The 72,089-nt window shown below is 44.2% G+C and overlaps 1 long non-coding RNA gene across 1 annotated transcript; it reads right to left on the bottom strand.

Annotated features, from left to right (window-relative positions):
* Positions 1-29,698: 29,698 nt before the first annotated feature.
* Positions 29,699-48,291, bottom strand: LOC121699785. The gene is made up of 3 exons (XR_006027029.1): positions 48,281-48,291; positions 46,808-46,815; positions 29,699-29,808 (listed from the first exon to the last, which is right to left on the bottom strand). It is a non-coding gene; the product is annotated as an uncharacterized LOC121699785 (long non-coding RNA).
* Positions 48,292-72,089: the final 23,798 nt, after the last annotated feature.

Genomic DNA, 72,089 nt, shown 5'->3' with positions numbered 1-72,089 from the left:
CGACGTGTTAGCCGTTTACTGCTGCAGTGAGGGCAGCTGAGCTATCCTCTGTGCTGGGAAGCTGATTGCGGAGCGAGGTGGGTCAGCTAATTGCACCTGGTCACTCCATAGCCATTAACCCTGCTAGCAACATCCACCAACTACCGCAACCCCCCCACCCCACCCCACCCACCCCATTTGAACTCTATTCTCCAGTCCCACAGGATGCTGTCTGTCAACAGTGCTCAACAAAGCTTGATAAATTCCACCAATTGTCCTGACATTTAGCGTACAGCTGTGTATTTACACAAAGAAGGCCTTTTGTGCAGCGCCTTTGATGTGATGAAGAGGTTTGGGAATCTTTTAGCTACAGACTATATTTTTACAATGGGATTTTTTACTTAATCCCGTTGGTAATTCTCTGTTTAAACCACGTACAGCCTCGCCACCTGTCATGTGTAAGCTGTGCGGGAATGAAGAAGTGGTGGAACTTTTTTTTTTGTTTCAAATTCTTTTCTGACCCCTGCCTGGCCTCGTTGGCCAGGATATCTCAGTCAATTAAGCAGTTCTCTCTATAAATCTCCCAGTGCTGTTCCCAGTGCTAACGTTTGCTGTCCAGCTGACCCCTGTACAGGCACAGCTGGTTCATCAAAGAAACAATAAATATGTACACACACATACAAACACACACACACACACACACACACACACACACAGACCATGGTGAAAATCGTTCCCTATTGTGTGTTAGCCAGGCTTTCCTCTCTTTCTTGACTTCAATGATAGGGCCCTTTGGAGCGCGCTCTGATTTAAGGCCCTGGCCTGCTGTTGACCCCCCCTCCCCTCGTCACACTTCTTCCTGTCCGCCTACTAGCCCAGTCCCTGTGCCTCTGTCCTCTCCCCTCTGATGTCATCCAGGTCAAAGGTCGGCACACTCTCACAACCTGCATAGGACAACTCAGACCCCATGCAACCTGCATAGGACAACTCAGACCCTACACAACCTGCATAGGACAACTCAGACCCCATGCAACCTGCATAGGACAACTCAGACCCTACACAACCTGCATAGGACAACTCAGACCCTACACAACCTGCATAGGACAACTCAGACCCTACACAACATATCTCTACACTGCACTGCCTCCATTGGTATTTATGTTTTTTTGTAGACTGATAGACTCTCATACTGGCAACCATGGTGGCTTTGGTGGCTAGAATATAATCTTTCAGCATTTTACTGCTTTTACTATATGTCCCATGATCTACTAGATGTCTAAATTACCTTATTTAAAATCATCTATCTATCTATCTATCTATCTATCTATCTATCTATCTATCTATCTATCTATCTATCCATCCATCCATCCATCCATCCGTCCGTCCGTCTATGTTCACTGGTGACTGGTGGTTTTATTGTTTCCCATGAACTCACCCTCATTTAGACGTGCACCATATGTTTGGTTTTCTTTAGGTTGAAACAACCTGGAATGCATGGAAGCACTCATCACTTATTGATTTTGAAGGGCCATGTATGGCCATAACAGGATTAAGATGGCGAAAAAGGCCTCAAGAGTTTGACCCTAAAAGCCAAAATGACCTCCAGTGTTGTTTCTCGTCGCATTGTTTATGATCACTGGATTGCGACCAACTGGCCCCACAAAAAGAGGTCAGTCCATATGACCTGTCAATCAAATCAGGTCAGGCCAACGCTTGTCCTTCCGCACTCTGCTTCAAGAAGACGGGAAGAGTAGTTTGACCTGCATTAAGACATATGTAAATGCATCTATTATTTATGGAAGGGGGTCGTCGAGGACTGATGTTACCTCACCGCAAAAGCAAGGGGGCCTGACCAGAGTCCTCGGGGGGGGGGTGTGAAGTAAGTCATCCAAGCGAGGGCGTGAAACCATCATGCATAATTAACGACGCAAATTGCTCGTCATGTCCAAATAAATTCGCACAGTGCGGTGCGGTGCACGGGGGCGGCGTGTCGAGGCGAGTCGAGTAGCGCCGCGCCACGGCAGTGAAAACGAGTGCTCGGCCCAAAATGCATTTCCGTCTTGCGCGGGACGGACAGGAAATCAATTAAGCCTGATGTATTAGGCCTATTTCCATGCTGGGGCTGGGAGAGAGGAGAGAGGAGACGAGAGAGAGCCTCTCTACAGCTGCTCCGGTTGCCGCGTCGTATATTATGGTCTGCTGTGTTTGACAGGCTCTGAAGGAAACGTCTGATGGATTGGAATGGAGGCTGAAGAGTAAGGGGGGGGGGGGGGTGGAGGGCAGGTGACTCTACTGTAGAAATTTATGGTGGGACGCAAACTGTTTCCAGGGATTGATTTTAGGAAAAAAAGAGAGTACAGAGTACAAAATTCCCTTTATGTCCCCCCCCCCCCCGACCCCTGACAAAGACGCTTGGCAGCCTTGTGTAAAAAGCTTCCTTTTGTTGTACAACTTTTTCATTTTTGATTAATGGATCATATTGTTCAACATGTGGCCTTTTATTGTCTTCTATAAAGTCTTGCTTTCGCACCAACCAGATAACAACAGCTGGTTGGTTTTTAGCACCATAAGCTGGGTATCGCCCAGAATTAAGCTTGGCTACTTAAAATGTAATCTGTGAGCCTGTGTCACATACCACAGTGGAGGGGAAATACACACAAAAGGACACAAAATGTCATCCATTTACATCCCAGTTTCATTGCGATAAAGCCATGTATATGGAAACCATTGAGCCATGGTTGGTCTCTGCCCTGGTGGCTTGTCTTTCCCTGCAGTAATTTCCGTTCCAATGATAAGCAGATTTCAGTGGTCAACACGTCTGGTGATGAAGCGACGGTTCACATCTGCTTCCATCTATTAGCCAAACGGAAGTGAGGATTTATGACCGATCTTGACTGCGAGTTCATCCAACAGTTTTATTTCACCACTGACATTTTTTCATAAGTAGCAGAAATGAGACAGAGAGATAGAGAGAGAGAGAGAATTGAGAGGAATAAAAGAGAGTGTGTGCATGGAAGGACAAACAGGCTAGAGAGAAAAAGGCTGGGAAGAACGCATGCATGTATACAGTAAAAGAGAGAGAGAGAGAGAGAGAGAGAGAGAGAGAGAGATATATATTATAAAGTCAAATGACCATAGCCAGATGGAGTCTCTCAGTGTCTTCTCCTAACTAATGTACTGAGTTGCTGAGTAGTCAGTTCTGGGCAGGGCAGGGTTGGACTGGGCTGAGGTGGGCAGATGATTTGTGGACGGTGTTGGTTTTGGCCTAATGGGGTACCTCGGAGACATCCAGCATGATGTCACTTCTCCTTGATGGACCTTGGTCATTAATGAGACCACAAAGCTGAATATGGGAGCAGCTGCAGGGCAACATGCTCAATCTGTTTTTATCACGGTGTCACACTCAAGCAATTTAGGCCTCAGTGATATGCCACAGCCAGTTATTGTGTTATGCACAGCACTGTAACACACTGTCTGGTGTTCAAAAGGAGTATTGAACTACCAGATGCTTTTAATAACATATAGTGCATGTATGGTATACAGTACATATTTATTGGTATATTATGGAACTTATGTCTTTTTAAAGGGACAACTTTAAAGGGTCCCTTTAGGATTTTTATTTCAAAATGAATACGGTTATTTCACACCGTTAACCTAGCTTAGCATAATTCACTGTAAGTGGGTTAGCAGACCAGTTAGCCTATAACCCCCTTTTAGCTATTGGGTAGCTACAGGCTAACCAAATTGGTGGGTTCCTTTAAGCAGTAAATTGATAAATCATCTGTATATTCTTGTATTCGCCTTCCTGTTACGTGTGTTCATTTCCTCTTCTTAGCTAGGCCTTGTGTACTGGCGGGGCAGACACTGTAGCCTACACTACCCATGATGCAACCCCTTGGACAGCGAGCTGATCATAAATGTTTTGGGGGGAGAATGAATCTTGTCGTATTTCAAAAATCAATCTCTTCCTTGCATGTTTTATGTGAGCGCCGTGCCCACAGCGCACCTCCGTCTCCCTGAGAAGGATGACATTTATGGTGTCGACTATGGCCGCCATGGGGAGTTCAGACTCCCCAGATTATGAAAAGACCCCCCACCACCACCACAAACAAACACACACACACACAGGTCAGATAAACAGTTCGTCATAACAAGATACAACAGGCATGCTAGTATATGCATACTGTATGAACAAGGCATATGCCTGCATGCCTGTCACTTTTAACACTTTAATTCTTATCGAGTTTCACAATTCAAAATACACACTCACTCACACTCAGAAATACACAGGCACACATATCCACACAGTCACACACAAAGGTTTTGTGTGAGAAGGTCTGGGTGGTGGTGAGACGTTGGGTCGACACATTTTTCTCCCTCTCTGTCTCTTCCCCCCTCCTCCTCTCCCTCTTTCTGCGGGTTAATTCATTCGATGAAAAGCTGTGCTACATGATGTGTCATATATCAAAGGTAGGGCATCAGTAATCTTTGCTCAAGGGCATGGATAACAGTCAGATGGACACGTGAATGAGATGGCGGTGGTGGAGAGAGAGAGAGAGGGAGAGAGAAAAAGAGGAGGGGGAGGGATGGAGGGATGGAGGGAGACAAAAAAAAAAGAAACTCTGTCTCATCTCTTCTCTGTGAAAACACCACGGAGGAGATAAAGGAAGATTTATGAGCGAGCTTCACAGACCACATACCTACCCGTCGTCCATTTTTCACACACCAACCCCCTTAAAAAACACACAGGGAAGCAATCGTGCCCATCCCCGGCCCAGTGTCCATCTGATACTCGGAGGTGAAATTGGGTTCTTGACGGAGAGAAGGGGGGAGGTGGGCTTAGGTCGATGGGTCGAGGGTAGTTATTTATTTATTTATCTATTTACCTACACACACATATACACCCACACCCACACATAACAACACCAACCTCCAACCTCCATTACTGTAGTCAACTCTTTTCTTCTACCTACCTCCTTTAAAACTGCTTTGTTGTTTTTAAATGGCCTCCATAAATATGCTCCAGCAGTCTGTGTGTGTGTGTGTGTGTGTGTGTGTGTGTGTGTGTGTGTGTGTGTGTGTGTGTGTGTGTGTGTGTGTGTGCACGTGCATGTGTGTGTGTGCTCGTGTGGGGAGAGTCTGTCTCAGTGAGACGAGACGAGATGAGTCGTCTCCTCAGCGGGCCGGGGCTTCTGTGAGCAGGCCGACAGGCAGATAACAGAGGCTGCCGAGTGACTGCCTCCCATTGGGTCTCACCGCGTTGATTGACACCGATAAGATGTTATGACTGGCTTCTTGTTCATGGCTGCTTGACAGCCCCCCCCCCTAACTTTTCTCTTCTCTTCTCTTCTCTCTCTCTCTCTCTCTCTCAGTGAGTAGATGAAATGAGGATAGGTTTGGATTTCTTTTTATGTCCCCCTTGTGTCAATGGTGTCTGTTTTGCATTAAAAATTCAAAACACAACTTAAACAAAGACTACAGTATAGCTTATGCCTGTCTTTGTGTTTGTCTGTGTGTGTGTGTGTGTGTGTGTGTGAGTGCCTGCTTATGTGTGTCTTTGTGTGTGTGTGTGTGTGTGTGTGTGTGTGTGTGTGTGTGTGTGTGTGTGTGTGTGTGTGTGTGTGTGTGAGGGAGGGAGAGTCTATTGCAGCTCCTCATCTTCGCCAAGCGGGCTCATTAAACATTAACAAACACAGCTGGTGGAGAGAGAGAGGGCTGCTGTCAGCTTCAGAAGCAGAAAAGCACCTTGCTGTGCTTGAGTTTGTGCAAACAAATATGGACGTCGATGAAATGTGTACAAATACAGCACACCTTTCCTCTGAGGATGCGCTCATGTTCGGTTTCACTCCTTGTGGTTGACACAAATACAAAAGAAAAGAAATATGTACCAAATATAGAAAGCCTAGAGATGGCTCTATATGGAATTACTTTTTAGTTAAACAGGAAACGAAATCAACCTTATGATAGAAACAACACGATCCTTTCACATTGAGTACTAAGCAGTATGCTGTTAAGAGATTTTTTTTTCAACGGAACAGCATGTAAAGACTGTTTCGGTCGTATGTATCTCATGTGCAGTTTAATATGTCATCGAGCGGGCTGGATGCAGGAAAATGGGGATAAATTACTGCACAGCAGTGCAGCACTTGTGTAATGTTATTTATTTGGCATGGAATGAGATGCAGGGGAGAGAAAAGGATGATCTCTCTCAGAGTGGGAGAGATGATCTCTCAGAGTGAGAAAGATAGAGAGAGAGTGTGGAAGAGAGAGAGAGTTTGTGTATGAAAGAGAGAGAGAGAGAGAGAGAGAGAGAGAGGGAGGGAAGAATGGATCATTCCTCAGCCTCACAGCTGGGCCTCTCCCGCAGGAGTCATTTTATGCATCGTCCGCCATCATCACTCATGTATACAATCTTCATAAATGAATAGTTCTGGAGGTCCCGTTGGGTGTGGGGCCCTCCCGTTTCATGGGATTGTCCCTCAGGGGCCCGGCGAACAGGCCGTGAGCTCCACACAAACGGGAGCTTGTTCTGTGCTCTCTGTGGGTGACAAGTGTCAATTTGGCATTTTTTTTTTTACGTCTGTGTTGACGTATGATGCCTTACTTTGGTGTGTTCTCTTGTTACGTAGTCCTTTTCCAGCCGATGAGGTGACCCTGGACAAAGTCAAAAGGTCTGGACGATCAATAGTGAACCCTAACCCTAAGCAGGCAAAGACGCCTGACAGGCAGGGAGATTACGCTGGCCAGGACAAATGGATGTCCCCTAGTGACCTTTAGGAGGCGAGTCTATTCACTGTCATTCATCAGAGGACAGAGTAGGTGTCACTGATGGAGGATCATTAGTAAGGAGTTAATTTTGCCCTAAACACAACAGTGAGTGTAAACTCAATGTACAGCATATGATATGTATGACTGAAACTCAATGTACAGTATATGAGGTGTATGAATGAAATACATGAATTGTCTTTACAACAATTAACTGAAGTATGTTCATCTACAGTTGGATTATTGTCAGTATTAAACACCAGGCTCACCACAATGGGAGCAAAGGCCTTTTCCTATGCTGCACCCAAACTGTGGAACTTACTCCCCTCACACATCCGCGCTCTCGACTCCATCCCACAATACAAAACGGCTCTTAAAACCCACCTTTTTAAGATAGCGTATGGACTTTAATATGCCTTTTACTACCACTATGTTTTTTTCATTTGTGTGCTGATTATTATTATTTTTCACAGTGTTTACCCTGTAAAGTGACCTTGGGAGCTTTCAAAGGAGTTATGTGACAAATAAATTGTATTATTGTTATTTATGTCACAAACAACATCAAATACTATAAAAAGGGAGCTAATTCTATTTATGAATGAAGGAGGTATATATACTTTTATGATCCTGTGAGGGAAATTTGGTCTCTGCATTTAACCCAATCAGTGAATTAGTGAAACACAAACAGCACTCAGTGAACACACAGTGAGGTGAAGCACACACTAATCCTGGCGCAGTGAGCTGCCTGCTACAATGGCGGCGCTCGGGGAGCAGTGAGGGGTTAGGTGTCTTGCGCAAGGGCACTTCAGCCGCGGCCCACTGGTCGGGGCTCGAACCGGCAACCCTCCGGTTACAAGTCCAGAGTGCTAACCAGTGGGCCACGGCTGCCCCTAAGTGAGGTATACATAAGGAGGATATTAATCTGAGAGTCTTTCAGCAAAGAGACTTTCAGATAGACCATTCAGGAGGTGATTCATTACAAAAGAAAAATAGTAAACTGTCTAAGGATATAGTATTATGAGGATTTAAGGGCTGTTTGAAATGAGTGTATCATCAGATTGTCATTTTCTCCTTTTCCAGTCTGTGCACCTTCCAAAGCCTGCATTGACAGTTTGGTTATAAGGTCTAATTAATTGAATAGGGGTAGGTTTGACACATAGCGTGGCTATTTTTCAGTATAGTGTGTGTGTGTGTGTGTGTGTGTGTTTTGCACTTTGGATGCACCCCTGAGGTGTTACCTTTGCTGAGAATGCGTTAATTGAGTGTGAGGACAGAGACACAGCTGAATTATGACCCTGGGAGCGTGAGCAACGCTTTTGAGACAACGTCTTTGGCAACGACATCATATTCACATCTAACCGCATAGTCCCAGTCATACTGCTTTATACACTATATCATTTAAATATATCATCCTATATGCCATATGTACAGCACTTACGTTGTATTGTATTTGGATATGCCCTGCATAAATAACTACAAGACCTTACCTTTTTTAAGTATACCATGGTAACGCCTTTAGACATTTGTTATGTGCTTGGAAAGTTTACAAGTTTTCTTCCTTTTTCGATGCATTATGTAAAGTCAAGGACAGCTGCAAGCATTTCAACCAACCTAGTAAGGGTCATGGCGATCCACCATTTTGATCTTTGAAATGTCATTCAGGGCCAGGCTCTGAAATATTATCATATTCTTCTCTTTCAAAGCCCAGGAAAGAGAAGCATAGACATGAACGCAGTGGGGGCTCTTCTATCGTATAAACACATTGGCGCACACAAAGGCACACGCATGTATCCATCCACAGTCATCTCCATGGACACGGAAAAACACAAAGTCTAACAATAACATGCAAGCATATGCCCACACACACACACACACACACACACACACACACACACACACATATACACACACACTACACCACATCCGCACATCTATTATACTCAAGCTGATTCATGTACACACGCATACACACACTCTCATGTACACGCACACGCTACCCATACACACACACACACACACACACACAATCTATATACAGTATATATATATAGTCAGTACACACAGATACCTTTCTACTGTAATCTTCAAAGTATTTCCTGCTATGGTCTACATACTGTATTTTGAATGGTACTGGGCATAAGTAAACTGTGTGTGTGTGTGTGTGTGTGTGTGTGTGTGTGTGTGTGTGTGTGTGTACTTGTGTTTAGGTGGTTGTGTAAGAGATAATGGCCCCTTCACTTGGCTAAGATGGGGTTTCCTGCTGTGAACCACTCAGATGGCCAGCAGAGATTTACATTGTAGCAGGGCCCGAGTCTGCACTGAACGCTGAACAGGTCCTCCCCTCGTCGTTTGATTTCACATCTCGACACCGCACACGTAACCTCCATTTGGCACGTCCACCACCGCCAGCACAGACGGAAGCCACCCGACTCATAGCGGGATATCCCACCACTCCTCCGCTAATGCTGTGTGTGTGTTTTTGTGTGTGTGTGTATGTGTGTGTGTGTGGTGGTGGTGGTGGTGGTGGTGGGGGGAGGGGGTCAGGTGTGAGGACACTCCTCTCTCTCTCTCTCACACCCACACACACACACACACACACAGACAACAAGAGTTACGGCACCCAAACGCCCACACATTTGTTTATTTTTAGTTAAAACATGCAGCACAATTGAGTCTGGGTCAAGGTGAGGCTGGGGCATTTTGAGAGGGGAGGTCCGGGGGGCGAGGAACAACAAACAGATGTTCTTTGATGATAATTGCGGCGAGGGGAAGAGGAGGAGGGACGTGATGGGAACTGGTGAAGTGCTCACTTGTTGCAGAGCAGCGACAGTGGGGGGGTGGACGATTGTCCAGCTCCCGGCCTTCAGGGTACGTGGAGGTTTTTCAGACAATCCCACCATCCCCCTGCGCTCTCCACCCACAATCCCCCCCCACTCCCTCCCTCCCCCACGACTCCACTCTACCTGCTGTTCCCATCAGCCCCTTCTCCTGCTGCGACATCTGTTCATCTCGACCGTGGTGAATTTGAATGCCAATATCCATGTCATGAAGTGACCTGAGGACTTACAATAGGAGGAGAAAAAAAAGAAGATAAAGGTGTGTTATTATGTGTGTGTGTGTGTGTGTGTGTGTGTGTGTGTGTGTGTGTGTGTGTGTGTGTGTGTGTGAGAGAGAGAGTGTGTGTTGTTCACGCTGAGTGTTATACTTGTGTATGTATTGGTGACACCCAGTGACAATTACTCTGCGAAAGGTGACAGAGAACCATAGAGTCGTTAATCAAGAAATATGTGTAAATTGCGCGCGAGTGTGGTATGGGTTTGTGAGAGAGACACAATGTGTATAAATGTGCGTGTGTGTGTGTCACTGCCGACAGGCTTTCTCTTTTTAAATGGAGCAGGGGGAAGAACTGGCTGCAGGGTTTGTTCTGATGAGAGTCGTGATTGATTTGGGCGAAATCATTTTCTTTTTTTTTTTACTGCAGATGCGCAGACGTCGAGGATACCATCACCGGATTAAGAGTGCAACCTCAGGGCTATCCCCATGATTTATGGCTCGACTCCCCGAATGGGGCGAACATCTCCTGATCCAGTCTAGACAGGGGCTATAAAAAGAATGTTGTGTTGTCAGTAAGTACCCTTAGCTCTAATGACAATTTATTAGGTCACCAATCATTGGCACAGGAAGGCTTCCTTTGCTCTTTTCCTTTCTCTCTCTCACTCTCTCTTTCTCTCACTCTCTCTTTCTCTCACTCTCTGCACTGCTTGTCTCTGAAGCTCCAGTGTAAGTGTTGTTCTTATTCTATTTGTGGAGAATGCTTTTGATTGCATACAATATCCCAAGACACCTATATACCTGCTATAACAACAGAAATAATATCATACAAAACATATAAAACAACATACATATACCGGTACGTATGTACGTATACGACCTGCTGTTTCATATGGACATTTTCACATGCTAGGTCATCTTCACTTGTCTACAATTAATTCCAGACATGCATATGTGCTGGCCAGTCCCTGAACCTTTCACCCTTTCATAAAGAGATAAAAGACAGATACATGTGCTCTCTCTCCCTCCTCCTCCCTCTCTCCCTCCCTTCCTTGCCCGGGTCCTTGCCTGCCTGTCAATGCTTCACTGCAACATCTCCTGACCTTCCCTGGTGAGTGAGCTTGTCACCCCAAGAGCTGCTGCTTGTGAGCAGGAGAGGGTTGAAAATTGAGCTGTGTTACATCTCCGCAGCCTCCCAGTGGAGCATTATGTTTCCCTCTAACCCCCCCCCCCCCCCCCCCCCTCCCCTGTACACGTGAAAGCTCTCATTTTTCTGGGGCGCGTGGCAGAAAAACGCCATTGATCCGCCTCCAGGATGATAGATGCTAAGTGTCCCGCCATCGACATGCATATTGACAGCTCTCTGTAAATTCTGCATCTTATTACCCCCCGGGCTAAATGATATACCTTGCGGAGGCTGGCAGGGAGGAAGTCGATGGCGCTCGCCCGCATTGTTCCAGCGGGCTCCTATTGAGCCGCGCGTCAGGGGCCCGATGATTAATGCGATCGGAGTGAGCATTTCTGTCACTCTGCTGCATAATTAAACCCAAGTAAGTGCCACGAGGAGATAAAAAAAAAAAAAAAAACGTGTCCGTCCTCGACGTTTTGCTTAACGAGGACGGACACGTGCGCTAAACTGTCTGGACGAGCCTTCTGAGTGTCACTTGGTTCTTTTTTTAATGTGTTCTTATAGCTTGATGATTTCTATTTTTTGAAGATATCGTTGGATTCTTCGGATGACTAGTTTCTGGCCATTTTTTGTGTACACGTGCTCACACTGTGTTGAGACAAAGAAGGTCAAGAGTTGGGGGAAAATATGTTGTATATCTCCTGTCCGACACATTCCATCTTTGTTCAGCTCTCTCGTGGTGGCAAAAGGTTGTGCTTTTATGGCGAGACCGAGAGCAATGGTTTTTACTAAAGTGGCAGCCAATTTCCTGTGGGTCAGGGCTCCAGTGCGACCTCCACCCCCAAGTGTTTGCTGGGTAAATGCAAGCGTGTCCTAGAAGCACAAAAATAACAGTAATCAGCTCATAAGCTGCCCTAACCGGATCATTTTCAATTTTCAACTGGGCATGTATGATGTGGTATTCAGCGTGTTATCGCAAACACCAAATAATCATTTCTTGTTGCTGTGATGATTGCCGTTTGAATCCTGCTGGTATGGAAACCTCCTGTGCACTCCTGTTTGCCATGACTCGAGTGCCGGCTTCTCTTTTCGTCCCTAGGGACCGACTCCAGGATGTCCTCTTTTCTCCCCCTACCTGCCATTCTTGTCCGTGCTTGTCCTAAGGCATTCTTGTCCACCTTATCTCCCTGTTCTCTGTCCACCTTTGTTTGTTCGCCTGACATTGAGTGTCCTTTTCCTGATCACATCCAGAAGTGGATTGACTAAAAAAAAGAGATAAAAGAAATCTCCACAATGAGATGGAAAATGTGGTTTTGTCTGTGTTAATGTTTGTCGTTATTGACGTTAACACACAGATGCGACATGCAAATGTATTTATGGCTAACGATGACTGACACGTTCGCTGTTCTGTTTTGATGGAAAGATCAATAATAGATGTCTAGGAAGTCACTGTTTGAAAGTGTCAGCCATTGTATGAAATAGGATCCTCAGCAATGCTAGTGTTCAGCCACGTTTCATGTCAGTTCAATGATGGCGTCTTCTTTGTGTCTTGGCACTGCAGACAGAATTCTCCCTTTTGTTTTTGCCAGGGCCCAGACATATCTCATCTAGGTAGTGACGGGAACGGTTAGAATGTCGAGTGACAAATGAACTCAGGAGAGTTCCTCCACAAGACTCCCTAGTGATGTCTGGACATGATGTCAGACGGCTACCAGGTTTTCAGACCATTGGGAGTCAATAGCCTGGTCAATACCGATAGTGACAAGTCTCCAAGTCTAGACCACTCAAGATCTGCTTCTCTCTGCGTCCAAAGGCTTGGACCATTAGCCTAGATGAATTGGACAGAAACAAATCAATAGGAGATGAGAGATCTCGATGATCTGTCATTTGCTTTGTTTCCAGTGCTGTTTGCAATTTGAAAAAAGGTCAGTTGTTTGGTGGTAAAAAACAAAATCAGGTGCTGGTCATATCATTAAAATATTATCAAAAAGTTGATTTATGTCAGTAATTCCATTCAAAAAGTGAAACTAGTATATTTAGTATATTATATTCATTCATTACTCACTGACTGATATATTTCAAATATATATTATATAGATATATTGTTGAAATATTTCTTTTCATTTTGATGATTATAACTGACAACTAATGAAAATCAAAAATTCAGTATCTCAGAAAATTAGGATATTACCGGTACTTAAGACCAATACAAAAAAAGTTTTTTTAGAAATGTTGGCCAACTGAAAAGTACTGTATGAACATGAAAAGTATGAGCATATACAGCACTCAATACTTAGTTGGGGCTCCTTTTGCCTGAATTACTGCAGCAAAGCGACATGGAGTCGATCAGTCTGTGGCACTGCTCAGGTGTTATGAGAGCCCAAGTTGCTCTGATAGTGGCCTTCAGCTCTTCTGCATCGTTGGGTCTGGCGTATCGCATCTTCCTCTTCACAATACCCCATAGATTTTCTATAGGGTTAAGGTCAGACGAGTTTGCAATTAAGAACAGGGATACCATGGTCCTTAAACCAGGTTCTGGTAGCTTTGGCACTGTGTGCAGGTGCCAAGTCCTGTTAGAAAATGAAATCTGCATCTCCATAAAGTTGGTCAGCAGCAGGAAGCATGAAGTGCTCTAAAACTTCCTTGTAGATGGCTGCGTTGACCTTGGACCTCAGAAAACAAAGTGGACCAACACCAGCAGATAATATGGCACCCCAAACCATCACTGACTGAAAACTTTACACTGGACTTCAAGCAACATAGATTCTGTGCCTTTCCTCTGTTCCTCCAGACTCTGCGACCTTGTTTTCCAAAGGAAATGCAAAATTTACTTTCATCAGAGAACATAACTTTGGACCACTCAGCAGCAGTCCAGTCCTTTCTGTCTTTAGCCCAGGCCAGACGCTTCTGACGCTGTCTCTTGTTCAAGAGTGGCTTGACACAAGGAATGCCACAGCTGAAACCCATGTCTTGCGTACGTCTGTGCGTGTGGTTCTTGAAGCACTGACTCCAGCTGCAGTCCACTCTTTGTGAATCTCCCCCAAATTTTTGAAAGGGTTTTGTTTCACAATCTGCTCCACTTGAACACTTCAGTCTGTGTGGAATGAATTTATACATTATACAAGTTTCACTTTTTGAATGGAATTACTGAAATAAATCAACTTTTTCATGAAATTATGTGACCAGTATCTGTACATTGTGCATATACTCCGTTGAGTTACTCCAGTTCATCAATTCAAACCTGGGTTTGGAGATTTTACATTACTGCCTTAAGACTGATTTATAGGGTCTGTTTTAAACAATACAGTTTGCTTCCTACCATGGTTGTGCTCTTGTTCATAAAAGAACATGGTGGAAGATTCAAGAAATCCGCTCCTTTGTTGTATTGTGTAGGGAGGTCATTTTTCCAGTACTCGGCTGTGCTTTATTGCATCTTAATCCTGCCCATTGTAACGCTGCCTCTCAAAGACATTAAATAATGTTCCTCTGCCAACGGTTTGCGCTGTCTCAATTTGTTTTACAGTAATATACAATTTAACCTTCAGGGTAGCATTTGCAGGTTCATAACATTCAGAGCAGGGGTAATTTTTCTCACAAAACAGAGTTACAATGTGACCCAATTCATCTCATTTTCTTGTAATGCCTAACATTAATCTGTGAACTGCTTGTGTTCCATTATTGAAGTAGGCCAATATTTCATACCTATTGTTTAGACTTACGCCTAGACGAAAAATATATGTATCCAATTTCACTGTGCCCATAAGCATTTTTTTTATTTTTTTTTTATTTTTTTTTTATTATTTATTTTTCTGTCGTTCCACAATAGAGCAGGACTGTAGTTGAGTTCTTTGACTATAAGAGTGCAGGAAATGTCGCCAGTTGAGGAGCGATGCACCACCACTGCCGGTGGAAAATCACAGGAGTTTCCAGCGCTGTTATTTAGGAATGGTGTCCCATGTGTGTTTGGAGGTGAGGAAAAGGACCTCGGAGAGGCATGTGTGTCTGTGTGTGGGTGTGTGTGTGTGTGTGTATGTGTGTGTGTGTGTGTGTGTGGTGCAGAAAAGGAGAGAGGAGTGGTTTGTGGGACAGATTTCCGGGAGAGGAAGGCTTGTCAATTTTCTTCTTATTCACTAGTCGTATATATTGCTTACAGACGGTCTTGGAGTTTATAAGAATAAGGAACAAATAACAGTGCTCCGCCTATTTTAAGCTAAGCTGAAAATAGGGAGTTCAATCAAACTAAATAGTGTTAAAGTATAAGGAAATTTGGCAGCTAAACATCCTCATGATATTTATTCATCGTACCAATTGCAAAGTGATTTGTTTTATGTTCTGCCGCACGTCGCCTGTTTTCGATCCCACTCCATCCAAAGGCAACACAAATCAATTGTTGCTGTCATGAAACACATTTAGTGCCATGAAATGGTCTATTAGGAGTTCTTAGCGTCGCTGTGGTACATATTTAATGGCCCTCAAAATCAATGTCCATGTCAGGCAGCAACTGAGCAATTGCCTCCGGGTCCGGCCCAGACCTGGCCCACGCTCGCTACCCAGTCTGCTGCTGTGTTAGCCTTAACAAGACAAAAGACATGGCTGGTAAATACATTAAGATTCCAGCCTCCAGTGCAATACATCAGGCCATTATCTCCCTCTAAGTACAGGATGCATGATCAAGGAGGTGAGGAGATGAATTCTATAGGTAATAGGATATAGCTTCTTCTTGGGATGTTTTCACATGCTGTTGACGCTTAAATATACAGTCATTCCACCATGTGACCTGAATCCACACCACTGCTTCTGCTACGGTCTCCAACATGAGAGGAGACAATTAGGAATAAATCACACAATTGGTCGAAGGAACAAGAGCGAGAGGAGGACAGTCGACGTGTGGGATCCCTCCCCTTCCTGATGGACGGGATTCATAAACAGTAATTATGACCGCCGCGCAGCGCAGCGGCGGTCATATAGGTTTAGTCAGATTTTTTTTTTTTTTTTCTTTTTCGCATGTCTAAATTTTCTGTCAAGGATTCCCGGGTCACTGAAAGACCGGGGTACGCGAAACTTGGTGGGCATGTAACCCCACATGGATAGCATGGAACCATCGTTTTTCGTTTTGATCTGTAGCCCCCCCCGCTGGACTGGACCCGCCGAAAGGAGGGTAGGGCAGACACAGTTTTCTGTGAATATCTCGAGAACTGTAGGGTTTAGAAGGACCATTTTTTTTTGTATGTTGATCTCAAGGGGCCATGTCAACCCATTCCATAACCACTCATTTCATGTATAGCGCCACCTAGTTAAACACAAAAAAGTAAAAATGAGGTGTTGTAATCGCAGGTATCTGTGCACGAAATTGGAAGTGTAGGATCATTATGACACCCTCTGAATGCACGCCAAGTTTCGTGGAATTCCGCTCATGGGGGGCCACACAATAAATTAATTTATGTTACTATACACCAACTGGCCTGTAGGTGGCCGGAGACAGTTTTCTGTGAATATCTCGAGAACCATAGGGCCTAGGAGGTCCACCTTTTTTTTGTATGTTGGTCTTAAGGGGGCATGTCAACCCATCCCATGACCACTTAGTTCATGTATAGCGCCACCTAGTTAAAAATTAAAAAGCAAAAAATTAGGTGTTTTCATCACAATATCTCTGGCTGACATGGTCAAAACTGCACGAAATTGAAAGTGTAGGATCATTATGACACCTTCCGAATGCATGCCAAGTTTTTTGGGGGCCTTACAATAAAATAATTGATGTGTACATTTAGTGACCGTACACCAACAACGATTCCTGGGACACTGAAAGACCGGGGTACACGAAACTTAGTGGGCATGTAACCCCACATGGATAGCATGGAACCATCGTTTTTCGTTTTGATCTGTAGCCCCCCCCTCCCCCCCCCCCCCCCCCGCTGGTCTGGACCCCCCCGAAAGGAGGGTAGGGCAGACACAGTTTTCTGTGAATATCTTGAGAACCGTAGGGCCTAGGATTTTTCCGTATGTTTGCCTCCAGGGGTCATGTTAACCCATTCCATGTGCACACATGTGCATAAACAGATACACACGCACACACATACATTCACAGTAATCATACGTATGACACATACTCACACAGTAGACATATGTACGCATGCATGCACATGCACAAACACACATACGCAGACAAACACACAAGCATGCACACACACACACACACACACACACACACACACACACACACACACACACACATAAACATAAACGTGTGCACGCACACATGCACACAATTCAAGAATTTCTCAGAATTATGAACAGGCAAGATGGGGGTGGGGTTGTATAAAATCAATTTTACATGTGAAATCTATCATGTTTTGGTACTTGTTGTCTAGCAGATACCAGTGAGAATTGAGTGTGGATAATGCAATTTAGTGAGACAGTTAGAATCATGTAGGCCTTTCAGCGTGATTTATTTTTGTGGAAAAAATGTGCTGGACTGGGCGGTGGTCATATTTTGTACCGCTCTGCGGTACATCTAGTTCTGTGAGTGTTTGTTTTGTGGCCCACGTTTCATTTCTTTGCTCACCTATAGTGTCCATGGAGTGCATTGTGAGGTGTAACCCTGTTATGTGTCTTCAGAGAGGAATAAGGCTGGGCTGAATGGACAGGAATTAATTATTTTTCTTCCAGCCAGGCCTGTTGGCGTTCCACCTCAAGGAGCACACAGACAATATTTTTTCTTTGTTTTATCCCCTCATAATACCTTGGAATCACATAAATGTTGGAATTTGATGGAGGCAATTAGGTCTTGAATATGAATATAACCCTGCCATTGCGGGGTTTCATTAAACCCCCATAGTCGTAGTCTTTGTTAGTAATATGAACATCGTCTTGAGGGATATCTTTGAAGCACGCCCCATAATGTCCTTGACGTGAGCATAAGTCTGTCCTATTGTGCGCTGACAGATCGACTCACTGTAGTACTTTCTGTACTGAAGCATGACTGACATTTGACTCCCTGTGTGACTGAATAAATTACCGTAATGGTATCATGTTATTAATACACTATCATTTGTCACCTCTTTTTATAGCAAATTATTATTACAGCGGGCCGTCGCAGGCGTGGATGCTTTGCCTTTCGCCACTCGGAAGTTCTGCAGGGCTTTCTGCTCAGCTTGACCGCACAAATCTAAAATGTTCCGAGTCATATCCATCACCGCTCTGGCTATTGGTACCCTTTCTCTGAGTCACTCTCTTGCTCCGACTAGTCTCCCACCCCTCCTCCCTCCCCACCCCCTGTCTCCCTTCTTGTTCCCGAAGACAAATTAGCGTCGCCTAAATAATTCACTGAACCCTAATTCTCTTTGATTAGTGGCGAGTTAGATGACGGCGACCCATTGAAATTGGTCATCAGCATAAATAACGAGCGAATGAACTGATAAAATGCAAACTCGCCGCCTGTCATAAATCAAACGGAATCCAGTGGCGGTGGAAGTCACTGAAATTAGAAGTCCGTGCTCCTATTAATTACTTTGCCTTCTGAGGGCGTCAGTGTGATAAATCAGACCGGAGAGCCAGTCTACCGCCTGGGCAAGGGGAGCCAGAGCTTGCCTGCAGATGTGCGTGAGAGTATGTGTGTGTGTGTGTGTGTGTGTGTGTGCAAGAGAGAGAGAGAGAGAGAGAGAAAAGACTGTACAAGAGAGTGAAAGAATATATATGTGAGACAGAGCTATAACTTTATAGACACACATTGTGTATACACTTTTGGTAGTATTTATTATTAGTTGTCCACAATTAGGACAAGTTTAAGGATGTTTTGCCAGTGTGTGTTACCTTTTTGGGCTACGTTTTTGCATATACAGTGATTTGTATCATAATGTATGCTATTGGGATGACAAATATAAAACTTTCTTCACTTTCCTTTACCAAAGGAGTATTTTAACTTGAAATGTAATTTGCCTATGGGAAGCGCAGTATACATGGAAATGTTGGCACAGGGCCATGTATACTGCGCTTCCCATAGTTGCCATCTTTATTCATATTCATCATTATGACACCTTCCGAATGCATGCCAAGTTTTTTGGGGGCCTTACAATAAAATAATTGATGTGTACATTTAGTGACCGTACACCAACAACGATTCCTGGGACACTGAAAGACCGGGGTACACGAAACTTAGTGGGCATGTAACCCCACATGGATAGCATGGAACCATCGTTTTTCGTTTTGATCTGTCCTTTCACTTTCCTTTACCAAAGGAGTATTTTAACTTGAAATGTAATTTGCCTATGGGAAGCGCAGTATACATGGAAATGTTGGCACAGGGCCATGTATACTGCGCTTCCCATAGTTGCCATCTTTATTCATATTTGCCAGAGCAGTGCACACTGTAGCGCCTCTGGTAAGTTGTGAGCGCTCGAGCAGGGCCTGCTTGCTTCCCCTAGTTGTGTGCACGTATCGTAATGGATTCATTTGCAAATTAGTCATCGCTGCCCCTCTCCACGGGCCCCCTCATTCATTTAGACAGCGCAGCTTCTAATCGCTCGCAGAAGCACATTGTTGCCATCTAATGAAAAGATGAGGAGTCAAAAGCTTTTAATCAGTGCTTGTGCAACATCACAGGATTCTATTAGCGCACGGCGTGCTAGCAGTTGACTCCCGTTGTCAGTCCCCCCCCCCCCTCCCCCAGTGAAAATGAACGAGGATCGTTTCGAATCAAAACAAATCTCTCTCTCAGTGAAAGTAATACGATACATGTTTGTGTTGGAGTGTGTGAGAGATATCAAAAGTATGGTATTTAAAGTGAAACGATAACATTACAGGTTCTCTAACAGTGACTCAGACATTACGGTTTGTGTGTGCTGTTGAAAGATTGATATGAGTTGAAGATGCTTAAGGCAATGTTAGTGTTTCTCACTAACTTCCTCATTTCTTCACTGTAGGGAAGACACAACGTTGGCAGGTAGGGATTCCTGCCCCTTTAGATGTTTCCTGATTGGTTTATTACATTGTTATGTACACCCCTAATCACTGGGCTGTTTTGATTCCCAGTGCCAACTATTGTTTCCACTCAGAATGTGTTTCCACCATTAGATTGCAAAGCTATCTAGAAACATTACAGATAATATCTGTTTCTCTGAAATTGCTTATGGCTTATTGCTGAAACCATCAATAACTTGGTTCAATCAATAACTTGGCTTAATGTAACACTGATTATCTAGACTAAGTGGTTTCAAAGCTTCAGTGAAAATGCACTTTGTCTTTCTATTTGATACAAAGTCTGAGCTGAGCTGAAAGTTTATGTTCACTTCTGTGATAGACAGAATTAACTTGGTGGCCTTGCTTTAGTAATGTTTAATCTGGAATCTTCTACTCTGTTTTTCGACACCGGTGTCCATATGGTGGCTCTGACAGTGATTACAGATACAGGGATATATTGAGAGGCGGCATGTCCTCTGGGTGACATTGGGAGCCCTCCGCTGTTTGTCTTCTTAAATAATGGTTTGCCGGACTCTGAGAAGTAATGGTGTGGTCTCAGGTGACATTGCATCAGTGCCAAGGTGACTGACTGACTCTAGGACTGATAGCTCCCTCTTCCCCTCCCCGTCTCTCACTCTCACTCACTCACTCACTCCTTCTCTCTCTCTCTCTCTCTCTCTTTCTTCCTGTCTCTGTGGTTTTCCCTCTCTCTCGCTCGCTCTTTCTCGCCCTGTCAATAATCGTCCACATGTCCGATGGAGTCACGTCAGAGCACCTCGGCTGACAAGCTGGTGTCTTCATTTCCTGGAGCCGTCCTTTTAGAGCCAGCATCAGAGGTGATTAATGTGACAACAGCTGGGAGACTGTTAACCCTCCACTCCCAGTACAGCAGACAGCTTACTTGTGTACATTCCTGCTTTCCAAGGTACTGGCAGCGATTCTGGATGATGTCATGTCTGTTGATATTTGAACCAAATACCAACAAAACACCACAGGTTCGCTCTAACTTGTTTGTTTCCAGTTAATAGAGCCAGGGCTATGTACGAAGACCAGGGTTGTTTTTAACAGTATACTCATGGAAGGCAAAGTTAGTGGATCGAGAACAGATATTCACTGAAGGTGAACTGAAGTGTTATGGGTTAGAAATAGCTTAGAATCACTGATGGTACCTTTAACACAGGTACTTGGATTCTAACATGGCCACTATATTTACATGATGATAACAAATGATCAGCCATAAATATCAACGACTTTTAAAAGAGGAAAATGACAGTGTCAGTTTGAACTCTCTCGTCAGTCTGTGGCGATTTTGGCAAAACGTAAACACTCACGCCCATTTATAGTTAACAATTAGTCAACAATCTGTATCCAGGTGTTGCAGTCACCTGGAGGTCACTAAAGGTCCTGTTGATGGATTGCTGAGCGTTGGCGCCATGTTGTGATAAATGCTGAAATATAGTCATTTAGGAAGGGTGTTGTCCTGTTTCTCCAACAGCTGTGGCAGCCAGCATACCGTATTATTAGTTCTCATTCCCAGTTACATATGCCAAGCTGCCGGGAAAGCAAAGCGCCATTATCAGAGGCAGGCTGGCGTTTATAATTACGGGTAAGTGGGAAATAGTGAATCTGGGCCTGGGAAGAGGATTGTTTTGATTATGGCAAATTCCTGCACCTGCCTAATCGACGTACATCACTGTGGGTATCGAACAGGGGCCTGTGCAATGTGGCCGGCATCTGGGGGTGCTGATAACCATATGCTCACATATTTCTGTTCGGAAGTTTATGTTTGTGGAGGGTAAAAAAACCCCCCAACAACCCCAAGGGCTGATGTGCCGATGCATCTTTGGAAGCCGCCAGGTGAGTGATGGGATAACAAGGACGGTCCCCAGGCTGCCAGGTATCGTCATCATGTCAATTATCCCTCTGAAAGCACACCTGTTCACGCCAGTGCAGAGGCCCTCTGCGCCCCGGCCTGTGTTTGGGCTGTGGGTTATGTGAGATAAACACTCTTTAACCTCTCCTTACAGCAAGGTCAGGACACACGTTGTCACACAACAGCTACATGATTGCGGGGTTGGAGCGGAGAAGTTGTTTGAGTTATCTGAAAGGAGGAGGTGGAAGAGAAGGAAAAAGAAGGAAAAAGACAAATGGGCAGTTTTGACATACAGCAGTCATTTTGCTTCACAACATTCTCTGGTGCAGGCAGAGGAAGAAGTGAAGAAGAGGAGGAGGAGGAGGAGGAGGAAAAGAGATGAGGGTGAAGAGAGTCACAGCTGATTTTTGACATCCGTCAAGCCGAGGCGTCACGGCCAGCGGAGCGTGGCCCAGGTCAGAGTTCCTGTCGTCCTGAGGCCATGGCAAATGCCAGCGCCGAGACAAAGCGTCCCTCCGAGACCTCCAGATGCTTCTCTCGACACTCGTCATTAATTTTCACGCCAAGATTTTAATTAGAGCTCCTCGCGGCACTGGACCGTCCCCTACATCAGCGTCCCCCCTCTCCGCCACTGTCACGCCTGCTGCCGCAGCCCCTGCCACCACCACCACCACCACTACCACCGCTGCTGCCGCCACTGTGGCAAAGAGCAGGAGTCTGACGGCCTTGTTTGTCTTAGCAGTATTTATGACATTCACCCGGAAGCCGTGGGGACAGATCTCTCAGCGCTGAGCTCTGTACAGGCCAGATGAGCAGGGTTTCAACCGTGAAGTGGGCTGCCAGACGCTTCAGGGGCTTTCTGTTCTCTTGTGTAAATCAAATGGACGTGAGGATAGTGTTTTTGTTGTCTCATTAAATTATTTGGCAATATGGTACTTGGATCAAGTTACTTGTTAGTTCAATATCTTATTTGTTTGAGTGTTCGCTGTTTGTTTTGTTATTTTCTTCTTAACAATAATAATAAAATTTTAAGCAACTTTTTAAAGATGCAAAACTATTAACAGTATTCTGGTTGCAACACCAGTCTTACATAGCACAGCACAACATAGCACAGTTTACAATAATGAAACCTAAATCATCTGTAAATATGGCAAGTAAATATGGCATAGAAATGCAAAACAAACCAACAGTGGCGACACTCCTATAGGCTTTTGTCTGGAACATGCCAGTGCATCTCTGCAGCCTGTATGAGGAGGCAAAGGGGTGGGGAGCAAAGTGCTCCATGGTTGAAAACTGATGGATGGCTTGTCAGGAGGAATAATTGTTGTAGCTGGAAAGTGTGTGTGTGTGTGTGTGAGAGAGAGAGAGAGAGAGAGAGAGAGAGAGAGAGAGAATGTGTAAGTCCATCTATACATTTATGGGAGGGGGGTGTTCAAAGTACAGAGTAAGTGAAAGAAAGAGAGAGAGAGAGAGAGAGAGGTGGAATTCTCCAAGAGGATGATGGGAAGTGACAGTGGCCTGTCAGGCTGCATTGGCTACCAGTGGTCATGTGACACCCCAGCGAGAAGGTGGCAGGCTAGACCTGGTTGCCGGAGCGAGAAAGTGTCTTTAATACGTTGAAAAAAGGAAAGGAATCCGCCTGTCAGCACTGCTTAGCTCTACAGAAGGGGGTGGGGGGCATGTGCCTAATTTATAAAGGTGTAAAATACACCTTTAGCCAAGTTGACAAGCTAATGGTCATCTTTTTTTGTCTTTACATTAAGACGTTCACTTTTTCCCCCTTCATGTGTGTCTCCGCTAAAAGGATTTCCATTTGAAGGGTTGATTTGTGGAAAAGTATGCAGGCTAATATATCAGCTATGTGTCACATGGCAGCACCCAACAAGTCATCTCAGAGTCGGTGTTGCAAATGCCACGCCATTTTGTAATGGTTGTCTTTTTTAGTGAGAAGGACTGCCCCTGTTCAACAGATTGGCAATTAAACTCCTCTCTTGTGCGCACCAGTCACTGGCTGTCCCCTTTCCTTTGGGAGTGGACAGAATAATACTGCCTTAATGAAGTTGAATATGATCACATGGAAAAATGTGATGTGTGGATTAGACCACAGGTTCTAAATCGTCAACTGAAAATAAGATCCAAGTGCACTATTGAGAAAACCACAATTGATCATTTAGAATCTAATAACCAGCATTCAATGGAACTTATTTTAATAGTATCATATGTTATATTATTTTTGTAAAGAATATACTACTTTTAGTTTGCGCCAAAGTCATATTATGTCATGTTGTTTTACACACAAAAAAACAAAAAGTTTTGGTCAGGGAAATCTTCATTATCAGTTGATGAAGTGCTTCTCCTGGAGGCCTTTGTGTCTTGCATGTTTTTTACCATAAAGTCACCATCATTATCATTGTTCCTCTGACTCAAGTGGGAGAGAGGGGTGCTGACGATATTTTACCTGGGGAACGCACACACACGCAGTGTGTATTTTTGTACTAAATCACTTTGGATAAAAGCGTCTGCTAAATGAATTTGGTCAGGAGCTGGAACGTTGCGTGCTATGTCTTGTAATCTGGCATTGTAAGCCTGACTGCACTTCAAACGACAAGCAATCGGATGGGAATTCTGCTCCATTCTAAGTTTTGTCGAGTGCAGCTGGATCAGGCCTAAAATGGGGCCAAAATCATACAGTGTCTGTACTGTCTGGGTTTAGAGGAACATGGATGAAGGTGTTTCAGGTCTTACTTCAGCAGAGATGCAATGACGACCAAGGGGGGGATGAGCATCAGGAGAACAGTCTGTCCAGTGCTAGGACAGACAGCTAAAGAGGGCCTCATTTGTAAATGAAAGGTTGCACGCACTGCCAATACAACATCCAAACAGCTATCCGAACGCCATCGATCCCCACTCACAAATGACAGCAGAAAAAAGAAATCTGCAATAATCATGACAAACGAGGAGTGGGTGCCGCGAGGGGTGAGAATTATCAATACGCACAGCTCGGCAAAGAAATGCCAAGGTCACCGACAAAATGATCCCAAACTCTTTATCAGAACCCTGCCAAATGAAATATCTGTGAGGAGAGGGGAGCGGGTTAGCAAAGACAGAGGTATTAATTAAGACTGAGGTCCCCTGGGTGCTAAGCGGCTTTTTGTATGGATTCTCTGTGGGGGGAGATCTGAATGCCAAGAGCAAAGTGAAGTGACCACAACGTAACATCACCGTTTCTCTGTGCGGCTTGGGCCCTGCAAAAGCATAAGAGCAAATGCCAAGAGATTTAGCAGTAATCACTTCATCCTTTGTGAAGAGATATTTAAAAAAGGAAACATCATATCCTAGGATTGTTTGAGTCTAGAGCTGGAGGAGCTGTTACGTTTAGGCCTATTTGTATGCGGACGGATCCGTTGCCGGATTTATGCGATGAATACCGTCGTGCTGATTCAAGAAATGTCTTTGTCTAGTCATCTCGCTTTTGTAAGAAAACAAGCCCATCATGCGCCCAGATGACAGCCCGTTGTGGAGTTGTAAAAATGCTTTTGTCAATGAGTGCAGTTCGGAGAGGAGCTGACAGCGCCTCCATCATCAGAGCAGGCCGTTTCAGAGTAAGCCTCTTACGTCTCGCAGATGACAAACCGTATTGATGATGATGATTTAAAAGGGCTGTGCGAATCAATCTGCTGCCTGATGGGCCATGATCCGCTACGGAAGCTCTCCAGACGGCATAAATACACAGAGATAGTGGAGGACAGAGAGAGAGAAAGAGAGGAAGAGACCAGGCAATGGTTCACATCCAGGTCAGATGCGGGTGAACTCTGGCCCTGTTACGTTCCGGAGTTGGCTGCCATCACGGCCTACTTGCTCTCAAGCTGAGTCTTGCGCCAAAGAAATAAGGCATTCACTAATTATCTCTCATGTCTACATTTATCTTATTCTAAGAAAATGCCAATACATTAGCTGGGATGTCTGTAACACAAGGTGACCTCCACAGTCTTAATAGCATAATTCATTATCCCTCAAATGGAGTGGATATCTTGTCCTGTGGCCGCTTGGGCTACTGAAGCGGTTAATTGCGGTGTCATTAAAGTTAGCTCTCTTTTCATTTAGGCCAGGCGAGTCATATAAAACTAATATTCTCTGTTATCAGCTGCTGAAGTAGAATGGAAAGTGATGGAAATTGTCAAGGAGGTGGTGGGGGCAGTGGATGGGTGGGTGGGGATCCAATGGACAACCCTCTAATCTCTTTTCAGTGACATGAAATGGCAGGAAGTGTTAAAATGACTGTGAAAGTACATTGAAATGTGGGAATGTTAGATGAATTATTAATGTGAATAAACACATGCACACACGCACACACACACACACACACACTCTCTCTCTCTCTCTCTCTCACACACACACACACACACACTATATTTAATGCCTTTCTCAGGTAGATTTAAGCTTAGCCCTCAACAACTCAATAATTTGTACAGAGAAAGCACATCAGCCTTAGTCCAACATAGTGATGAAATGTTAAAGAGAACAGCCAATCATATTACACTTCTTCCTTCAGTGCTCCTGAGGCAAAGGTGCTGATTGGCTGGAGTTGTGTATTGCTCTGTCCTCCCATTTACAGAGTCAGGGATGTGTACAAACTGTTTATTTTTGGTAACGTTGTAGTTTACCAAAAATAAACACATGTTACCCATTAATACATTACTAATATGTGTACAGTGTATGTATTAGCGCTCAATGATGTCTGCATCATTACATATTTAATAGGTCTTTATTGATCAGGTTTTTATTCTTACTCAGTAGGTTGTTTATTCTTGGTAAATCCTTAATAAGCAACTAGTTGGTCTAGATCTAAGGTTACTAGTATATAGTACGGATCAAAATAGAGAGTTTACAGACTAACACTCTGAATATGTGACTTATAGTGACAAAATATTAATAGATATTTGTTATGTATTAATGGTTAACATATGTTCACTAAACTAAAGTGTTATCTTATTTTGTTTGAGCACACACTGAGAAGGCACAGTTAGAGAACTGTGTGGAGAAATGTGCAAAATTTGACAAAAGGTTGTACTGGATTATAATTGATGACTGTACCTTTGACTGCTGCATAGTAAACTCCCCCACATCTATATATTATGATGACATATGTTTTCCTTGACATATTACTCCTATGCAAATCAAACACACTGTCAGGCGTTTGTTTGAAGTCGTTGGCCTGTGGGAGCCCCCGGACTCCTGCCGACATTGACAGATCTGTCGGGTCAGAGCGGCTGAGTCGTGCCTCTCTGATGGACGTGTCTCTCTGTCTCAGGGGGCTCTCTGACTCGACTTGAAAGGGACACGCGAAAAGTGGCGTGTGGCTGCAGGTATGCACATTTTAGTGGAGATGCGCCTCATGACATCTCCCCCGAAAAACTCACACCGACCTACCAACGGTGCGTGCGGTATTAATCCTCCAATACAGAAAACAGACAAAGACAGAGCTGGACAGTTGCAAATCGTGAAAATAAAACCTAAAACAAACTTCATATAGTCACTGTTTGCTTTTATCTACAATAAATATGTATCATCCGCTTAGTTATTCATTATTGTCATTGCATTTCATGTAGTCTGTATATTTCAGAGATATGCTTAAGCTGTGTAAAAATCATCAGGCAACACATTTCTCATTACAATACTAATAGTTTTGAAAGGTCATTATATTTGTTTTGATTCCTATTTCAACGTGTTAGTGACTTAAGAGAAGAGCAAACCCTTCCTGCACATGTTCTGGTCGATAACCCCCCTCCCCCTCTCTTCTCTGCAGTCTGGTGCACAAGAGAGGACAAGCGTGTGTTGATTTACTAAAGTGTTATCTTTGTCTATAGCAGCAACGTGATACCGAGTTAAATCAAGACAGCTAGTCAAAGCAAGCCACTGTGGCCCTGTTTGGAAAGCAATAAGACAGCTATGAAAGGCAATAAAGCAACTGCTGGCAAGCCAGTGGAGACTGTCAGGGGCACTGGATTAATTACCGTGTCCTGACGACTTACCTGGCGAGCGAGTGTGACTTTTTGCAAGTATGTTTCATCTCACTCGCCTGGCCTGTGAGTGCCCTCCCATGACAAATATTGATCTTGTCTCCGCCGGCAGATATAAGGGGGAAATTAAATGGCTTTCGCGGTGAACCAGGGGGGACAACATTAATATCTAACGCCTCTCCTCGGCTGTGGCGCCGGCCGTCGACATTTCGTTGCCTCTGTGGAGGGTTTGATTTCACGCGGTGGAGCGATTATCAAATTAGTTTGGTTACGCTTCGTTCTGTGCGATGTAGCAATCTCCCCCTGCGACGCCCAAGTGACAAATACCGACATGATTAATTACAGCAGGCTACATTCCGAAAGAGTGGGGTTAAGGCTAGGGTGAAGATAATAGATGAGGAAGGTTGAGGGGGGTTAAAAGGAATTGAATCTGCTATCGCAGAAATGCCTCCCAAAAGCAACACTGGAGAGAGTCTGCCCCTGTCACAGCCGGCTCTGGGCCAGATCTGAACCAGCGCCTGCTCCAGAGGTAGGTTAGGAGCTATCCGAGTCCCAGGTTGATCCCATTCTTTATGTGGATACATTATGCATTACACCGCCACACACAGAAATTAGAGCACTGTAAATGTTGCTTGTATTGTGTTAGCATTGATTTGTCTTTCCTGTCAAAGTGCTCTGCTATCTTCTATCTCGTAGGCCCCCTCGCTGCGCGGCGCACACCCACACTTCCCTTGGCCCGTGCTGCTGATAGCACCGAGGACGAAGCCCCAAGTTCAGTTCCTGTTTTTCTGGGCCCATCTGTAAGGAAAAACCGGCCCAAGGTAAAAACGATGACGGCGGCTTGGCAGAAGATGAAACGACCCCTCCGCCACGACCATTAATAATTCTGGTGTTTTGGAGACGCGCCGTACATACAGAATCCCTGGTATTTAATCTCCCCAGCCCCCCCTCCCCCCAGAAGAGTAGGCAGGGGAAAAAAAAGGTCAAGAGGGAGAGGCACATCTTTTTTCTTCTCTCTCTCTCCCTCTCTGTCTCTCTCTCACTGCACTCCTCTCTCTCCTCTCTCACCGTGCTCCTCTCTTCTCTCTGGCTTTGAGTGATCAGGCCAGGTTTTCCCAGGCACCACATTTGTCTGTCAGAGCTTCAGGCCCTGGCGGTGATTTAATTTCCGTCAGACGAGGAGTTGGTGATGTGGCCTGGCGTGCACATGCCAGATATTTGTCAGTTTAAGCTTTGACAGCCAGATAATTCCTAATAACACCAGAATATCATCAAATCCACGCATTTCCATTCAGAGCAGGCCCCTGGCTTTGGCAAACGGGTATACTACTGTTCAAGGATCCAAATAGACACTTAGAACACTAAATCTTCTTTCCTTAGCCATCCATTAATTTCATTATTTTTTTTCACATTGACAACTTAGTGTTAGCCTGTGTTCATGTTTTAGAATAAAGTTGGAAAATTAGAGCTTGCTAATTGGATTTGGGATCTTCTAGACTGTGACATCATCAGCAGTATCATCACTTAAAGAGGCTGTAAGCGATGCTGTTAACGTCTCGTTTGATGATATTCGAGCCAAACACCAAACAAGTCACACCAGGGAGTGAGCTCTCCCCTCCCTTCAGTGCTCCCCGAAAACCCCCACACAGTGTTTAGTTATGGTTTTGGGGACAGTTACCCCACCTTGTTTCCTTGTCTTTTCTTTACAGTGTACTCAAAGGATGGACAGCTAGCGGATCATGAGCAGATATTTGTTGAATGTGAAAAGCATTACAAATTAGAAATCACATAGAGACCATTAGGGTACGTTCAGACTAAGCATCTTTTTCACAGCTGCCGGCGTCCGTTTTACATTATAATCCTATGGAGTAGACCGTGTTCAAAAAAAAAAAATTACAAATAAAAATAAAAAAAAACGCTTCCGGCTGCTTTTTGGAACAAGAATGCTGGCAGATTTTTTTTCAAACTGAAAAAGTGGTCTGCATAACTTCTTTTGTCAGAAAAAGACACTAAGTCTGAACGTACCCTTACAGTACCTACAGTACAGTACCCAGCAACTGATGACATCAGTGTTCTCTGCAGGGGAACAGCTTAAAATGATGAATGCTAACCACAGCTAACAATGATAAATGTGAACCGTGTATCAGAAATTATAGTTCTAATCTGACAAAGTGCACATGAAAAGAAAAGAGGGGATGAGAGATGATAAGAGGCATGTATATTTTGCAGAAAGGTATCCAATGTGGTTTCGTTTTTGCTAATAATAGCTCCCCGTACAGTTGTGGAGTATTTGTGTTTTACAGAATACCACTCATGGCTAGCACCCCTCCCCCTGGACTCTGGGTCGAGGACAGCAAAGTTGCAAGGCTATTTACTATCAAAATGACTTAAAAGCTGCTATATGGACCTCATAGCTCACTGTGTACCTGACATATTTGATGAGAATAGACTGAGTTTACTGTAGTGTTGATATTACAGAATGTTTTATGATAACGATTCACTGTGCTAACTAATAACCTTAAAACCCTTAAAAAGATCTTAGACCTTAAAAAGATCGCCATCGTACACTGTCTTTGGTACCTACTCTCTCAACCTTCTTCTTTGTCTTCATTATACTTGAGTATGCATCACTGGAGGTGATTTAAACTGGAATTTTAACATAAATGTCATTCACAGCCAATAATGTCAGCCCTAAGTTTCTATGACTTGGCCACGGCTACAATAATCCAGTTCATGTCTAGAGACGTGTCTGGCCAGTCTGTGGTGCGATGACACACAGACAGCTTGAAGTCGAGATTTCCAATACTTCAGTGATCAAATCTCCCCATGCAGTTGGTTATCGGCGTCGAAGCGTTTTCTATTTCGGAGAACAAAACCAGACACAGATGGCTTTGAAATGAGAGCACAGCAACGTTCCCAGTGTACACGCCCCCCCTCAAAGAACGACACTAAAAAGCATTCCCTTTTCCTCTGTTGTGGTTCAGCTCAGCATAAACTAGGAGTGTGTGTGTGTGGGGGGGGTGTGTGTTAGAAGAAGAAAAAAAAACTAGAGTCCAGTCACATTAGACGTCCAGGATGAATGTGTGGGCATTCTCGTTTAAGATAAGGGAAATCTGCCAGCGAGCGGAGCAGAGCTGTGGGGTTTGGGGAATAATCTCTCTATAATAGCTGGCTGCGGGTCAGGGAGCACTCGCAGGGGCCCCTGTCCTCCTCCTCTTCTCTGTTAACTAACACTCGCCGGAGCATTGTGAGGCCCCCACAGAGAGACTGTAACACACACACACACACACACACACACACACACACACACACACACACACACACACACTCTCTCTCACTGTAACTAGGGGTGACCTCTGCTGAACAGTACCTACCTCAGAGACATGGGGATACTGCCAAAGCTCTCCAGGCGAGAGGGATTCACTTTGGGAAGGCTCAAGAGTGTATTGTGTAGCGCTGGGCGAGATGGCTAGGTTGGATTACGTGTAGCCAGTGTGGAGATTGTGATAGAAAGACATGTGATCCCTTCTACACATAGCTGTATGGTTTGTATGGTTTGTATGGTTGTACATGGTACACATAAACTGACCTGTGGGTGTAACTTTGAATGTAGAGTGTAGCATTCAATACAGCCAATAGATGTTGTTTAGCATGTTGTTTTGTTCAGAAATTGAACAAAAAACACTTAATAATCTTATTTTGTAAATAAGTATGCCAATAAACAAACAAACAAACTAGCAAGTGAATAAGTAATATTTTCCCTCTCATGACTGTAGTTTGTTTGTTTGTGGTCCATTTACCATTGTAACTCTTTTGCTCGGCAGAGAGAATCATGGGTAAAAAAAATGGCCACTAGCTGTCTGGCTGTTGATAGGAGGTGGGGTGAGAGGCCTCTGCCCCCTCAGCTCCACTGACAGATCTCTGTCGGCGCTGTGTCTGGCTCCGGGGGCGGGCATGTGGGGTAAGTAACATTAATGGAGGGGGTCTGCCTTTAAGAGGCCTCGTGCCCGACGCTCAGCGGGGCATTGCAGATTAGGTCAGTGGAACGGCTCCCTGACTCAAGCGTGATGGATGACAGGCGGAATGAGTTTCTACCTGGCGGCATTGTGAGATCTTTTCATTGTCACCGACAGGTCCCCACCGCAGGAGGAGAGGTAAGAGGGGCTGGTGGTGGCGATGATGATGGTGTGGTGGGGCAGGAGGTGGGGAGGTGGTGGTGGTGGGGTGGTTGATGAATGAGGGAAAAAGTGTCAGAAATGCCCTTCCTTGCCCCTGGTGTAGGTTTAATATCTCCCAGAGCTGCAATTCCTATTGATAAAAGCAAAGGGCTGGCTGCCTGGCTATTTATTTATTTATTTATTTGTTTATTTTAAAAGCATAGTGCTACTGGACCAAGCACGCAAAAAGGTGTATGATTGAATGAACAGGGACTGCTGTTGTGTTGCCCTGGGTTGGTTTCTGTAAACAGCAGTGAACCTGCTGGGGGGGGGGGGGGGAGAGAGAGAGAGAAAAAGAGACAGAATGTGTGAGGGAGGAGAGAGCTAAAGAGAAAGTGAGAGAGTTAAGCTGAGGTGGAGAGAGAGAGAGTCCGTGTGGTTGTGCTTGTGGGTGTGAGAGCCCAAAAGAGAGAGAGAGAGAGAGAGAGGGCAGGAAGGGGAGAAAAAGAGGAAAAAGAGTGGAAGAAAAAAAGAAAGAAAAAAGAGACCGGGAGGGAGGGATTATGGGAAACGTGCGTGTGACTTCACTGATGTCTCCACGGTGATGAATTAGGAGCTTCCATCTGTTTGCAGTGTGTGTAATAAATAGGCCAGCTTTGACCTCGGACTCCAAAGAAAGATGGAAACACAAGGAGTCCTCGGAGTCCACTGAATTCCCCCTGACCCAGACCACAAAGCAGAAACACGGCCGTAATAAATGTATTTATACCCAAACAGCTTTTTTAAACGAACAGGAAAACTTAGAGATAGAGATACACATAGTCAATAAACGTATATAATATTAACAAACAAAACTGAACAAGCACCACTATAACAGATCACAAGAAAACTCACTGCTATTAATACTGTATTTTCTAAAATAATATTGATTAAAGGATTCACACTATTGCACGGCATTAAATCACATAACACGTAACACAGTACACAGCAAACCATTAAAAAGAACTGCAGCTCTAACCCTGGTCGAATTCCTTCTCCCTCCTCCCCCCACCCACTCTCTGTCTCTCCCTCTCTTTTCTCACTCTCCCTCCTTCTGACCTTGCCTCCTACAAGCCTCATCCATCTTAGCCTCCTTAGCCATTTCGCCAGATTCATACTGGGCAGATTAAGACTATTCATCACCACAATCATCCTCGATTCATCACCCACTCCAATGAATGTTTTGACATCCAGTTAATTTTCTCCTGATGATTTATCAAATTATAATTACCATACTCTGAAGGACTCGTTTATTATGTTGATCCATGATAATGATGCCAAAGTGGATTGAATTTTAAGTAAGTTTCGCGATTATAACGTATGCGTTATTGTGAGTAATGTTACACAATTTGGGCTTCTGCAGTCTGGCAAACTCGTGGGACTCACTTAATGCTATAATAATCAATGTCGAAAAAGTCAGGCTCTTAATTCAGTTTTTTAAGGCCCCCATACAAATTATTGGACTGGGGCACGTAGAGCATGAAGTTCAATTAAATTCACTTCTCTCGGTTACGACACTAAGTAATTAAAGAGTGAGCTAATTTAATCAAGGTTGCAGTCACAATTTCGAGATACCACAGATTCACATTTTCCCAACCAAGTTTGAGGTCAGAGTCGTGAATGGATTAGATATAATCGTATAGATATTACTACAGGCCAAAATTAATTAATTTGAGTGAAGCGCATTAAAAAATCTCTCCCAGTTCAGAATGAATCACGAAGAGCCTTTGGTGTCAGTGTAGTGTGCATATCAGTGTACATACTTGACTAGGCATACTGAGGAATTATGATTATATTCTGCGCCAATGTGGGCACCTTTGCTATAGGGTATTGATCTCAATAGATACAAAATACTGTCATACAATACTAATGGATGAAACAATGGCAGTTCAAGCCTAGTGTGTTGTCCTCTAGGTGTCATCTTGTGTTACTCAAATTATTGAGAGCCTCTCTTGGCCAGGCCTGGGAATCTTTGCTTCAGTGGCTAATTGAAGGCTTCTCAGATTGAATTAATAGTGCAAATGCCTTTTGGCATGCGAGGAGCCTCTATTTTTTTTTGTGTGTTGTCACCACGGGAGAAAAAAACACTGTTGATTTATGAATTAGCGCTGCATTTGCACGTCAGTCAGTGGATTTATCTCACTCCAGTTTCTTGGGCAAATCCACCAGAGAACTGTCGACAGTTGTGGTGCTGGTTATAGATTATCTTCCTAAGCATTAAAGACACAGCAGGTTGTAGAAACAAAGTGAATTTACTGTGTAAATAGTGCTGCAACATATTGTGAATTATGGTAGAATTTACTGTATGCTATCTTAGCCCAACCTGACATCAAAACCATATAAAAATCTGTTTACATTTTGGGTACACATCTGAAATGTAAGCTTCACCTATAAAGGCCTATAATACATCATACATCGCATGGCAAAGCTGAAATTGACCTGTTTAGATGGAGACCCAGCAGCCTCCCTGGTAAATAAACCGGTAGAGCTTCTAGACACTCCGCTCTCTTGCACCTTCCAATCTATTTCTTTCACTGGACAAAGTGCTCAAATTGAGCCATTTTATTTCACTTAAACCAAACCTCCAACCATTACATGTGCTTTTTTGGCCATTCATTGCCCCTTAAACCTGCCTCGCTGTCCCCGACTCTCCCCCCTTTTTTTTCACCCACTGCTCCCCTACAGTAACCTTCTGAAGGTCTGTGTTTGCACTTTGGGCATGTCACATTCAATCTGCTGCCATTGGCTTTAAAATGTGTGCCTTAGTGTGGGGTTCCAAGGTCAAGCCCTGGTAATTGATGTTGCTTATTCATCTGTTTCCTTTGTCTTTCTTTCTCTCTCTCTCTCTCTCTCTCTCTCTCTTTCTCTCTGTCTCTCTCCTCTCTCTCTCTTTGTTTGGGAGAAAGCGTGTGAAGATTTACTGCAGCTCCACAGGCCCTGAGAGCTAGTCCCTTCTCTACACCGAGTGTCACTGTCTTTGCCAGTCGGAAGCCTACAAGCAGATGCCCCAGACAAAAGGGCTGTTTTCCTTAAACAAGACGGAGCGAGAACCTCTCCTTGCATCACAATTAGGTGGCAAATTCACAGGAAACAAAAAAAAAAAGAATTCCCGGGTGAGAGCCCTCGCAACATGAGGGCAAATTTACTTGATAATGATAAATGCAAACCATCGAGCAAGCCCTGAGTAATTCCCCAAGCATTTGCCTAAGCAAGCAGGTCATTTTTGTCAAAACTGCCTCATATTTCTTACCTCGTTCCCAGCGGAAAGAGCACAAAACACTATTATTTACATTGTAAATTGCTATTGTTATTGCCAATCCCACAAGACGTGTTAAAAATGTATACCCCTAAATATGCACATGCTAGGTGAATTGTTTGTGGATGAATGTGCAGTGCTGCATGTGGGTACATAAAGCTTAGTTTAGTGGACTGAAGAGATGAACCATAGATCCTTAGACATACACACACAAACCCCTTATGGTCCCATCAAAGCCTTTGATCTTTGATCTGTTCAATCTAGAGGATCAGAAGACAACCGCCAGGTCAGTCATGTGTGCAATGTGTTCACCTTTAACGCAAATCATTTTTGACCACCAAAGGTTTCTCTGTCCACAAAAGGCCCTCTGATCCGTTGGTGGGCCACAGTCGTGGTGAAGATGTAGAGGTGAGAAGACACTCCCTGGAAAATCTGTGGCCACTGTTAGCGGTAATGTTATTATAGACAAACAAATTTTCGTATCACCTTCAAATTCATTGTTTAATTGTAGGCTACACTGTGTGAAGAACTGAACACCCCGTGTAACGGCTAAACACCGATAGCGCCTTAGCCGTTTTTATTACTGCCACTATGCTTTTGGTAGTGTTTTAGAAGGTATTGATAGCCTTTTAGATAGTTAGCTTGCTAGCTTATGACCAAAACTCCTTACTGCTGATTTAATAATGTTGTCATTGCGTAGGCCCACCGGTGAGTGCATGTCAAAGGCTCCCCTGAGTGAGATTTGAGGCTCTAGTGCTGATTAAATTGCTTTAATCCGTCAAAGGGGCAGTTATGCAGCAAACTGACAGAAAGTGTTGAAAACGTCCTCCCCCCTGTAGAGGGGTCCTCACATAACAAAGGCCTGTGCAGGCACTTTGTGGGGTCAGGGTCTCAATAACACAGTTCCAAACAGAGCAAACAATGAGAACCGCTGTTGTTAACAAATCCCCAATTTACCTGAGAAAATCGCCTCACACCTTATCTGCTTGCCCACCGCTCATCAGCATGCGCAGAGAAATGCCAGACGGAACTTGTTAGCACCGCTCTCTGCAAATCAGGCCACCGCATTCGATATCCGCTGCCACTTTACATCTACGGCCTTCTGAGCTCTTTAATGGCTGTCACCTCTAGGTGCAGATAAACTACACAGGCCCATTTGAGAAACAAAGAAATAATTATGGAGGAATGTTAAATCCCGCTTTTTTCGACACGTCAGCGGGACGCATGCTGGGGGGGGGGGGTTTGCGCAGGGGGGATCGCACTTAAAAGAGTGGCCCTTTGAAGTGGCAATCTTCTCCCAGTCTTGGATCATTACACAGTAAGAGAACACTTCACATGTAACTGAAGTGCGGCAGTGGGAGATGATGGCTAATGATGTTGACAGGGATTCGCTTTCCACATAGGAGTGCCGAGGATTCGCCTCTGCTCACTCACGGCACTAATGAGCCTGGCTGTTTTTAAGATAATGGAATACCGGAGCTCGGGCAATCGCTCCCCTTTGTATCAATACTGTCAAGAATCCTTAGCTCAGCTTGCATGATAGCAATCATGCACAGCCACTTAAGTGAAATGCCAATCCCATGTTTGCTTGATCTTCAGTGGACTTGACTGGGCTAGAAGATTCTATTGCAGACACAATGGAATTGTAGTTCAGAAGTGCTTTATTGCTACTTTGAATATTCACAAAGTGACAACAAATCAGAGACGGAAATATTGTAAAGGGGCTTTGCTGACTATGACTCAGCCTATACAATTTCCTTTAACTCTTAATGCAGTGGCCTGCAGAAGGACAGTCCAGTACCATGCAAAAGTTTAAGTATAAGTTTTAGTAATAATTTTTGTGAAAAAAATGTTGTAATGCGAGTGGCCTTCAAAAATGCATGAATAGTTTTTACTTACCAAATAGCACCGTAGGAAAGTAAACAACATACAGTAAACCACATCTATATTTGATGTGAGCCTACAGGTACAGTTTTTGTAGATACTTGACCGGTAGTTTATGTGTCCATACATAAGGTTCAATGCCGGTCAGAATATTTTCACCCATTTTTGCCATCACCAGAGGTAACTAAACTTTCAACACCCCTTCCTCTCTTTCCTGGAAATGATGGTTGTTATATCATTGGTCAAACAGTTAGACTCTAACCTGTTTAACTATCTCATATTCCTACCTAACAAAAACGACCAACGACACTTTACCCATCTTCATGCTTTGTGGAACAAAAAATCTTGTCTGGAGTCATTTGGAGTGTTTCGTAGGATAGGATGTTATTATGCCTAAACATCTATAGAATAGTCTGTATGTATGCACTATTTTGTAGATTCTTTTCAGTGTGATTGTTGTGGACATAAAAAGATTAGAGGAGGTTATTTATGTTCTACCAAACTCAGAGCAGGTTTTTGTCACGTCACCTTTGTCTATATGATCTTGCCCCAACAATAGGACTAATCTAGCTGATCTCTGGCTTTGAATAGGACAGCAGGAATGTGAATGACGTGCTTGAGGTAAACAGGGAGGGCACCTGCAAGAACAATGTCTGGGGAGCTTAGGGATGGGGATGAAGAGGGGAAAAAAGAAAAGCTGCACACAAGGCAGCTGGAAACCTTTTAATTAGCGCTAATTATCTTAGCAGAGACCGTTGAGAGGGGATGGGTGGGTGCCTGCCTGAAAAAAGGATTTGTGTCAGCGCGGCGAGAGATCAAAGATTGCGGCGCTCGTGTTTTCGTGTGTTGGGTTAAAACACTAATAGAGGATGTGATAATGGGGCCCCAGAGAGTGACAGGCCAGGTGGTAAAAAACTTTAATCTTTTTCCTTTCAGCTGGCTCCGGCCTCCAGCTAATGTTCAATTAAGCAATCGGTTGTGTTGGTTGGCCTCAATAGCGGGGGGGAAAGGTACTTATACTAAATTTACTAGGGATAAGCGCTTCAAAGGGTGTTTAGGGAGATTAAGGAAATGTCTGTTTCGCTTTGATACATATCATTGTATCCTCTTAGCCAGCAAACTCCATGAGGACTGATGTTAACGCATCAAATGTAGTAGTGGCTATGATATCAAATGAAGTCCAATACTTTCTACATTCTGTCTTCTCTACAGTTGTTTTCTTAAATTACGTCAGGAGTGAAAACATTAGGTATTAAGATCTAGCGCCATTTTTCAGTAGAAAATATCCCAACCCTTTTCTTACATAATGTAGCATATTAGCCCAATTGTGCTAGGTTAGCTTGGTTAGCTCATGTTTCACTCATAATACATGGCAACAAACATTACTTTGGTAGTTTTCAACACAAGTAAACTCTCAATTTCTTCCTGACTCTCAACATGCTGCCTAATCTTGAATGGTGTTGGTGACTTGACCACCATGTAAATCGTGATAAAGTAAGCTATTACTTGGAGGACAAAGAGCTCCATACCCCCAACACTCATGCGTGTGTGGTCACCCACCCCAATTGCATTTGTTTTCCATACTCTACACTTCCCACTTAATGCCTGTCTCTCTCTCTCTCTCTCTCCCTCTCCCTCTCTTTCACCATCAGATGTCTAGATCTCAGATACAAAAGCAAAAGCATGCAAAAGGCACCTGCTGTCGCATTGTTACCCACCGGCCACCTGGGCCGATCCGCAGTCATTAATCAAAGCAGAGTTCCGACCTGACCTCCGCCCCCTCCCACCGAAACTCCCCCCTCACTTCTAACCCCCCCCCCCCCCCCCCCTCCAGTGCTGAGCGAGGAAATCGTTGGCCGGCTGATTCAATGAGCCATCAGTGCAGCCAGTGGACCTAATGACATGTGAGAATATTAACCTCCTAGCATAGCACCACTACCAGGAGCTGGGGGTCCATGGGCCCACTCCATTATTCTTCCTCTGCTTCTCTGGGACTCCCCTTTGCAACAGAGTGCTGGGCCACCATTTACCCTTCAAATCAGACCGCCGGTAATGTTTCTCTATTATAAAAACTGACAATTCCCTCCAACAGTGTCTAATGATTAAAAAATATACCATGGGCGAAATGATGAATTAATTAGTGCATTGATATGACAGTGTTTCCTATCTTGTCAAGGCAATCTAGGGAAAGTTTTATTTAACTGCATCTCTTGTGTAATCTATAACACTCTGACCACACTTAGATCATGTGTGGGCTACAGTATGCCTCGAGGCAGTAGCTAACCAAAAAAACATTAAAAATGCCTTCTTTTGATTTCAAGTACAGAGAGTGATATTGTTTTAACTTGTCACCTATCAGATAGTGCTCATTAGCCTTCTGCTGCTAACATCATTCTTTACAAAGTTCCTCTGATGAAGGTTATGAAGGGGGGAAAAAAAACACCTAGATCTTATATCGGACAATTCCACGCTCAATCCATCTTCTTGTCTTATCTTGACAGGCGATCTATAAGGACGGACAGCCTGTCCATTACCCACATATGAGGGCCAACACTCTGACAGTATTGGCAAATTCATCAGCCGTTTATCTTCTTGCCCTCTCCAACACAAGTCAATTAGTCTGTCGTTGCTGGCTCGTCAAACGCTTTGTGGTAGCCAGAAAAAGAATGCCTTCATGCTGCAAGTAGTTTTTGTGACGTCTTATGACATAGGTGAGAATTGACACAGACTAGTGGGAGGAAAAGCTGTTTGAACAGAACATGAGCCTCTATATGTTATTTGAAAACGTTCCGATTTGCTTTGTCAAAGTTGACTTGGCCCTTATGAAATTATATGGTTCACTCACACTCACATCACATTTATAGAAAGAACTAGCTCAGGTCTGATGCAATTCATAGTGCTACTTTGTCATAACAGGGTTGCAGACTATCACTGAAGAAGAAAAAAACACTGAGAAATCTGTGCAAGCGGACAACCACAGAGAGGACTCGTCATGAAAGAATCATTATATGCAGGCTCAACTGTCACAACAGAAAGTTGCATACAAAGACATGATAGAGTGGGGGGAAGAAAAGAGGATCCTTTCAAGATGGCTAGACTATGAGATTAGACAGAACAAATGGACGAGAGATAGACACAGAGATGCAAGACGGACAGAAGGAGAAGAAGAGAGAAAGAGAATGAAAAAAAAAAATCTTCCTTGGAGGAAGATTTCTCCGACCGTGCCAGCATATGTATGGCTGCATCTAAGTCTGAATCAAGCCAATTTGGCCCCGTGTCATCAATCTTCTTTCAATACGGACGGATTGTCTTACCTAAGACATTCCAGCGCATGGCCGACAGAAAGTCTGTTTGACGGGGGAGTGGAGGGGTTGTGGGGTAGAGAAGGTGTTGGCAGGCGAGCTCAGAGGAGGGGGTGAGAGGCTCGGGCACGTCACAGGTGATTCAGCCTCCCCTAACAGCCCCTGGTTCTCAGACGGTCGGACATCCGACCTGAAGTGCATGCTAACTAATGGCCGGGGTGACTGACACTTACGCCAATAACCCCAAAGTGTTCGCCCGTTGTCAGCAGGAGTTTATCAATCCGCACGTCCGCATATGCACTCGTCTATCGATCGGGGCGAGGCCCCTGTCTGTCCACTTCTGCATCAGAGTGGCTGTCTCCCATCATTCACACAGGCATGGGCTCGCGAGAGCCTGTCGGAGCCGATTTGGGCGGGGAGTAGCTCGACCAGAGTTGACCAGACTAGGTTAGAGGCGTCAGGAGATGTGGCGTACAGTATATTTTATTCATGCAGATTAAGCGTCCATAATGTCAATAATGCAAGCAACTCTGAGAGGGTCGAGGCTAAAAGACAGGTTCACCCTGAGTCAAACAAACATGGCCTCTCAAAATGAGGTGGAGACCTGTAGTAGAACCGTGTGGCGTGATTAATTGTCCAGTCCTGGACCATCTAGGATGAAAATGATTCCCCCATCTGACATTGTCTACATGGCCTGCTTATCTTATCTTATCTTATATTACATTATATTATAGGGCTGCAACAATTAATCGATTATTTGTCAGCTATTGAATTAATGACTATTTTGGTAATCTTTTGGTTTGTCATTTTTAAGCAAGTTATATCAAAATTCTCTGGACTTACCTCCTTAAACATAAATATTTTCAGCTTTACTTACTCCTTACTAAATATATTTGGCATGCAGACTAAACAAAGAATTTGACAACATATTCTTGGGTCACCATTTTCTGGCTTTTTATTGATTAAACAACTACTCGATTAATCAAGAAAATAAGCAACATATTAATTGATTATCAAAATAATTGTCACTTGCAGTCCAATATTACATTATATATTATATCATATTATATTATATTATATTTTATTATATTATATATTAATAATTAATACATGATTTTACGTCTTGGCCTTGGTGCTTTCCCTGTTTTCCCACTGTGTTGTGAATTTATTAATGCCCATCCAGACAACTCCTAAAGGAAAACCCTCTCACTTCTTAGGTCCTTTAAATAAGCTTAGTCATTTGTTTCAGCTTGTGCTGAGATGGCGTCTTTGGTCCTGTTTTGCTCATTAGACGAGTTGTGCCATTACCCTTAAGAGAGGGGGGGGGGGCTTACTCACTGTTTTCTTTTTTCCTAACGAGGTAGAGGGTTAATTGCTAAACCAAAGATTCCTGCCCCGGTCTTCCTGGTCGACAGGAGGATTAGACTGGATACTTGGTCACCCAGGGGTGTGGAAGGTGTGTTTGGGGTGGGGTGGTATCGGATGTGTGTTAGGATAGGAGGAAATTAAAATGCAGAGGAGCTCTAAGTGTGTTTTTGAGTGGTTTGGAAGGGGATCTTAGGTTGCGCCAAAGGTGATAGGATTGAGTGTGTGTGCATGTGTATTTTGTAGCAGAGTTAGGATGTAGAGGAGCTCTGTGTACAAGTCTTGGTATCTGTTTGTGTGTGTGGGTGTGTATGTGTGTGTGTGTTTTGAGGGGGAGTATTAGGAGGCAGACGAGCATAGCGCGTGCGTGTGTGTGTTTGATAAGGGGTGTGTTAGGATGCAGCAGAGAGCAGCGCATCTCTCTCCTGGGGGAAAAGGGTGCAGGTTGGGTCTCGTAAACAAGACCCTACCTGCAGGGCCATGATGCCTGGGCATCATTAGTGCTCCTAGAGAGAGGGGGAGAGACCCATGAAATACATAATGGTCAAGCCATGGTAATGAACTCCAGAGCTGAACAAACCCTAACACTGCTTTACACGCCATGCTACAGGAGCAAACTCAGGGCAGAACACAAGGATGGGGTTAAACTAGCTCTAAATGGTACTTGATACTGAGGTCTGTGTTTATGCAGGCATGTAGGTGGTATCATGTAGACAAACACTTGTAATGATTAGTTCATTAAAAGTGTTCTCATTGAGTGGCAGAGGGATATTATTCTCACAATTTGTGCTTGTTAACACCTGCAGCTGATGCACAAGTATAGGCTGAATTTGTTATTCAAGCCAGATGCAGGTTTTGTTTTCTCAATTACAATATAGATATAATTCTGTGTGGAATGGCAGTGCATGTCTTACCTGAATGATCCGCCACTAGCAATCAGTATTCATCATTCGGAGTCTTTAAATTACTGCAGTTTCATATAAATGAATACAAGCTAGGCAATAAATAAACAAAAAAATAAAAATAAATAAAAACGGCTCTCCCACCCAGCATCCTCAGACCCAGACTTTTGCGGGTATGACTAGTGATTAGTGTCCTGCTCCCCGTGCTGTGCATTTACCCGATTATATCACAGCGAGCACGCTACAGTGGTGACAGGAAAACAACAATTAATAAGCAACCCATAGCCTCCACCACCACCACCCACCCCCCCAACCTCCCTCCAGTGTGGAATGAGACTTCCTTTCAACTGGGCAGGTAATAACATTACGCGACACCTACGTTGCCGAACGCACAGGTGCACAGGGGAAGTAGAAGGTGCCTCAGTGGCCCCAGGGCGTAATTGACCTAATTGTAGTTTGTTGAGGTGAGGTCCTATCAGTCATCAGTAACTAGCCTTTAGCTGTTAAGTAAACAGGCTTATTGAAAACGAGAGAGGGAGAGAGAGGGAGAGAGAGAGGTGGTGTGGGGTACATAGAGAGGAGGCCATTTTGATCACTATTGATATCGAGGTCTTTTTGTGTAAATGCTAATCGATACCGTGTGCTGTGGTGCATGGATATCGAACACTTGGCCTTCATACTGCATGCTGTAGAGATGGATGCTCTATTGTATTCAGCTGATATATCTTAGCACAGCATTGCACACATAGCATGGAATTCAGCTCTGTCTGGACTGCCTGGACTTATTAGATAGACATCCAACTAAATAGACCTCCAGCTGTCACAGAGAACTATTGATTCCTCTGTGGGTAGTATTTCACAGCCATGTAGAAAACCATAAAGAAAGACGTTGTTGACGCTGCCTCCTGTGATGTCACATCCACTGAAATTCCTACGGTCGACCTCTCCCAGCACATCAGCTTAGCTCAGCTCTAGCTTTAGTTTTATATTTGAGGTCTTTACAGATAGAATGTGTGTGTGTATGAGTGTGAGTGTGTGTGTGCATGTGCGTGTGTATTTCTGTGTGTGCACACGTGCATGTGTGGATGCATGTGCGTGTGTGTGTGTGTGTGTATTTGTGTATGCGCATACAGTATGTGTGTGTGTGCACGCGTGCATGTGTGTGCGAGTGTGTGTGTTTGTATGTGTGTGTGAGAGAGAGAAAAAGAGAGAGAAAGAGGGAGAGAGAGGTGGGGGGTAGAAAATGGTATTTTTGTGGTGTGCCGGCCGGGCCAGGCTCCTGGGATGACTGATGAGGAGGCACATGGGCATCCAGGGAGTGAAGGTGAGCTGTGACAGAGGTATTTATCTTGGGAATAGAGGAGGTGGAGGTCAGCCGAGGCCGGGGCGCCTTAAGGCACGGGACGTTGACAAATTCATCCAGAGGAGACCAGTCAACGACGATGACGCCTTTCTTTTTTTGTTTGGGAACGGCGGCCGCTTGCTAAGTGACCCTCATAGTTCATCCCCTGCTACCTGTCCCGAGCACGCTAAGCCCCACACCTTGCTGTTCGACACTTTGTGTTCAGACATTTTCCATGTGTGTGAATTATGGAAAGGGGCTTTACACCCCACCTGCTGCAATGGTGGCTTTGCATCATACTATTCAAATACTTACATGCACAGCCCCCTTCACATTTATTGACACCCTTGGTAACGTGCTGCATATACTGTATGTCTGTATGTGAGAAATATTTATTACTTTATGAAGCACCAGAGTAAATGTGCTTCCCCTAACAGGAAAAATGTGTCTCTCTTTCTCCCTCTTCTCTGCACAGGCTTCGACATTCTATAGGCCCCTGTTTTTCAACCACTGTGGAGCGGCACACTATTGTACCCTGAGAGATTGTCGGGTGTGCCGTAGAAAATTATCCAATTTCACTTCATTAGTCCAAAAAAATATATTAAATTGTGTCAAAGAATTGATTGAAGCGTCATGCACACAGACAATTTATAAGATACCTACTGCTATTGGAATCTTTCATCTGTGGCAGCTGGTGCTAAAAAAATTACATGGGGCACATATTTTCATATTCAGAAAAAATATGAACTCACTATACATACTGCAGAAAGACCCAACCACAAATCCTGATGCTATATTATATTAGGCAATATTATCGGAGGTTTTTGTCTTTGGTACATTTCATTTTTGTTACAATCAGGATGTTGGTGTGCCATGGGACTTTTTCAGTGTCAAAAATCATTGTCAAAAATGTGCTGTGGGGTACAGAAATGGTAGAAAAGCACTGCTATAGGCTCTATGCAATGTTTATAACAGAGTTGAATGGTTATTGAAGAAGTTGGTTTTATTGTGTTGATATTTCAAGAGTGGAGGTGCTTTTCTAAGCAATGCACTACACAATATATAGTGCAGATGGAGATTTTAAAGTCACTCATGCTGATCACAAGCCCTCAGACAGTGTAACAGTTTCAGACATCCCTCGTTGTATATGATGCTCTCATATCTCCCCAACATGTAGCATTAATAGAATGTCTTTTGGGGGGGGGGGGCACTGTATCCTAATACCAACACATTTCACCCTTAATTTGTCTCAGTTCATGATGTGTCTTTGATATATGGCCTGAGATGGCCTTTGTCCTATTTTAGGGACTAGTTCTCTGCAGCCTCCCTTGAAAAGGGGTTCTGTGGCGGTACTCCCTCTAGTGGCAGAGAGAGCACAAGAGGACAAACAAACAGACAAACAAAACTTTCTTACAGAGCAGGGCTGAGAAATGTCTCCTTCTTTGAACCAATAACGGAGCTTATTAAGAGCTTATTTTCCCACACACTCTTTTTGTGGCAGTATTATAGTTGTCAAAAAGAAATTTCAAACTGAAAAACCGGACTGCTTTACACCCATATATAAACTCCAGTGTTTTTATAGCCTAGACAGCATTTCAGTAAGTGGTGTTTAACAGAGATGACCTAACACTTTCAGTGTCTGTATCAGTAATTCTTCCCAGTAGGCCTAATTCCTCTGCCACTTTCCCCTAAACCACTGGCCCCATAATGTTTAAATTATCTTGGTGTTTCAACTTTTTCGAGAGCAAAACTTAAATCCCAGCCTTGAGCAGTTGTGCGGGCCCTTGCCCATTCTAATGGGGTAATTATGTACATACCCTGGCCCGAGTGCCGGGGCATTTGTATTCCAGGTCGGCTCTGGTGACGTCGTGTTTTGACACCACAGGGCTCATTTCCCAATAAAGCGAATATATTAGCGACGTCTGCAGCGCTGTGTGAAGCGCCCATTTGCGCCGGTGTGCTCTGGAAAGAGCAAGAGAGAGAGAGAGAGAGAGACCGAAAGAGAGAGAGAGAGAGGAAAAAAGTTTTCTTGCTGGAGCCTCGGCGAATCGCTAACCATTTCGCCACGGGCCATCCATCATTTTGTCACGGCCCTAATGCCGCGCGCCAAAAAAGCCAGAGAGGAAATGAAGAGAGAGGCGACGGCGAGAGCAGCTGCCTCCCGTCAGCAGCAGGCCCCCTCCTCACTCGCAGCCAAAATTCGGTGCTGTGGTTAACTCAGCCCTCAGGATTTCGCACCTTTATTTATTTCATTTCGGATTTGGATGGCTATGGATAGCTCCGGTCTGTGGCAGCGCATAAGTGCTGGTGGACTGCCACTGAGTTAATGGTGTACCAGGCTTTCGGGGGTTAGAGTTTAACACTATTACTCACTCAGAATGAGAAACATACTTTATGTGATATAACACCTCTGGTAGTGTTTACTTTCCCACAAATTCTCAAGGAAATTTCATATTATTTGCTGTTTTTGCATATTTATTATGTATATTCATTTGTTACCAGGGAGCTTAGAGCACTTTTCTTTCCCCCACAGTGTGTTATGAAAGACCATCCCTGAAAGAGAGAGGAATCTTATCTTTGTATTAGGAGATTTTAATATTAAAAGCTGAAGAGGAAAAGGCTGCTTTTGTGCTTCAGGGTTGCGTCTATTCCACCAAGTCCTTCTGCCATGCATTCAGACTCCATTAAAAAACACTGTACATTAATTATGCTTTCAGACAATCCAGTCAGGCTTTATAATGCGCTCCTGCTCTTCAGCCATGATTTATAAATATATTTCCATCTGAACTGTTTCTCCTTAAGTGCTTTTTTTCTTCTCTCGAACAATGCGAGCCATATTAATCATTTACCATACAGGAGTAGCTTACAGGAATCATTTGTTTCAGAAGGGGGGACCTCCTTGGCTAGTGTTGTGGCGCTGACGAAAGGCATTATCTCCTGACAGACAGCCTCGTGGTTTGGCGATGCAATATTTATGACATGTCACATAGCCATGCATCAATCGGCGGGAGCGTCTGTTGTTTCGGCTTAATGTCTTGACAAGGTTGGGGCCAGTGTCGGGTCGCAGACAGGCTCGGCCAGGAGAGGGAGAGGGGAACAAATGAAGGAGCGAACGAACGACTGAACAGACAGAAAGACAGCCGGACGGAGAGGCGCTTGGCTGAAGTCATCTCTCAATTAGCGGAGGATCCTGTGTCAGCCACACTGACGGCAGTGAGGAGAGAACAACCGTGTACCTGCAACACACACACACACACACACACACAGTCATACACACAGTCATACACACACACACACACACACACACACACACACACACACACCTGAACACATACAGATATGCATACAGTAGTTTCACAAGATAGTCCATAGTGCAATATACAGTATAATGTATTGTGTTGTGTTGTTCTAATAATCGTCCCCTCTTCTGCACCTCTCCTTACAGGCTCTCTGATCACCCCATTTGTTTTGGTTTGGCATTGGAGGAGGGGGAGAATCACTTTATGGTTATGGTATTTAGCAGATGCTTTTGTCCAAAGCAACACACAAATAACAACAATACAATACAATAGTTAAATTTAACAGTAAACAATTTAAAAAGTTGGTAAGAGTACACCAAGGAGAATAGCAATAATAAACAACAATGTCAATTCAATCAATTGACACCAAACCATAATGCATAAGAAATGCTTAATAAACTAAGTGCATGCTGAACAGATATGCCTATGCAAGAGACCCCTCTTGAAAGACCCAAAACTATCACAGGAACGGAGAGCACTGGGCAACTTTAATGGCTATTGGACAGAGCAGCCCTCACAATTTGACCCATAATCTTTCCCCTTGCACAGGCCTTCAAACTGTGCATGCCTCGCTGTCAAACCGCCTTACAGTCTCCGGCGGACATTCCTTTGAAGAGGACTACTTTGCATGGCATGGGGTTCTCTCTCGCCAACCAAGGCCGGTCTGTTTTAATGACCAGGATCTGACCTCCTTTTCACATGTACACCACCCGCATCAAAGTAGACAGGCCCTGTCCAGTGGGGGCCCCTGTCGCGGAGCCTGACGCTGCTTCGCATCGGAAGTGACATCGCGCATACATGGCCGTCAGAAGTCCTTAATTAGGCTTGGGAATATTCTGGAAAAACTCTCCGGGACTGGAATGGGTGTGCATTCTGCTGTGCGATGACAAGTTTTCTTTGAGTGTGTGTGGGGGGTTGGGGGTGTTGCTGTCTTTTTGCTTTCCACACACACACACACACACACACACACACCATGTCTTCAACTTGAAACAAAATCGGTTTGGTCTTTGTAAGCAAATGAGCTGCAGTAGGTTTGTCAGCAGTGTTGTCTGCATGAGCTTGACGAGCTCTCCTGTGCTCTTAACCAACATTCCGTTAACAGGCTCAGACAAGCCAGGCTTTTTTGTTTTTTGTTTGGTTTCTTTAATCAGGCTTAGAAGTGCCTGATATATTTGTTAGCACACAGTGACACATGTCCCCAGGTTTAAACAAAAAAAGAAGCGAGAGAGAGAGAAGCTCGTCTGCCAACCACAGCAGGGCAGCATCCCTCTCCCTTGTTTTGCTTTGCACACTAATGAGGATGAGGAGCCCAGCTGTAATAGAGCACAGCAGGGCATACACATGCATGTGAGTGAGTGTGTGTGTGTGTGTGTGTGTGTGTGTGTGTGTGTATGTGTGTGAGAGAGTATGAGTGTGTGTGAGTGTGTGTGTGTGTGTTGTGTGTGTGTGTGTGTGTGTATGTGTGTGAGAGAGTATGAGTGTGTGTGTGTGTGTGTGTGAGAGAGTATGAGTGTGTGTGAGTGTGTGTGTGTGTGTGTGTGTGTGTGTGTATGTGTGTGAGAGAGTATGTGTGTGTGTGTGTGTGTGTGTGTGTGTGTGTGTGAGTCCCTAATTGCCTTCATCATCGCTTGTGATTATGCGTAGACGCTGCGAGCCAGTCGTAATGGAAACGGAGGGACAGGGGGAGGTGGCAGGGCCGACCAGCATGACGTGAGGTGAGTTGGGCCCTAAGCAGTGGGCATGATGCACACAGACACACACACACTCACACCACACACTTCCTTTCTACCATTGGCTTTTCTGAGGATACTTTGGCGCCACATGATTCGGCACAACGCTAGTTAAGGCGGATCCCTCCGCTGTCCGTCACGCGAGGCGAAAACGTTTATTCCGTCTGAGTGCCTTCCATCCCGTGAAGTTTCAATCACTGTCAGCGAATGGCCGTGCGCCCAAAACACCAGAGGGGTCTAGGGAGGGCTATCATTTAGGTGCGCCCCACATATCAAAAGAGCGTTCATCTTTGGAGGCTGTGGAGTTGTTTATTCTGATTCTGTGGCTTCAGTAACAGTGAGATCTTGCCTTGCCTTGTCGGTCCTCAGCAACTCATGAATAAAGTAATTTTGTGTTTTTGGGCTGTAAGTATGCAAAAAAAAACCTCTTCAAGTGAAAGTCAGGTTCAAAGTGTTTGCCAGTAACACTGCAAAAGCTTTTAAGTGGTTTAGACTCTTGGCGAAAACAGAGGGCATGATAATGTTAGTGGGCGAAGGGCTGATCGTGTTTAAAGTTTCCCTTGTTTTTTTTTTCCTTGTAATGATTTGCCTTAACAGCGACAACAATATCAGAGTCTTTAGAAATACCATTTGCCCAAAATATAAGGCTATAACTCTTGAAATGGGCTATTTTAAAGAGCCCAGCAGCAACAGAATAAATGAATGAAAGCACCACAGTGTTTGGGTCCATGAAACATTAGTATATTGAAAAGTCATTTGTCTATTAGTCATCTTTGTGGGGTGTGTGTGCCCAGTTTCATAGAGAAGGCCACTTATCACAGAAAGAAAAGAGTTCCAGTTCCCAAAGTTCCTCAAGTGGTCATCAAAGAGGTCACTCTGAGTGTTCCAGTCACAAAGAGAGGGCCAATTAGAATGTGATGACTCACTGTGTTCCCATAATTCAGCTGAAACGAGCCTCTGTAAAGCAGATTGTAAAACTTTAAAGTGCACGCAATTACTCATAATTGCCACAGAAATTGATTTATTAGTTTGGGCGCGAGGGTGTGTGTGTGTGTGTGTGTGTGTGTGTCCGTGCCTGATGGCATCTGACTAACTCAATGAGGAATCACAGCGCCGCTAGCAGATGCTGCTCTGTGACTCCATTTGATCGCCCTGGTAATATGTGGGCATCAATTGAATGTGAGCACAGAAGCTGCTTTAGATTTAGGTCTTAATGGGCTGGGTTATGTTTGCAGAGACATGTGGTGCATGTGTGTGTGTTTGTGTTTGTGTGTGTGTGTGTGTGTGTGTTGGGGGGGGGGGGGTGGTTGTATATGTCCAATGATGAAATTCTTGTCTGTAACATCTCTATTTAGTACCAAAATGCTAAACCAACAGCATTCAAAGACATTATGATTATTGATTGGTGGTTGGTAATAGATGTCTCCAAAATTAGATCCGGGTGTTGACCCTATGTTGTTTTAAACTAAATCATTACTCTCTAGTTAGTGCTTTCCTAATGAATAATCAGACTCCAGAAGTTATTAATCGATGCCAAGAACAATAACATAATGCGGGTTGAGTTCCGAATTCTATAGGGAGGGTCTAATCCCTCAACCTGCTCCCTCGTTAGCTAATTGTGGTTTAATATTTTGTTTTTCCTGCGATGATGGTGTGATGTTGCCTGCTTAATTAAACACAGATGGCTTGTTTTTCTGCAGTGCTCTATCTTTATCCCGCGTTACCATGGAGCATGGCAGGAGCTCTTCTGATATATTAAAGAAGGGAAAACAAATAATATCATATATTTCCTCTAAAAAGTGTTTTATGTCTTCTTTTTATATTTATATAACATATTACATATTATAATTTTTTTTATGTTATTTGTGGTTGGTGCAGTTTGTTTACAGTGACAGTAAACAAACTGCACCAACCACAAGTGTATATCTATATTCTATATACATTATTTTCTATAGTTGAAGTATCATTCTAAACAGACTGCTAAGCAGCATATCCATCCACATTTAACAATGTTCCTGTAATTGTGTCATAAATATTGAATGTTATTTTACTGTAATTGCTAATCCGATAGCATATATCCCAAAGCCAGTGAGGGTGAAATACCAGTCCCAGGAGGTTCAACACTCACACTCACTTTAGCCATCAAATGCTTCGACACCCTTTATCGATTGGACAATGGAGCCTTCCTCCCACGTCTCCTCACAGGGAGAGGAGTCACCCCGCTGGGAGAGCGGTCATCAAGCGCCTCGGTGGCAGGCCAGGCCCGAGAAGACAACGAGTTTTGTTAGTGAACAGTTCTGATTAGTCCCTTGGCTATTGTCACGCCCTGCAATCAATCACTCTGATGGACACAACTGATAGGTTTCACTATTGAGGCATAAGAGAGGCTGAGTCACAAAGACTACAATGCTATGAATGGCATGTGAACAAACACACATGGATTGCACACTCTCTGATTACAAGGGTAATTTGGCTGACCCTGGGCACTTTTTTTTTATAATACATTATCTTAATAACTTCTCCATCCTTAATTCTCAAGAATGGATGGATGCTTCTGAAATTCAAACTGTGAAGCAGCTGACAAGGATGTCACAGAGTATTAATAACCCAGAACAGTCGATTCAGACGGTCATTTTCAATAGCCTCTTCCAAGTGCTTTCTGCATTCTGTACACCACTTAGTTACTGGAGACGTTTTCTAGTGGCTGTGTATTGTTGAAGAAAGCAGTGCCTTGTGTCTATTGATTCTGAGGCAGTTAAGCCAAGACATATTGTCATTTGTTATTGAGTAATCTGGTGAGAGTTTGTCATATTCATGCCAGAGCAATCCAATTGAGTGTAAGTTACTGACCTGCTGTCACTACAGGAAGGTCCTTCAATGTGTTCGCCTCCTGTCACTTAGATGGCTTGTGGAGACAGTGCTTCAGAAATGTCACAAATGACTTTTAATCACTCTGGAACATGGGCTCAGATGGGTTGCCTTTGCCACAGCTTCCAAGGGCTAAATGCACGTGATGTGTTTTCCAGAATCAATTCATACTGAATAGGAGAAAGTGACACGAGGTAGTATCAAAGTCGTGCCTAACCAGGGCCGTTTCAAGGAATTTGGGGGCCCCAAGCAAAATGGACATGGAGCCCCCCCGCACGCAAAGCCTACAGGAACCACAGCATAGCCATACAGTTTAAGTTCACCCACACTTTATATAAATAAAAAATGTTGACAGTGCAAATACTGCTGTTGCATATATATACTGTGCATTCGTTTTGAACATTTTGAACATAAGCAAAAACACCACCGTACCATAAAATCCAATGTCAGCTTCTTCCTCATGAATGGAGGATGAAGTTGATGGTGTACCTGGGAAAATAATTTAAGAAAAATCTGAAATTACCTGTAAAGTACATTGATCATTTCACTGTTAGCGTATTGGAAAAGGTCATTAACAGCTCAGCTCAGCTCAGTGAGAGAAATTCACTCTACCTTCATCAGTGGAGGTATCCTTAGTAAGGTTGAGGGCTGAGAAATTTAAGCAAAGCACCTTGAGGGAGAAAGAAAAGATATGTTAGCATTTCCATATTTTGATATTTAGAAGGGATGCAGCTGCTTTCACAACTACCAATGCTTACTGTAAAAACATCCCAAGCTAATGTTATACATTGACCTAGGCCTACTTGTAGCTTAACATAGCATTTAAGCATTCTGCTGTTTGAGAATTAGACAGACGCACCTGGTGCTTTAAAGACAGTAAACAGCTGGCGAGCATGAATACTGCTAGACATGAATGTTCCAGTCTGCTTCGATGCACGGAATTTATCGTGTGGTTTTCCTAACCCCAATTTGGTAAATAGATTATCACGGTCGAATAGTTAGTATAGCAGAGAAGCTATGCCACTTTCATCAAAACCAATTACAAAGCTATAGCATTGTTATGTCATTAAATATGATAAACAGTGATTCTGGAACAGCTGCGTCTTCCTTATCCAGTTAATAAACATATTACAGTATGTAACCATATTCCGTCCGTTCGGAAAAAAAAGTTGCGCTAACTGTTCTAGTTTGTTACAAGCAGTATGGGCCGTCAGGCAGGTAGTTAAACATTTTTTGCTAGGCTAGCCTTCCTGCTGCGACATTACACCTTTGTACAAGACAAGTAGAGCTATTTTATCCAGTGTAATTTATCACTTACCACTATCTTATTTTTTCTTGTCATCCTCTTCCTTTCTCTTCTTTCTTTTCTGGCTTCCGGATGCATAACTCCGCTTCATTATGACTTCCGAGGTTTTATATTTTCCCGGCAGCAGAGATCACCTGGCTGGGTAGCTGCTGTCAGCGACTACTGAGAGGGGCCCCCTTGAGGGTGATCCCGGTATTGCCGCTAACAGTGTCATTGCACTTTACTGCATTGACTATCAAAGGGGCGCTCACAGTTTGTCGTTGCATTTTATTCTTAACCAGTCGTTGTCTTGGTTTGCTTGCCTTCTAGCGACGGGCCTGTGCCTAACAAAGACTGATTTTTTCACGGGAGCAAAGTGAATCTTTTTGCAAGACAGGTATTTCGCGGCTGCTTACTGGTATTTTTCTCTCATACTTTTTAGATAGCTCTAAAATGCTTGTGACTTCCTTGTGAATACCTTCAAGTCCCCTTGTAGCCTACTTTTTTCCAGTGCTATGGCATTCCTTGTTGCTTTTGTGTTCTTGTGTCCTACTTAAAGGAATGCACAACTGTGCAGGAGGCCACGAAGGCATTCCAGGGGAATTCAAAACTAGACCCCTCTATGGTCTTTCAGTAGGTCTAGCTCCATACATTCTTTTTCTCTTCTCGTTAAATGTGACATGAATAAAAATTCAATATTGTTATATTCTTTTTTTTTAGACTTTAAGCAACCTTTTTTTTACGCAACCTTAGTTTTTAGCATTTTGAAATGGTTATTGTGAGTTTTTTCTCATATCTTCCAAATCGTTTCGATGGGGTTTACTAATGTGAAGAGGGAAACACGCTTGTTGTTTCTAGCAGCCATACTGGCTGTTCAGTAACTATAGTTTTGTATTCCAGGTCAGAAAACAGCTTTTTTCAGTTTGACTTCATCATGTATTTCGTCAAAACACACCACTTTGCAGGCTAGCTAGCTTTATCAGTGTCAACTGTGCTGAGGTAGGTCAGTCTCTTGACTGTTAGCCTGTTAGCTCGCTAGTCTTAGACAAAAACTATGGAATGCCTTTATAGAATAGGAACTGTTAGATTCAGAAATATCCCCTCACCTCCAGGCATAGTTGAACAAGCCCAGATAGCGAATATACACTGTGAAGGATCTGGGCCACTGTTTTTCTAAAATAGTTGTGATAGCTGCTAACATTATAGAATAAGAACCGATTTATGAACCAAGCTTCATAAATACCCCCTCACCTCCTAGTGAAGTCAGGCGCAGTTGAACATGCCTGGTAGCTGCTCTGTTCTTACTAGTCAACACACTCACGGGTTGTGCTGACAGAACCTGCACAGCTCGGCTCGGCCGCCTTACCTTGCTGTCTGCACTGTGTGAATGAACATGTCAGCATAATGGACGATGACAAGTGCAACGATCGGCACTCTGCATGCAAATGCCTCCCTGCCCAGTCCTTCCTTTCCCTTTGCTGTGAGCACCCAAGTGAAGACCTCCTCCCTTATTGTATAAAACAGCAAATTGGCCAAAGAGTTGCCACTGGAGCTATTAAAATGAACTCAAGCAGATAGTACCATATATGTGCTTTTTTTCTATTTCTCCGTGTAGATTAGTGAGAATCACACTGAAAATGTGTTGTCACTGAATTTAGTGTTGTCCCACTATAGCAATACTGAAACCTTGTGGGTGCAGAACCACAATGTTTAATTGCAACGATAAATAGTAGGCTTTTAGTTGTCCTTGGATAGTCGTTAAGTCTTGACTTCACTGACGGTGGTATTTGGTAGAAGAAGGAGCGTGGCAACGCAAACAGACACACCACCATGTTCAGGTTGCATGCTCCTGAACGCTGAATTTAGTTCGAGTGGGCGAACTCTTCTGGAGTGTCAAAGCTTATCCGTCCCTCCCGACCGATTAAAACTCCGAAGCAACAACTGGGGTCGAGCGATAGAGGATGATGACAGTTGGATGTTCTTTTTCTTTTCTTTGGCTGCTGCATCTGTGTTTCACACATTCAGGCATATCTGTTGTTGTCTTACCTGGCTGCCACAGTGTTAAGCTGCCTTCAGCTACAACGTGTGTGACGTTATCTCTCAGCGGCACAAAGACTATCCCATCCTATCCTGCCCCACGATACCCACCTTGTATAAGATAAACACTTCCCTTCCTCCTAAAGGCACATCACATGTCCCACTTTGTTACATTTGAACACCTCTGGTGAATTTCTTTCAATTCTTTCTTTCGTCTTTCTTTCGTCTTTCTATTCAATACAGGGTTTTCCTTTAAAATTCATGGTGAAATTTCATTACATGCTATCACACTGAGGGAGCAAAGCTTCACTAATGTTTTTTTTCCGAGCCTACATGCCACAGCCCCCAAGCCTTATTATGTTGACTTGAAATGTTTGTGTGTGCCTGGGACATGACTGGCTCAACGTTACCCCAGCCCTCTGCTTTTATGTTGAGGTGGTCTACGCTGAATTATGTTTATGTGGTGTGACCCGAGCTAAAGCAGGCTCCTTGGATGTTATTTTGTCTCGGGTCCTCATCTGCACACACACACACACACACACACACACACACACACACACACACACACACACACACACACACACAGAGAGAGAGAGAACAAGGCAGACCACAGACAGGCCTGTCTGCTGATCGTCAGCTGCTTTTGAAGTGCCAGACAGACAGACATGAGCACCACTGATATGAGCAGTGAAGCGTGTGTGTGTGTGTGTGTGAGAGAGAGAGAGAGAGACAGAATGGGTAGATTCTTAAAAACCAACCTCAGCCACCCCCAACCCCGCTCTCCAATGCAACACATGTTGGGTGGTCCTTTCTAAAAGCCATAGCAGAAGTACAGACGATTCCTTCTCCTCCTCCTCCTCTCTCTCTCTGTCTTTCTCTCATGTTTGAGCTCTGTAATGGGATATTGATGGTGCATGGCAGTGATGCATGCACTGTGGAGAAAGACAGCTTAAAACTCACACTCACAAGGTGCATACTGTTGTCAGCTAGGACTGCAGAGAGACAGAGAGAGAGTATGTGAGATAGAGGGAAAGAGAGGGAGGGAAAAGAAGGAGAGAAAGAGAGAGAGCGCGAGAATGGCAGTGTGTGTGTGAGAGAGAGAGAGAAAAAGAGAGAGAGGGAAAAGAATGAGAGGAAGAGAGAGCGAGAAAGACACTGTGTGTGTGTGAGAGATAGATGTTAAATTTGAATCAGCTGTTGTGTTTGGGCCTCATACAACAGCTTTAATTCCTCCACCCACAATCCCATCTCTCTTTCTCTCTCTCTCTCTCTCTTTCTCTCTCTCCATCACCAAGCACCACCGTCAGCACCCCTGACGTAAAAGGAGGTCTTTGTGCCTTCGGGGCCCCCATCAGTTACCTGCCGACAGGCCGAGCATGACTGATGATCTGCCTGGGGCGCTGGAGTCTACTTTGTCAGCTGCTCATAATTTAAACATCTTATCTCTGTCAGAACAAAAGACAGAGCGGCGGCTGTGTGGAAATGAAAACAGGGCGCTTGTTTAGGCTCCGGCGTGCGGAGTGAAGTGGGGTGATAAGTCTTCCCCCGCCGACGCTGACGCTGCCAGCTGCCGCATCTGGGACGGCGTGAGGCCGACTGTGCATTTGCAAACACACACTCACACACACACACACACATAAATACACATGCATAAATATGCACACACACGCACACATGCAGACACACACACAAATACATTCAGCAACACTAACATACACACCAATACACATGTATGCATAGATAAATACATGCACTGACACATGCACACTCAGTCATATATACACAGACATACACACACAGACACGTACATTCATACCCATGCACACACACATACACACACACACACACACACACACACACACACAGCAACACATTCCTATCCATGAACACACCCACATTCACAAACATACACGGCACAGATGCAGACATGAATTCAGATACACACACACACAGTATAAAAAGCCATACAAGGTCTCTCTGAAACACAGATCTCTGCACACTCTCAAGCACATGCAATCACTCAAACATGCACACCCCTACTGGCAGCCATTAAAAAAAGACAGGCGCTCACACATAAACAGGCACCTCATACACATTCAGACCCACGGCACACACTCACACACATAAACTCAGGGCACCATAAAGCACCCAATTATTCCCTATCTGACACATACAACACACACACACACACACACACTCTGCTGGGGTGAAAAACATTTTACAGTGGTTGCTGCCTCTCAGGCATGTTGTTTAGACAGATCTCATTAGTTCTCAGTCACTGGTGGTGTTCTTTTTGACTGTTCGCTGCTTCAGATCTAAAGTGATTAAGGCTTTCTCCTGTTATCAATTGTGACCTTTCCCTAGGTTCACTCTGACAATGCAAAACACCTTAGAGCGAGGCTAGCTCCTTAACCTGCCCTAAATACACATCAGGAATTCTTCACATTTTGATGTAGAGGAGCCTGGAGAGACTCAGTGTTCATCGCAAATGCTTTAATGTGTAATCAAATCTTTATGTTTATGTAAATCAGGTTTCTCGGCCAAGTATACTTGCGTACACACGGAATTTGGTCTCTGCTTTATCCCATCCGTGAATTAGTGAACACACAGTGAGATGAACCACACACTAACCCGGAGCAGTGAGCTGCCTTGCTACAGCGGCGCTCGGGGAGCAGTGAGAGGTTAGGTGCCTTGCTCAAGGGCACTTCAGCCATTCCTACTGGTCGGGGATCGAACCGGCAACCCTCCGGTTACAAGTCTGAAGCCCTAACCAGTAGGCCACGACTGCTCATGAGAACCCATGGCCATCTTGGTCCTATCACACAAGTCTAGTCCTTAACAGTCTTATACTTTCTTATAGATACCTTCTATATCATGTATGGACCCTTTCAAGAGAGTTCCATTATCAGCATCATAGTTGGCCCCACAAGACTTCCGTTTTAACATTCCATATGTTATCTTAATGCAGAGGAAGTAGATTGGGGCCCAAATAGAACGTTCAAGCATTGTTTTTGTTTTTATTGTTGAAAGGGTCTATATCCTTAACTGTCTACACACAGTGGTGTGATTTTTACTCTTCTCTGTACCCTCACTGGTCTTGCCATAGCAGTACGACAGCCTGTGGATCGGGTAAGAGCATGGTTACCCAAGTTGCTGTACCTGGCGAGGTAAACATAAATACCAAGTATTGCATGTTACACTCTGTAACTTTTGCACTCACTTTCTAGATAGATAGATAGATAGATAGATAGATACTTTATTGATCCCCAAGGGGAAATTCAAGGGGTAATTTCTTGTGCTGATACTTTGGGTTTGTGTCCTAACCATCATTGCTGTGTCTTGTTACACTTTTTAGCTTTTTGGGGCGGGTTTGGTTTTTCAACCCTATTCATACCCCTCAGTTTGCTCAACCTTTAATCTATAGATTTATCACTCAAGGCCATATATATCATCATATAACGTTGTTGTCAGTCCCCATTTTATATTATATTGCATTTCACATGCCTCCAGAAGCTGGCCATAATACATTCCATTCCATATATGCTAAATGACTTGGCCCCAGCTGTGGGCCCTTCTTGCCTGTGGCAACATCCGTCTTTCCACCTTTGCCATCAGGAAGTAGGAGGGGAATCATGTCCTAAGCAACTATAAATCCTCGAGGATCTGGTTCATAGCTCTGTCAAGATCCTAGAGTAATGAAACAAAAAAAATGACTGACCTGAGGAGACTCCTGTGAAGAAAGGCCAGACAGGTGTGTCTGCTCGGCTCTGGATGGTTCTCATTATCTTTAGAGTGTGTGTGTGTGTGTGCATGTGTATGTGTGTGTGTGTGGCGATGCACTCTCTTTTCACTCTATTGCGCATATGTGCCATTTGGTTACATGCTGCCAGCACAGCTGACAATCTGCAGGAGTAATCTGCTAAAAAAAAACACCCAAGGAGGCTATCAGCGCCACTAACCCCTCTGTGAGAGAGAGGTTTTAGTGAGAAGCACACTTGTTGTTTACAAGACAAAAATAGCCTTTTCTCAATAGGCTTCTTGTTGACTGTATGCTAAGCTAAGCTAAGCTAAGCTACGGTAAGCTTCTAACCACCCACAACTCAACAAGTGGACACATGTCCAGAAACACAAACACTACTATCACAGATTAAATTTAAGTAACAACAAGTATAGAAGTACAAAATCCACAATAAATAGACTATACAAGTTTACTCTGTACACACTACAATGCGAAACTGGAGTTTTCACATTTATCCACCTCAGCGACTGTTTTTGAAAAGCATCGTCTTCAGTGTCGGAATTCGCTGTTTTAAAGTGGATGGAAGGGCTAAATGGATACATATTTATGTGTTTCTAGATTTACCCCGGGTTAGTGTGGACAGGACCTTAGTCACTTTGTCATGGCAGAACCATTCTGAGTGTTTTCCCAAGTGCTGCAGTTAGCCACATGCAGCACTCTAGTCTGACAAAATTCTACAGCTTTTCCTCTACCTCCTACTATCTCTCCATCGTGCCTCTCTTCCTAGTGTTTCAGCCATATTGGATTCTGATGAATAAGTATGGCTGTCTCGTCTTTCCTACCCGTCAACCGTCCCTGTCTGATGTTACTCCTCTCTCCTCTCTTCATCTCCTCTCGCCCGCGGTGGGGCAGGCGGACAGATAGGCATTGTAGTCGTCAACGGCTCGCTCTGAAAGGCCCTTTACCTGCGGATGATTTGCCGGCTGAGTGACAGTTACATCAACAACCCCTTGTAACCTAAGGACAGCAGCGGACAGTGGCGGCTTTGTCTTCCGCCCCGTTCGCCTCGCCTGACAGGATGTTAATGGAAATGATTACGCTTAATGTCACAGAAGGGGGCTCGATGGGAGACGGCGAACGTTCGGAGCACTCACGCCGGACCGAGCTCATCTATCTCATGTGTGGTTTTCTGCTTTGTTAGATCTCTATGGCCCCCTTTTTGAGCCAGTGGACGGTCCTTAGGATGTTAAAATAATGTGGGCTAGAATGTGAAGATTCCTCATTTTGAGTGGTGAAATATGCTGACATGCACACACACACATGCACACACACACACACACACACACACACACACACACACACACACACACACACACACACACACACACACACACACACACACAAACACACACAAACACAAAACTGGAGTGTGTAAAAATGGGGAAATAAATAAAGTGGAGATGGAAAATGAGAGGGTTGTCGAATGACAGAAAGGTGACGACAGAAAGACAGTGAGAACGAGAAGGTAAATATTATTTGGGGAAAGTGCTTTCAAAGTGCTATCTGTCTTCTGGAAAGTACCCAAGGAAGAGGGCAAATTATTCTTCTCAAGGGCTGGCATACCTGTGAGTTTGGAGCACAGGTTACCAGGCAACAGTAAGCCTAAACACACACACACACACCACACACACACACATACAGTACATGCTTGCAATCACTCACTCACCTGATACACAGCCAGACAGAGGGGCAGCAGACGTTAAGTACGCACCCAATCCCCCCCCTCCACCACCGCCCCCCCCCCCCCCCCAGGCCTTCCTGATGACCCCTTGGGCCACTTCGTCCAGCTGGTGTGGAAGCCGTCAAGAGCTTCCTCCGCGCAGGGCCAGGGGCACGAGGGGAATGGCAGCTGGAGGCCGGGCGTTTCAGCACAAGCGACGGCCGTCTCTCAGCGCGCTGCCCGTCTCCCCCCCCCCCCTCCCTCCTCCCCTTCGCCCTTACACTGCACCCGCCCCCTCCCCCTCCCACCCATCACCATCACCATCACCACCACCACCACCGCCGCTGCTGAAGATGACAGAAGTGTTCATATCCTGCGCGCGGGGATGAGAGATACGCCCTATCGCTAAAATAGCTGCTGCTTGTCCTGTGCAGGTGGATAGGGGTCTATGTCTTCTTCACTGCCATCCCCCCCCCCCCCAACCCCCCCGTCTCCCATCTCCTATGCCCCCCATTGGGCCCTGGCAGAGGAAAGCGCGCTCGTCGCTTTTCGACACCCCGTCCTGATAGTGGCCCTGGCATCTAGGGCGGTATCAAAGGGGGGGGGGGGGGGGGATCTTTCACGTGCAATTACGGCTGAAAATAAAGGCGATGAAGTGTGGCGCACAAAGCCCAAGCAGAGGATCAAAAGAGAGGAGCGCCGACGGGTGCTGAGTGCACTACTGACGGCCTCAACAGCCGCGGAGGAAGGGGCTGAATGCTGCAGCGCTTTGTAATGATGGCACACACTGTCCCTAGGGGGGCAAGGTGTGTGTGTGTGTGTGTCCGTGTGTGTTTGTGTATGTGTGTTTGTGTGTGTGTGTGTATGTTTGAGTATGAGGGGGTTACAAAGGACTTGGATGTAGAGTGTGTGTGTGTGTGTGTATGTATGTATGTATGTTTGTATATATATCAGGGGGTTACATAGGACTTGGGTATGGAATGTGTGTGTGTGTGTGTGTGTGTGTGTGTGTGTGTGTGTGTGTGTGTGTGTGTGTGTGTGTATATTTTTGTGTATGTATCAGGGGGTTACATAGGACTTCGGTATGTAGTGGGTGTGTAAAGGAGTGCGTTGCTACCAAATGGTATGGAAGAGCCAGTTGTTTAGGTAGATGTGTTGCGGAGTATATGCATGACATGTGTTATGACTGTTTATGTCAGCTTTCATGTGTGTTATTATTTGCCACCTGTGTCGCCATGTGGAGCAACATATGTTTGAGTGATTTACAGCAATGTACCCAACAGTTATTGTGACATATATACACACACTCAGTGTATATTGACTCAGAGTCAAGAAAGAATGCACTCTTGACTAACTAAAGCAAACATTTACGCTCAAACACTGCTGCCTATAGGATCTGGGGGTGTGTAGTTGTCACGGTCATCAAAACATGTGACTAAGTGTATATGACGGAGGGCATCTGCGTGATCCGTCTTTATTACCGTGCGCTATACACCAAAATAAAGCATCATTGTTCTCCGTTAATCCAAAGTGCCAGTTCCCTTTCATCTCAATGAGAGAGGGAAAGTAAAGAGGAAGTGGGAGATTTGCAGGCCCGGCGAGCCCCACGCCATTTACAGTCGGCTCCAAGCTGCCTCCTCGTAAGGGTTTCAGCTGCCAGTGTTATGACTTATTCTTAGCGGATTACAGGAGATTGATGGGTCACCTGCCCGTTATGTGGAACAGCTCGCTAATATTTCTTCGGAGAAGGAGAGAGAGAAAGAGAGAGAGTGAGGGAGAATGATGGAAACACCTCCTTCATCCATCTCACTTCTCTGTTTTCTCTTTTTCTCTCTCTCTCTCTATTTTTCTCTCTGTCTCTCTTTCTCTCCCAGATAGTTTTTACTTGAGGTGTGATAAATTCTCAATAGAAAACAGTCAGTCGATATGTACTCTGCTTACATCAGACGGAGTAGCTGAAAGTCTAGGAGAGAGGCTCTTGGGAGCCGCCTAACCCAACTCTAAAACAAGTGTCAATTTCTTTTCTTTTACTGGTACCTAGCCAGAGACAAAAAATGATTAGGTGATACCCCCATCCCACACACACACACACACACACACACACACACACACACCACCACCACCATAACCTTGGCATTCCCTTGAGCTCAAAGAACCAGTGCCATTAACAGCCTTTGTGATTCCTCAGTGTGGACTCTGTCCATATCAGGCCTGCGTATAAAATGTTAAGTGGATAGCTTAGTGTCAGTGGGGCCACTGGTATGGGCAAATGTTTGGACAGAGATTAGGCTGTTTGATGATTCTCTTTGGTCTTTGTAGTACTAACTGACAGTGTTATGTGACAGATAAACCTTGTTGATGGGCCGCACTCTTGAGAGCGCCCATTTGTTTAATCGCAGACGAGAAACATCAGTGAACTGTACGTACGTACGTGCATTTTAAAAGAGTCTCTATTTATCACCGTAGAGCTGTTTTACAGAGCCTGCTATTCAAGGGCTGTTTCAGTACTGCTGGAAAATAAGGGGGAACAATTTATGGAATTGATATGTGAAGATTTCCTGGATGGTTGAGACATTCCACATGTATTATCCTTCTCTGGAAGAACCCAAGCAGAACACAATAGCCTTATTACTAAGCTCTGTCATCAATGAAGCCTGAAAAAAAAAACACATACTACATTGTTGAGCAAATATATGAAAAAAGCTTGGGTTAGATATCATCACAGAGAGACATCTTAATTGCTAGTTTGCATTTCTTTTTAGCAGAGCACTAGGGCATCACTCTCTCTGCACAGTCATGCTGCTTTGTTTTTGCTTCCACTGAGGTGAAATACAGCCTCAGATTTACACCCCTGGCGCATACTGTAGGCGCCAAATGTGCGCGGAGAGCCAGACTGCCCGGATACTTTGACGTTGGCACTTTGGCTAACAATGGAAGCTGAAGCTCTGGCCCTCTTAAAGCTGCCATTTCTCTTCCACCCTCGGAGTTCCAGACAGATACCTCTAACCTGCGGCTGATAAAGTCTGCCGAAAACATTATCAGGGTTGTCAGGCTGTAGTTTACACGGCTCGTTACAGGACTGAAACATTTTGTTTAAGTAAGATAAGTGCCCATTTTGACGTAACGTTAGTCAGGGTGACAGACTTTTTTTCCCAAGGGGCCTACAGTAAGTCACCTCAGTGAAAACCATGATGAAATAAATGACCTTTGGATTCTAAAACAAAACTCTTCTAAGGCACCCTAAATGTTTGCTGCTGTTGAATAGCCCACTATTATCAAAGAGTGTTAACTGGACTAATAATAAATATTAGATATTAGTGTGACTAATGGCTTTCAGATATGAAAGTCCAACTTGAACATGTTGTGTGTGGAGATTAGTTGAGTAATGTACTGTTGATAGTAATTACTCTGGTTCAGACTAAGGTTAGTCTTTTGTGTAGAAAGCCTCTGCAAGTTCTGGCTGTCCAGTCATTGGTGATAATAGGACTTCTTAGGTAACAAAGAGGCAGGTTAGGCTACTGTAAATAATGTGTTTGTGCAGTCAGGAATTCACTCTTATGGTGCCGCCAGGCAGCTAAGATGGCCGTCCAGGGAGGCCTGGCGTAAGGTAAACACCTTGAGTTATGACTACCTGTGTGAGAGCATAATGCTTAGGCCTTAAAGTCTTCCAGGACACAAATAATTTATTGGTCCAGATTTGTGGATTTTTAATCAGCAAAATCAATCATATGGACATTTGCAGAGAGTCTGTCTGCTGAACAGAGGAAGGCCACAATATCTTGAGACCAACATTTTTTTTTAGTGTTTGCTTTGGCTTATATTATCCCTTCTTATTGATGGTTTCTTTGTATAGGTCAACTGAGTTTTCTCAATTCGTCTTGTAGTAGTTCAATAGCAGTTTGACACTCATGCCTCCGTTTTAACAACAGGGATGTTGTGACGTTTGTGTGAGCGGCATGGACATCTGGAAACAGACGTCTGAATCCCTTGATTCATATTTCAAAGGGATGCATTTTGGATAAAACATTTGGATAAAGCCTCCGTCGCCATCTGTCTTACGGCTTTTATCTGCCTCATTAGGTTTGTAGTGTATGAGATATGTGTACATGCTGCTAGGTTGTAAAATTACGACTTCACAGAGACTTCACTACTGCACTGATTAAACTCCCTTCACCAGAAGGGCCCAGATTTTTTATGAAACATCACGTCACTTGTTATGATGTGTCAGTTTGTCAGGTGTTTAAATGCTCATAACGTAATTCCTTTTGTTTTTTACCCTTTTCCATTTTATTTATGTTCTGATTTGTGGTTCATTTTGTCTCTTGAGAAACTAACTTCATGGAAACAAGACTTAATACTTTCCATAGTTTTTAAAAATGATTCTTAAAGCCAACATGAATCAAACCTTCATGATTTCATTCTCTCCATGTTGTTATTCATAGTAAATAAATGGGCTTACGTGACATATCTGTGTGATACTATAACTCAACACAGAGAGATGATTCACTGGGCCAAGTACTAACTTCTCTGCTCTGTGCTTCTGCTTGGAGCACACACACACACACACACACACACACACACACACACACACTCCATCGGAATGCAAGACAAACACAATCGCTTGCCTCAACCGTATGCAACACATCCTATCTGTCTATGAATCTCTCAAACCCTCTTCACTATTGCGCTTCTCTTCTCTGAATGTCCCCTCCTCCCCCTTGCTTTGAGATAGACAGACAGACCGAGAGAGAGAGAGAGAGAGAGAAACATTCCTCCCAGTACAGCAGATAGGTTGCTGGCCGACGCTTAGCAACAACATTCCTCTGTCTTAAGTAGCGGTAAGCCTCCACTTGAACCCTTTGATGTAGATGTCAAGGCAGATTTATTTCCTTTTAGCACATTGTCTTCACGTCCAGATGCATCAGTAGATAAAGTGAAGCGGTGTTCACACTTTTTGGGGAGCTGTAATTAAATGCGTACTGAACCAGGTGATTTTCCTTCAGGTGCTGGTTGACATGTGGTGATTACGGAGGCCTTGGATTGATCCTTGTATCAAAGGAAGAGCTCTCACACCCAAGTAAGCGAAAAACTTTTCGTCAACAAGGTGTGGTTTTATCCAATGAAATTTCTTTATACAAAAGTGCAAATCATCCACTTCTTGGTTAATTACAAACATCAGCAAGGAAACCTCTGTGGGCCTCAAGCGGCTTTCGGCAGGAGACTAAAATGGCTCATGACTGATGTCTTTAAAGGGCATTCGTTTTTACTCTCCACTAATTTGATCTGCCTCAGAGCGCCTAACTGCATGGACCGAGTGTTATGTTTTAAATGATCTTGATACGGATTACTGCATTACCGCTTATGTAGTAATGAGTGCAAGAAGCATTATGAGAGCGGTTCGATTCCATTGATCTGGGATTAGAAAGCCTTGGTTTGGTTTGTACATCCCCATGTCGTTCTTCTGAGCCCCCGCAAAGCTTCCAGTTGCCTTGTATCCTGAGCGGGCCTTAAGCCCTTAAAGATTTAGATCTAAGGCCTTATTTCATGCCAGCGAACAATGGAGAAGAAGGCTTTAAAAAACAGCTCTTTTGTTTGGCCCACAATGGAGTTTGAAGGTCTGAAGAGCAAGTTGGATCTCCGTCCAAGTGGGGTGCTTTTGTCAAGTGCCCACTGCCTGCAAAATGAGTACGGGATGCGAAGGAGGACAGACAATAGTCTGCATGTGTTTGGATACCCCTCCCTCCCTCTGACTCTGTTTTTAATCAAAGATGGAGATTTAAACATTTGCCAATCTGATCTGATTACACGCTATTTGTTTACTGCGGCTTCCAAACAGGGCCGTTTCAAAACCTGGTGAAACAAAGCTAACGTCTCTCAGTGGATCAGCTGATTTCAGTCACTTTCAAAAAAATAAAATAAAACATTTGGCCGAATGTTGGATGTTGAACTGGCAGCAGAGGGCCCCTAAAGCCTGACTGCAAGCGTGTGGCGCATTGTTGAGAAGTTTCTCTAGTAGTTTGGCCCCAAAGTCCAGAGGGCAGACAGATAACACTACATGTACTTCATTCTTCTACTCGTTTTTTCCCTCTTTCTTTGGTGTTTCAGTGAGTGCCGATGATGGTGGTAGTGGTGGAGCTAGTGGTGGTGGCGGGTTGAGGGGCGGATGGGGGTGGTGGTGGCGGTGGTGGGTGCTTTCCCATCCCACGCGGCCCATCTGGGCTGCTGGGTCATTGGGTAAAGTGAATGACGGGCGGCCCGCGGATGGGAGGACATGACTGGTAGGGCTTTGGGATTAACCTTCACGGGGGCAAACGGTTTGATCAGTGGACGGGAGGAGGCTGTTGGGGGGGGGGGGGGGGTATGTGTGTGTCTATCTATGGAAGGGGGTGGGTGGGAGATATGTGTGTGTGTGTGTGTATGTGTATGGGTGTGTGTGTGTGTGTGTGTATGGGTGTGTGTGGGGGGGCGGGGGGGGGGGGGGGGGTCAAATATCTCTTGATGCTGACAGAGGGCGGCAGTCTTGGCCAGGCTTGATTGACACCCCCACCACTCGCGCTTTTGGAGACCGAGGAGGGGGCACCCGGCGGAGGGGCTGAGGACTAGGAGAGTAGAGTGGTGGGGGGGCATTTTAGGGGGTTCACTCACAAGGCATCCAAGGCCCGTGGGTGGTAAAGGACTAATAGTGTGGCAACTGGGAAGATTAATTGTGAACAAGCTGCAGGATTACCAGGGCCTTTGTGGGGCCTGACGGGGCATTGGTGGAAAAGGCCTCTGATCTGTCAGGCAAGGAGGAAATTAGTCAAGGCAGACTGGAGCTGGCTTTTAAACATGGTATTTAGGAAATGAAAGGAAAGCCAAGAGGATATTGAACAAGAGGCATTGTTGACATTCTTCAGCGCCACTATCCCCTCAGAGTGTTTGCCCACTGCGGTTGTCGAGATGTTTCAATTTGTGTGGCTTATTTTGTGTTTAAGTGCGTTTCAGACAATTTAGGCAAATGGATGATGTTACAGAACTTGTGATCAACGCTGCTAAAATGCATTAGAATTTACAAAACAATTCATAAATGTAAAGCTGTAGGGTTGGTGTGGAAAAGATTGAATGTTTCATTTACTGAAATGTAATGTTTATATTGCATAAATCAAACAATAAAATATAATAAAAACGACTCTAAAAATGACTTGCTATGTTTCTGTGGCCAGCCAGACATTCCAGTATCATCCAAGTAGTTTAACCCATCAGAAAACAAGAGAGAGATTAGTTTAAATGTGTGCATCACAAACACACAAGATGAAAATGAGAATCTACTAAAACTTAATGCAGCTTTATGTGGCGCAGTCCAAATCATTTTGTTCTATTTGGATTCTTTGATTGGGCATTCAAGCTACTGGCTTTGCTTAGAGCCTGCAACAGTGGGGTATAAGCATTTGCTTAAGATGCCTACTTGTTGCATGTGAAGGCTTCTTTGTTTAATGATGTTGTTTTTGCTGTTTTGGTTCATTGGTTGGGTACCCAGGCCACTGTTGTATTGTGAGCGAGGGCCTTTACCAATCCCGAGTACAATATGCAGTGCAGTTGAGACTGCTGCCAGTCATTTGGGCATTGCTGTTGTATCCCATGTCATGTCATGTAATGTTAAATGGGCTTGGTTGTTGATAGGCCTCTGTGGGGAATCCTCTACCTACGGTATAACACACGGAATTTCACACCTTGTGGTATACAAAAAGGTTCCGTAAATTACCTCGTAAGTTACCTCGTGTTATCCTATCTTTTTCCTCACATCTCTGAAATCACCAAACTCCTGGAGGGACAGGAAATGGCTCAGGAAATGGCTCACTGCTCTCTCTCTCTCTCTCTCTCTCTCTCTCTCTCTCTCTCTCTCTCTCTCTCTCTCTCCGTCCCTCTGAAGACCTCACTGTGGTGGTGGTTTCATGCCACCTGTTGGACTGTCCAAACATAGCAGCACAGCACAGCTCCGTAGCTCCACAGCTCTTGCTGACCCAGCCGTGACTCCCCCTCACTCCGGTCATGGCCGACGGGACTTTATTGCCTTCTCTTAAACAGAGTGCAGAGAGTTAAGACTTGTGCCTCAGTTGGCCTGCTGCGGTACAGTGACATCCACCCCTGGCTGTTGTAACTCTCCACCCTAGTCACCAAGGGCTGTTTCCTCATATTTGTGTCAGGTTCAGTGCAAGACCCAGTCACATAATGACTGGAGTTATATCATTGGAAAAGTTAAACTGTGTTCAAGACAAGGCCATATTCTCGGTCAATAAACATGTTCAGTTGTAATGAAGTACTCATGATTGTGTGCTTGCTTCACTTGCTGCAGATAGAAACAGCTGCTGAAAATTCCCAACGCTTTGCAATGATTTGTTGGCTTGTCTGCAGTCCAAAGCAACAAGCCACTTCTGAGTGACGTACAGAGCTTAACAGCTGTGTCTGTACAGGCAGATATTAATATCGGCCATGTTATGCCTCCTGTCTGACCTGTTGTTACGTCTTGATGACTCCAAACAAAAGGACAGATGGAGGGCCCAGTGTTGGGGTATTGTCTCAGTGTCTCTCAAATGATGTTTTGCTGTCTGGTCGTTCATTTTTCCCAGCACTGTTTTGACTTTTGTTTTGTCACACACACACACACACATATTGTCAGTCTTTCTTGCAAATTTTTTCTTATTGTTTTCCTATCTTATATATATATATTCCTATCTTATATATATATATATTATTAAATGATTTATGAGACTGCAAGAAGACCTGCAGTAACAGATTATAAAACACAGAACGAAAGTTATATCAATACTACTCAAGTATATTGACTGATCTATGTCAGCTCAGTTGCTCAAAGAGGAGAAAAAGCTCAAAGCTTGTGCACCAGTAACACAAACAGAGATCATGAAACAAACAAACGACAAACTGACGCGGCATCTGGAGCTACTTTGAGCATTTACGAGCTATTTAAATATGACTCTCCTCCACAAAAAAAGGCAAACACAATGACAAATGGCCTGCCATGTCTAATCACGGATGCCGAGTGACAACACTTCCAAAGCACAGATGGACACAACTAGAGCCGCCTCAACGTCCAGTGCAGCTTGCCAATCTCTGAGAAATCACAAACCAGTAAATCATCTAGATAGTGCTCAACCTTCAGCATATGGTATTACTGTCTCTCAGGATGTCTGTTGTTGAGGGAGTCAAACCGTTGAGGTGATGTGCACAAATGATTTGTCGAGCTGGAGTTGTGCTTCTCGGGTTATTATCTAATATTTCAGGCATGTTTCATGTTACGCCATGCCGGGGCGCCGGTCATTTTTCTTTTGACTTTGCGATTGTAATGTGTAATGAGATTTATGACACAACACATGTCCAGATGTTTTTCGGTATGTTCTGAGACGAGCTTAAATGCCTGGTCTTTGGGATTTTCATGTCCATGTTAAAGTTGCAGCATGGGTTGTTGACTTCATATTCTGGGAACACAATATACTCATATTCATCATGTGTGCAACGATAAATATATAACAATATGCCAGAAACCCCAACCGATTAATTCCATGTGTTGACTATAACTGCATTGTAGAAGCCAAACAAGCATTCAGGGCCAGATGTACTAACACTTTTGCGCCCACTTCAGGCGTATGTGTTTCGCAACGTGCATGTAAAACAAATGGCGAGGTATGTACAAACAGGCTAGCCTAGAAATCTAGACGCGCCCCTAGCGAGGGCTAGTCTAGCAACTCTCCGTTGGCTTGTGAGCTCCAGAAATCGAAACTCAATCAGGCCAATGAAATCGTGTATAGAGTCGTTAGGTGGGCTTAACATAATGATTGATGGCAGAGTTGCAACGGTTTGGCTTGAATTCCCTGCTACTTGAAAACAAATAAGATGGATGTTGCTGTTGGCGAACAGTGTGACACGAGTTAAGCTTTTATTAAGTTGGCAAACGTTTGAACTAGCCAACTAGCTCCGCTGGTGGGAAACGCATGGGACTCATAGCGCTGCCGCTGTCCTATTGCGTGCAGAGGGAATTTGAAAGACAACTGATTATCCCGCCCCTCGGACTGAGCACTGCGAATGGTGAGTGCCCAGACCCTACATTTTAATGTGGGTCTGGCTCGTCAGGCTACAAACAGGCCGCACTGAGGTAAAAGTGAAGACTGCTTGTCGCGGGAGCTGAGAATGTCAAGTTGCGCTTTTCTGTTTCATGCATATGCATTCATAGGAGGGTTAGGGGAAAATGGTAGTTTTGTATAAAAAGATGGGAGGAGAAGCATAAAATGCGCCTAATTAGATATTCCCTGTATGTACGAAAACTGCCCATGAAAGTGCACGTCTATTTTGCGCCTAAATATTTCCGCCTTGGAAAAGCAGGTGTTAAATGCGGTTTGCGGTTAAATGCGTCAATAAGAGAACCTTTCAAAGACAACAGAATCGCTATTTAGAGCACAAGTTTGCGTCTTTGTACTATATAAAAAGCAACTTTCACTTTCGTTGGCATTTCAAATGTCTTACTTTCACTTTCATGTTATTCACTTAAACTTTCCTACTTGCTAGATTTGACCAATCTTTCATAGCCTACGTGCACAAGTAGTTTGAGTAGAACTACTGCTCTTCATTATCTCCCTGCTTGTTGACATGCATTCTATTATTTCATGATCACTAAACCTTTTAATGTTGTCATCATATCGGTTAAATTCATTCAACTGCGCTTGTGATTGAAGTATGTCGTTCAGTTGTTAACATTTGTAAAAATTGTGGTAGGGGGCGGAGAAAGGCACTGTTTACCTGATGAACTGCAGGTTTGATAAATACAACGTAATAAGTAAATAACATAAGTGTCATAGCGTGCAGTTTCTGCAGGTTGGCCATGGTGCTGATAACTCTACATTTGCAAAAATGTACGTACATCTGTCCCTCAGTCTCTTTACCTCTCTTTCTCTCTACCTATCTCTTTGTTTCTCATGACTTAAAGGAGAATTCCGGTGTGATATTGACCTAAAGTGTATTGAAACATGATACCGAGTGTGAACGTATGTCTCATAGCCCATCTCGGCTTGTCCCCTGCACTCCAAAATCTGGCGCTAGTTAGCCGATGCTACCAACAACTTTTTCAGTAGTGGTGCTTCGGCATCGGGCTAGCCATGCAAATAAATCACTGTTTTACACCCATTTACGAGGCTCAATGTATCTCCACACTTCATTGGTAGACTTCCTAGGGCCCTGACATTTAAAACGAGACATTGAGAACTTTGAAAAAGCACTGGTAGTTTACTTACAAGACGATTTATACAGACAGTATCTTCACGAAGTTTAACGTTTGCAGCCATCTTGAATTTAGTCACGATAAGTCGAGCAACGAGTAAGAATGAACAGGTATGATAAGGGATCA

The sequence above is a fragment of the Alosa sapidissima genome, chromosome 24 (assembly GCF_018492685.1).
Source record: "Alosa sapidissima isolate fAloSap1 chromosome 24, fAloSap1.pri, whole genome shotgun sequence".
Classification (NCBI taxonomy): Eukaryota; Metazoa; Chordata; class Actinopteri; order Clupeiformes; family Clupeidae; genus Alosa; species Alosa sapidissima.
The sequence above is the reverse complement of the archived record's forward strand: the minus strand, read 5'-3'. Positions and strand labels throughout refer to the sequence as shown.